This window comes from Anolis sagrei, chromosome 3 (genome assembly GCF_037176765.1).
Source record: "Anolis sagrei isolate rAnoSag1 chromosome 3, rAnoSag1.mat, whole genome shotgun sequence".
Taxonomy (NCBI): domain Eukaryota; kingdom Metazoa; phylum Chordata; class Lepidosauria; order Squamata; family Dactyloidae; genus Anolis; species Anolis sagrei.
In genome coordinates, this window is record NC_090023.1 from 28,164,740 (window position 1) to 28,225,687 (window position 60,948).

Consider the following 60,948-nt stretch of genomic DNA (forward strand, 5'->3'; position numbering starts at 1 on the left):
ATCTCTTCTCCTTTGAGTTGAAATTGTCCTCCTTCTGACTAACTTAAGCTTATTGTTTTGTTTGTTCAGAGCTGACAAGAGTTGAGGCCAGTCTTGTAGCCGGGGGGGGGGGGGGGCTTGAGGGGTTTCAGCCCCCCCCCCCCCCGAAATTCTCATGGTGGTTCGCGAAAAGGCCTTACTGGTGCATTATTTAAACTGTTTATTCATATCATGATCTGATCACCATACTCAATATATCCCATATGCATGGGGGTATTGGGGTAAGGATACAAAAGGTTTGCTAGGCTAGACCCTCTTTCATTCAGACTTAACCCCCCCCCCCGAGACTCAGCCCCCCGAACCCCCCTGAAAATTTTTTAGCCCCCCCTCCCGAAACGAAATCCTGGCTACGGGTCTGGTTGACGCACAACATCTGGAGAGCCACAGGTTCCCTACTTCTATCATAAATTGTATGCTTTGGGGAGGCAGCCCAAAATGTCCTTTTCTGCACCCAGCCAGAACTAAGGTATTTCAGATTAAATAGTTTAATGTATTTGGTGTGAAGTGTTCCCAAGAGTATTACCAGACATACAGAATTACTTGTAAAATATCCAAGGGTAGCCTAAGACTTTTTGATGTCTGGAACGGAAATTAAAATAAAGGAGCATGGGATAATAAGAGTAAGCCCTTACTAGAGCACTTCTCCATTCCTCAATGTGATGAAGGGCCTCACACATTGAGATTCTTAATGCAGGGGACAGTGGGGAGACCTGTAAGGCAGCAGGACAAATTTTGGGGCACTGGGGTGAATCTGTCACCTGGCACCCCAAATCTCCCACAACACCCTCTTGCCTATCCTGCATTGTTCTCATGATTCTCTACCTAAACACAGGTAGTCTCCCGTGTTCGGGTTTCTCTTCTACCATGCTTCCTCGACGCAGCTGGCATGGATCCCCTCAGGAAGTAGATGTGCACCGTGGGATAAGATATGGCAAGTTCCATGCCAGCTGCATCGAGGAAGTGTCATAGGACAGGGAATTTATCTAATGTGATGAGGTCCTTAGTGAACAATTTGATAAATATTTTGGCAGTTGCGAAGTAAATTAGCAACATTATGAAACAATAGTAGAGGAAGTCTTAGAAGCAGCTTATCAAATGGGTTGCTGTGAGTTTTCCATGCTGTATGGTCATGTTCCAGAGGCATTCTCTCCTGACGTTTCACCCACATCTATGGCAGGCATCCAACAAACCTCACAACCTCTGGGGATGCCTGCCATAGATGTGGGTGAAATAAGGTGAGAATGCTTCTGGAACATGGCCATACAGCATGGAAAACTCACAGCGACCCAGTGATTCCAGCCATGAAAGCCTTCGACAACTCATCAAATGTTGTAGGGAGTTGAAATAGTATCACAAGACTGCCTCAGGAAATACCTGACATAGACAAAGGTGTCAGAGCCACTATGGTGTAGCTATCTGAGCACTCTGGAGACAAATGTTTGATTCCCCTTTTGGCTCTGGAAACCCTCTGGGTGACCTTGAGCAAGTCACATACTCTTAGTCCCAGAAAATTCCGTGATATGTTTTCTTTAGGGTCACCATGAGCTGGAAATAACTTGAAGGCACACAACAACGTCAAATGTTCATTGTAAGCAGAGTGGCATAGTCCAATGCAATCAGGAGGGGATAACCCCTTTTTCCCATTCAGTCCCCTATGTATTTTGAAAACAAGCTCAGGCCAGCAATGAAATTATCCAGTTATTTTTGAGGCAACACAAAAAACTAAAGTGAGGAGGAAAGTAAAGCCTTGCCACGACTGCAAATACAGTGTTTCCTTTGCTTCAAATTATCAAAGGATATTTTTAAAATCATTTTGTTTTGATTTCAAATACATATACAAAGATTATAACAGTTATGTATTATCATAGTTTTACTTCATTGTTTAGCTAAACTCATAGGAAGACTATAATTTGTTTTGTCAATCATAGCTCCGTAACAAATTATTTATACAAATACTCAATGATGTTCTGAATTAAAATCATGCCTTCCCTCAAGCTATCTAGAATACTTGAGACAACGAGGAACAGTGAGGGTGCCATATATATCTTTTGCTTTTTTATCCCAGTGCATCAGCATCCTTATGATCAACGAACTGGAGTTACAATAATTATACACTCAAAGTTTCAAACAAAAAACCTATACAAATCTAGTCAAATGCTTACATGCCTTTATTCTTGCTAATATAGCTTATTTTATGTCAGTTATGTTACAGACAGCCTACCAATTCTATTTAATTGCATTTAAGAAGCAGTTTGTGCTTATTTGAGAAAAACACACCTGCAAGAAAGTGATGCCAGAAGAGATACAATAATAGGAATTGAGAAATATCAATTTGAACATTCATTCAAGACTCTACCATCAATATTCGAAGATCAAAGGATTTTAAATCTTAAACACCAAGTTTAATTCAAGAAATAGTTTTCTAAGATCTACAGAGAGACTCACAGGAACACCTCAGCAAGCGAGAGTCCAAAAGTGGCAGGCTAAAACCCAGAATCTCAATCAATGGCTGATACCGAATGAGATACTCCCTCCTGGGCACACAGTAGACTGGGCAACTTGGAAGACACTGAACAGACTGCGCTCCGGCACCACAAGATGCAGAGCCAACCTTACAAAATGGGGGCACTAAGTGGAGTCCACGACATGTGAGTGTGGAGAAGAGCAAACCACAGACCACCTACGACAATGCAGTCTGAGCCCTGTCACATGCACAATGGAGGACCTTCTTATAGCAACACCAGAGGTCCTCCAAGTGGCCAGATACTGGTCAAAGGACATTTAGTATAATGCCAAGTTTTTTTAACTTTGTGTTTTTAAAATACATTACAACTGTACCCTTGGTTTGCTTTTGATACAATAAATAAAACCAATTTTAATGTTTTCTGTTCTTTCAGATCCTCACTAATTATAGTAGTACTTGTTAATCATAGGTGTAAAAAGCATATAGCTTTAGGACTATTTGAAAGCAGTGTATCACATATTTTGCAAAACAAAAAACAAAAAACAAAATGTGAGAGAAGAAATTAAATGGAAAGTATATTGCTAATAGTGCTACAAATGTATTAAATTTGCAAAATTCACAGAAAACAGCAGATGGACTTATCGAAGGAGAAGAGAAAAATCCTCTTAAATGAGGCAATGGCAAGTGAACCGATGCTTAATAGGCCTCGAAACCTTGAGCCACATCAGTACAATTCTGTTCAAGGGTATACATCGATTTGGTTTTAACCCCCTTCAAAGAAATACCATATAAACTACAGCGGTGGTCCTACCTCATAGATGATCTCCTCTCATGCACTTCAGCTTCAAGGAGGGGGTCTGAGAAGACCTTGTCTTCTTGTCAAAGGGATGGCGCAGCGGTAACACACTTCTCCACCCAAGCTCAGTCTCAGGAGAGGAGGACGAAGTGGAATGGTAATCCCCTTTGAATGCAATGCTTATCATCCACTATCAGCTACTGCACCCACAAGGGATTAGGGCAAAACCCACTGGAGGCCTTGTTGGCTTGATAGAAGACTTAAATGTCATTTAACAGGTTTTCAAATTGATCTAGCTGGCTCCAGTACAAGTCTCTATTGCTGTGACCCATTTACAGGGTGCTTCAAGCAATTAGTATTGAAGTCATATCTGAATTGATCATCAGTTTTATTCATTAACTGAGTTCTGCAAAATGATTAAATAAACAATTGTTTAAATGGTCCTGTTATATGACCTTAACATCAGACAGCACTGTTCCTGATGATCTCATTGCATACACATTCTGTCCTCAGTATATATATTTTCAATAGTCTCTAGACCAGTTGTTCCCAATCTTTTTTCAACCCAGGACCATTTTGATTTTTTTGTTGTTGTAAGCAGGGACCAAAAGGTTCAAGAATAATAAATTGTGTTAATCTAAAAATAATCTTTAATCAAAACTTTTGACATATTCATTAAATTTAATGGTAACATGAATTAAGAGTACTATTATAATATAAAAAAGAACTTTTTAATAGAAAATTAAATTCAATTTGCATCAATGTGATTTTTGAGCTTGCATTTTCTTTACAAGTTGGGTTATCTTGAGGCTAATATTATTGCTCAAAGCTACACACATATCATAACTTACTTTCAATCGATTCCTGGACTTATTTTCAATTACCAGCAAAGCAGAAAACTCTTGTTCGCATAAATAAGCTCTGGAGAAGAGCATAAGATAGCGCAAGGCAATTCCTCAAATTTTAGTATTTAAAAAATGCTTTTTTTACACCAAAACTAATAAAGAGATTCAGATTCAAACGTATCCTTTCAGTTTCTATCATTTTGAAATTCAGTGAGTTCTTCCTGGACACAACTGAATATAAGCATGACAAAGAAAAGCTATTTTGTCTTTTTCATAACAATTGAAATTCATTTCAATCATTAATAAATATGTCAAAAATTAATATGAATATTCGTCGTGGGAGTTCTGTGTTCCATATTTGGTTCAATTCCATCATTGGTGGAGTTCAGAATGTTCTTTGATTGTAGGTGAACTATACATCCCAGTAACTACAACTCGCATATGTCAAGGTCTATTTTCCCCCAAGAGCGCCCCTGGGCAAAATCAACTATACTGCAAATGCTTACTTTGCGTAATGGGTTGAGCTGCCCCTGCTGGCCTCCCACATTCCCCTGATGTTCTACTCATAGCCGCTGTTGATGTAGCAATGGATTCATTAAAATGAATAAAGGTTTACAATTTTTAAAAAAATTGCAGACCATATTTTTAATTCTTGCGGACCTCTGGTGGTCCATGGACCCCAGGTTGGGAACCACTGCTCCAGACAGCATCTATTGCCAGAATTAAAGCATTCTTTAGAATTCCAGGTAAGCCAGGGACTTCTATATTATAGTAATGTTCATTTGTCCTCCCAATTCTGTGAATTGTAAAACAAAATGTATTATCATGGATATTGAAACCTTGTCCAAGCTGAAATATTGTCCAAGCTGAATCTTACGGACAAAATAAATTATTGTTGAAGGCTTTCATGGCCGGAATCACTGGGTTGCTGTAGGTTTTTTCAGGCTATATGGCCATGTTCTAGAGGCATTTTTCCTGACGTTTCGCCTGCATCTATGGCAAGCATCCTCAGAGGTAGTGAGGACCTCTGAGGAGGCTTGCCATAGATGCAGGTTAAACGTCAGGAGAGAATGCCTCTAGAACATGGCCATATAGCCCCCCCAAAAAACCCCAAGGTAAATTATAAAAATGAATGCAGTCAGTCCTCTACTTTTGCAATTTATCTTTTGCAGATTTGATTAGTGGGTTTGATTAATATATTATCTCTGGAATCTATGCATTGTCCATTGTGATTCTATGGTCAACTTATAGCAGTTACTTTTGGAGTAATATTGTCACAACAAAGTTTCTTTTAAGATCTAATGCTTGACAAAATAATTGTCAATGTTATAATGTAACAAGAAACATTCACTCATTGGCTCGACTTCCAGGACTATCACAGCTGATTCAGCGTCTGCATTTTCTAAATTGGACAATACCAGCATTACCAAATATGATGTCACATTTCTTAATCTCAACCCATACTAGGAAGTGTGGCTGACAGCTAACCACACTTTGTCATGTGGACTACGTGCTCTCAAGTCTTACTAGTTACAATACATAGTGTGATTACAGAATAAGCAATGTGGTGTGATGTATTCTTTTATCACTTTTGACCATATTTTTATGTCTTACTGGACCCATTTTCACCGAAGAGAAGTAATTTCCTGTACCAAATTGACCCAGGACATGTGGTGGAAATGCAGCTGGTATGCTCTGAAGAACATTCTGGGACATTTTAAAAGATTTTTTTTTTTTTGCAAAAATTGTTTTTGACACCAGGCAGATGGAGGCAGTCATACATGGATGGAAATACTCTTCATCCTCCCTAGAGGCCATAGGTAGCTCACAGTTACACTTTGCCCACCCCCTGAGTAAAGTATTAATGCAAAGGCATCTATTAACCATTTACATAGTGTGAAGGTTGAGATCAGAGTGAAATGAGGTACACAAAGATGCGAAGTGCGACTCTGGTGATAAACCTTTAAAGACATGTGTAAGATGATATGGGTTTACCATCTTTATAAAAGTTTGTAACTGTGGTGACCAACGTATAGCAAGGTTCAGAATTCCTATAAAACCCTAAACGACTCCGGCCCTGTTTACCTCTCCGAACGTATTCTCCCCTACGAACCATCAAGATTACTAAGGTCATCTGGAGAGGCCCTGCTCTCGGTCCCACCAGCCTCGCAAGCGCGCCTGGTGGGGACGAGGGACAGGGCCTTCTCGGTGGTGGCCCCGCGACTCTGGAACTCTCTCCCTCTGGAGGTCAGAACCGCCCCATCCATCCTAACATTTAGGAAACGGGTGAAGACGTGGCTGTGGAGTCAGGCCTTTGAGGAATGAGACAACACCATAGGACTCTGGGTGGAAGTTGATGTAGATCCATCTTAATAGGACGACTGACCACTGTAGTTTTATATTTAGTGTATTTTAAAGTTAATGTGTAATTTGTGATATATGATATTTTAATGAATGTATATGTTTTTATGGCTGTAAACCGGGCTGAGTCCCTCAACGAGGTTGAGAAGCTCGGTATACAAAACTGTGAAATAAATAAATAAATAAATAATTCCAACTCAGCTTTGAATATATACATCTATGGCCTGAAACCAAACCAAAATGTTATGCTATTGTGGGCATGCATACAAGTACACACAAAAAATCTCATTATTGTGATATCTGGGGAAAATGTTTTGGCTTGTTCTTAATGTATACATGTGACGAATGTAGTAGTATATAGCAAAGCTCCTTCCTTGGAGGCTTTTAAACAGAGGCTGGATGGAAATCTGTCAATATGCTTTGAATGTGCTTTCCCTGCATGGCAGGGGGTTGGACGAAATGGCCCATTTGGTCTCTTCCAACTTGATTATTCTATGATTCTATATTATTCTATGATTCTATTAATGACTAGTAAATGTTGCTAATATATATTTAACAGATTGTATATGTTTCACTGTATGGATGTCAGTTAAGGTGGTAGCAGACCACAATAATGGCTTTTTGAACTGTTATATCTGGAGGAAAGTGCTGAGAGTGCCTTGGACAGCGAGAAGATCCAACCAGTCCATACTTCAAGAAATAAAGACTGACTGCTCATTGGAGGGAAGAATAGTAGAGGCCAAGATGAAGTACTTTGGCCACATCATGAGAAGAAAGGAAGGCAATTATGCTGGGGAAAATGGAAGGAAAAAGGAAGAGGGGCCGACCAAGGGCAAGATGGATGGATGGTATCCTGGAAGTGACTGGATTGACCTTGAAGGAGCTGGGGGTGGTGACGACCGACAGGGAGCTTTAGTGTGGACTGGTCCATGAAGTCACGAAGAGTTGGAAACGACTGAACGAATGAACAACAACAACAATCTGAAACTCAAATAGTGCCTAAACTGACTTTACTAATCTTAGTACCCTTTGATCAAAATAACATGACTTTCTCATTAAACTTCCAAAGAAAATGAACTGATGTGAAAAGCACAAAATAGGATGCTAAAAGCAGGTAATATGCTGCCCTTACTCTGCCTGATGTCATGAGACACCAATGTATACACATACCTGATGGATTTTTTGTTCTATTTCTCTTGAAATATCTGGTATTGGTCCAAAGATTTTCAAGATATGTATCATGCCTTCACGGTATCTGTCATAATAATTCAAGATTTCTGAAACAGAACTGGACACTTCCTGTTGTTCTGTTACAAACAGAAAATCCTTCATGTACAAGGAAACACAAAGTTAATCAAATCTCCACACCGAGAAGAAGCCATTGTCCTATTCATAGAGGTATATCACTGGATTGTGCTTTATATTTCTAAACTATGCAAGATCCTATTTCAACCTATATTTGCATGACAACATGAATTATTATTTTTACCAAGCAATTCATTATACTTTCATTTCTTTTTAATTTATGAGTGTACCAGATCCTGTCCAAACTTGAAAGTTTGTTGTTCATTCGTTCAGTCATTTCCAACTCTTCATGATCTCATGGACCAGCCCACGCCAGAGCTCCCTGTCGGCCGTCACCTCCCCCAGCTCCTTCAGAGTCAATTATTATTATTTTATTTATTTGGGGTTCTTGTACCCCGCCCTTCTCACCCCGCAGAGGACCCAGGGCGGCTTACAACAGCAAAGGCACGCTTAGATGCCTGCCACACAAAACAATCATCACAGAAGTACAACAATTCATAGTTACCACAATTCAAGCCATTATCCCAATAAAAACAATTAAAAAATCGATAAAATCAATAAAATCAATACAAACCCAATTCTTCCTCCTACCCTATCAGTGTACACTAACTCATAGATCTGTTTTTGATTCCACTTCGACAATCCTGCTGATCCTGCACATCTGATTGTCTTATTTAATTGTCTTATTTAATTGCCTGGTTGCCCAAAGGCCTGGTTCCACAACCATGTCTTCACCCTCCTTCTGAAGGAGAGGAGGGATGGTGATGCTCTGATTTCCCCCGGGAGTGAGTTCCACAGGTGAGGGGCCACCACTGAGAAGGCCCTGCTTCTCGTCCCCACCAGCCTCACTTGTGACAGTGGTGGGGTCGAGAGCAGGGCCTCCCCAGATATCTCAAACTCCGAGGTGGGACGTAAAGGGAGATACGTTCGGACAGATACACTGGACCGGAACCGTACAGGGTTTTGTAGGTTAAAACCAGCACCTTGAATTGTGCTCGGAATTGAACCGGCAGCCAGTGGAGCTGGCATAGCAGAGGGGTGGTGTGCTCAGGGGCGGCCCGTCCATTACTCGAAGTAAGCGGTGGCGGAATACTTTTTTTTGCCAGGGGGCGCTGTTCTGTCCTTAGGCCACGCCTCCTCCTGCAGGCCCCATGCGCCCTCCACAGCCTTCTTCTAATGGAGAAGCGCAGGCCCGCCCACTAGGCGAGAGGGAAGTCCTCCCTCCCTCCCTCCACGTGCTGCCAGGAGGGAGGGAGGCAGCCAGCCAGCCAGCCAGCCAGGCTCTTTCTTTCTCTTTCACTTTCCTTCCCTGCTGCAGCTGAGCCTGGACCCTTCTCAGGGCAGCAAGGAGGCCTGGTCAAAAGGTACTGCAAATGTCATCTTCTGTACATGCCTCCCCCAAACCCCTCTAATATTTGGTAATAATGGAAGTCCTATATGCCAAGCTTGGTTCAATTCTATTGTTGGTGGAGCTCAGAATGTTCTTTGGTGCTTGGTAAACTGCAATTCCCAAATGTCAGGGTCTATTTTTCCCAACCCCCTCTCCAGTATTTTCTGTTAGTCATGAAAGTCCTGTATGCCAAGTTTGGTTCAGTTCTATTATTGGTGGAGTTCAGAATGCTCTTTGGTGCTTGGTGAAGCATTCTCACCTGATGTTTCACCCACATCTATGGCAGGCATCCTCAAGAGGCTGTGAGGTCTGTTTGTAACTAGGCAAGTGGGGTTTGTATATCTGTGGAATGTCCAGGGTGGGAAAAAGAACTCATGTCTGCTTGAGGTAAGTGTGAATGTTGCAATTGGTCATCTTGATGAGTATTTAATGGCCTTGCAGCTTCGAAGCCGAGCTAGTTGCTGCCCAGGAATCCTTTGTTGGGAGCGGTTAACTGGCCCTGATTGCTTCATGTCAGGAATCCCCCCCCCTTTTTAGTGTTGCTCTTTATTTATTGTTCTGATTTTAGAGGGTTATTTTAGAGGGTACTGGTAGCCAGATTTTGGGCGAGGGGCGAGCGAGGCATTCTCTCCTGACGTTTTGCCTGCATCTATGGCAAGCAGCATCCTCAGAGGTAGTGAAGTCTATATTTATAAGGATTTATATTTATGTGGAATAATGACCAGGGTGGGACAAAGGACTCTTGTCTGCTGGAGCGAGGTGTGAATGTTTCAACTGACCACCTTGATTAGCATTTGATGGCCTGGCAGTCCCTGGAGCAATCTTTTGTTGAGAGGTGATTAGATGTCCCTGATTGGGTTGTTGTAGGTTTTTTCAGGCCATATGGCCATGGCCTAGAGGCATTTTCTCCTGACTTTTCGCCTGCATCTATGGCGAGCGAGAGGGGCGAGCGAGGCATTCTCTCCTGACGTTTTGCCTGCATCTATGGCAAGCAGCATCCTCAGAGGTAGTGAAGTCTATATTTATAAGGGTTTATATTTATGTGGAATAATGACCAGGGTGGGACAAAGGACTCTTGTCTGCTGGAGCGAGGTGTGAATGTTTCAACTGACCACCTTGATTAGCATTTGATGGCCTGGCAGTGCCTGGAGCAATCTTTTGTTGAGAGGTGATTAGATGTCCCTGATTGGGTTGTTGTAGGTTTTTTCAGGCCATATGGCCATGGCCTAGAGGCATTTTCTCCTGACTTTTCGCCTGCATCTATGGCGAGCGAGAGGGGCGAGCGAGGCATTCTCTCCTGACGTTTTGCCTGCATCTATGGCAAGCAGCATCCTCAGAGGTAGTGAAGTCTATATTTATAAGGGTTTATATTTATGTGGAATAATGACCAGGGTGGGACAAAGGACTCTTGTCTGCTGGAGCGAGGTGTGAATGTTTCAACTGACCACCTTGATTAGCATTTGATGGCCTGGCAGTGCCTGGAGCAATCTTTTGTTGAGAGGTGATTAGATGTCCCTGATTGGGTTGTTGTAGGTTTTTTCAGGCCATATGGCCATGGCCTAGAGGCATTTTCTCCTGACTTTTCGCCTGCATCTATGGCGAGCGAGAGGGGCGAGTGAGGCATTCTCTCCTGACGTTTTGCCTGCATCTATGGCAAGCAGCATCCTCAGAGGTAGTGAAGTCTATATTTATAAGGGTTTATATTTATGTGGAATAATGACCAGGTAGGACAAAGGACTCTTGTCTGCTGGAGCGAGGTGTGAATGTTTCAACTGACCACCTTGATTAGCATTTGATGGCCTGGCAGTGCCTGGAGCAATCTTTTGTTGAGAGGTGATTACAGATGTCCCTGATTGGGTTGTTGTAGGTTTTTTCAGGCCATATGGCCATGGCCTAGAGGCATTTTCTCCTGACTTTTCGCCTGCATCTATGGCGAGTGAGAGGGGCAAGCGAGCGGCGAGCGAGAGGGGCGAGCGAGGCATTCTCTCCTGACGTTTTGCCTGCATCTATGGCAAGCATCCTGTACTAGTGAGGTCTGTTGAAGTAGGAAAAAGGGTTTATATATTTATGTGGAATAATAACCAGGGTGGGACAAAGGACTCTTGTCTGCTGGAGCGAGGTGTGAATGTTTCAACTGACCACCTTGATTAGAGGGCCCGCCAGAGTGAGTGCCTGCCTTCCCTCCTTAATAATAATTTTAATTTCTCCTCCCTATTCTACTAAATTAATAATTAAATTTAAAAAATATTGAAAAAATATTGAAAAAATATTGAAAAAAAAGGGCGCCATCTTTACAAAATGTTTTGTAAATATTTACGAAATTTCGTAAATACCGAACTTTTTTTTTGGAAAATTTTGTAATTATTTTAAATATCGAAACAAAAAAAAACCCCAATTACAAAACGATTTTAGAAACAAATTTTTGCGTTGTTACCCAGGCCTAATAGATAGATAGATAGATAGATAGATAGATAGTGATTGGTTTTGGGGGGGGGGGGGCGCCAAAATACTGTTTGCTTACCATTGAAAATTACCTAGGGCCGCCTCTGGGTGTGCTCCCTGTATGTCGCTCCAGTGAGCAATCTGGCTACCGCTCGCTGGACTGGTTGAAGTTTCCGAACAGTCTTCAAGGGCAACCCCAGAGTCAAGCCAGTCACTTCAAGGATACCATCCATCTCGCCCTTAGTCGGCCCCTCTTTCTTTTTCCTTCCATTTTCCCCAGCATCATTGTATTGAAAGTTAAACAGGGCAAATACTTGGATGAGAGAACACCAGTGAAAGTCAGGTGTTTTAAGTTATATTCCAGAATTGGCAAGACCACTTTTGAGTATTTCTTGCTGTTACCAGAACTCAACAGCAGCCTGAAGGCACATACATATATACATACATATACACATACATGGGTGTGCTAACACATTGTCGGTATATTACCTTTTATTTATTTATTATATTAAAGAACAGTTAAATACCCCTAAATACCTAAATTTGCCTAAAATGTTTCCCTAGTATCAATTTGTTGTTAGTACACGTAAATACAGTATTACACTGTGTATTTTTATTTACATTTATCCAATTCACAATATAAATTGTGATTCAAATTTGAAACTACTACCTATAAAGAATTCTGTTGGAATAATATATACAGTGAGCCTGTGTGTTACATGAGAGATCCATTCAGGATCCTTTGTATAATATATATATATATATATATATTGTAATCTAGAACCCTGTTTTTCTTACCTGAAATGTTTTGGGATTCTGGCCGAAGCAAAGCATAGAATTACTCCGGAGACCTAGAAAATGCATAGAGAAGTGTTCTTTCTCCAATTTGATTTTAAGTTCAACTATAGGTGGAAATTTCAGTAGAAATTGACCTGGCATTACTCTGGAGTCCTAGAGCAAGCACCTTTCTAGACATCACAAGGTCCTCCAGAGTGATTCTATGGCATTTAAAACTCCTAATATATAAATGATGCTGCATTCAATGAGGCTGTATAATAAGTGGGCCTACTGTACTGAAATATATAAGTTTATTTTGGGCAATATGTTTGAGAGTATGGCTGGTGAAACTATAACTATCCAATCTACCTTTCCACACTTTTTTTTTGCAGAACATTTCAATTGGCTTAAAGTAAAGCAGAAAAGTTGGAAACAAGCATATAATCTTCTCACAAAATGTGGAATCTCAAAAGATTAAGCACATACACAGGAGCTACTTTGTATTAAGATTACACTATGATAGGTAAATGAGGACAATGGCTCTAGCAGAACTATATTGCTGGCACTGATTTTCACTAAAAGGATTTCTGATAGCATTTTTTTTAGTTTTCCTTTGCCAAATTTACAACATGTCCAGCACAGGGACAAAACTCACTGGCCCCCAAATCACATCCACTATTATCATATTAAGTCAATTAGCTCTCCTTATAGTACTTCCCTTGTTTAAAATATGGAGGGTTTCCTTTCTGTCTATCAGCAGTCAGTTCTCATGTTTCTCTCTTTCTCTGCATTCTCACCAACTTGTTGTTGGCATTCATTCTCTAACCACAAGGCTACTGGCACAATGCCCTACCTTCATTTTGCTTCCCACCTCCAACAGGTTGTAATGGTAAAGCAAATATTCTTACAATACAAGCCTACAGTACTGTCCAAGGGCCAATGTGGTGAGGTGCTTTGAGTGTTAGACTAGCCACCTCATCATATTGAGAGGAGAAAGCATGAGCGACCTTCCCTTTAAGAGTAGAGATCCCTCTTATATCGTCAACAGTCCCGTTTTGGGTTCTGCATCCCCATCAAACTCACTCTCACAGGCGTAAACTTCAGAACTGGCAATACATTCACCACAAGGTCAGCATCACTTTTTGTTTTTCATCAGGAGAAACAACAATATGCAAAAACCAAGAGATCTCTTGCTCTGCCCAAACCCCCATACACCAGTTCAAAACCATTGTTTTCCATGGGATCCTATGGTTCTGCATCAAAGCTCATAGAATACAAGAGACAGTGATCCAGGTTAAAACCATTGCTGACAGTTGGGCAATGAAACAGGATTGAAAACTATGATGGTACACAGTTGTAGTTTTTCTCTTCTGAAGAATTAATTCATTCTTCAGACACTGACTTTGTAGTCTGCAAAGACAGTCAGAAAGGAAGGAAGGAAGGAAGGAAGGAAGGAAGGAAGGAAGGAAGGAAAGATCATTCATCAAGGAGTTTGAAGCCCCTGTAATGGCCATGTACATGATGCCTGCTCAGTAAGTTACCTTTGGGAGTTTTCTAAACTTTTCACATTTTAACAAAAATCAATAACTTAGTTCTTGCAAATTAACCCAAAATGACAAAATCTACAAGTTCAACAAAACAGGATCATTATTAGAACAATCTCAAGCACAGCACCTGCGTAACTTTCTGGGAGTGGATAAAAGGACCTCAGCAGCAGCAGTGAGAGCAGAAATGGGAGTATATACAGTTGATGGTTTATCCAAAATTGGGGTATATAAATATTGGAAAAAACTAAATGCCATGGCAAATGACTACCAAAATTGTGCCTGTTAGAACAAATCCAAAACCAACATCAGTCCTCTTGGCTAGCGCAACTGATAAAATACATCAGGGGTTGTGAACTTCCAATTCTGTACCCAAATCTCCTAAAAGAACTAGACCCAAAAACAGAGGCATAACGAATATAGAGGCTCAGAAAGACATTGCCACCCTCAGTAAAGCTGGCTCACTGAAATGTCTAAGTCGCTTCAAACATACTTTTCAAACAACCAAATACCTAAAGAGAGAAATGCCTAAACATCTAAGGAGGGTATGCACTAGAACCAGATTTGAACAGATGGATACAATGGTTAAACATGGAAGGTTTAACCAAGTTCCATATAATGAACAATTCTGTATCTGTTGGGTGACAGAGGTAGAGGATATTACACGTGTACTGTTTAGTTGTATTTTGTACAAGAAAGAGAGAAATCAATACCTCAGACCATTCATTACACAGAAGACTCACTGGGATCCCTATATCAAAACTACATTCTTTTTTAAAATATATTTTTATTTGGTTTTCAAGTGACAATTAAAGTGGGGGGACAATTTGTTGATATAGGAAAGTGGGAAAGCATGGATTTAAGATTCAAAAACAAGATAGGAGAGAAAAAATAGACCTCAAAAAGGAAAAAAAAAAGAGAACCCCGTCTCTAAACTCATATGCTTCTCCCATCAATTTTCTTTTCTCTCTTCTTTCTTCATAAATTTTAAAAAGATTAGGAAACTCCATCAAAAGAGTGGGAACAATTTTCGGATAGGAAAGTTTGGAAAAATTAAGAAGGTATCGAAGAAGACTAATGTCCTAAAAAGATTATATGGAGATCTATAAAAAAAGGGGGGGGGGGACACACAGATATTTGAACTGGATTGGGATTGTATAATAGCTGGTCTATTTTAACCTTTATTTTAACCTTCGTTTTTAACTTTTGTGGTATGAAGTTTTACCTTGGCATTTTAATGATATTTTAAATTACTTTTAACTTAATCAAGTTCTAATGTATGTTAGTTCACTATTACAGGAGTCTAAGTATAGTGATTAGTGTTTATTTGTGTTCTTCATTTTGTCTTTACTGTTGATATGGTCACTGGGCTAATCAATAAACTTTCTTGTCATTATATAACGATGCGGCAAGCCATTATGTCTTTATGAAAATGAGGGAAAATGAGGAGGGACTGAGGTAAGCATCCAGGGGGCTGCATCTGGCCCCTGGGCCTTAGTTTGCCCATGCCTGCCCTAGAGAGTTTTCTAATGGGATCAGGCTTCGTTCACCGACGGCACCAGGATTGTGGCGCAGCTGGCTGAGTGTCAGATGCATTAAGATTACTCTGACCAAAAGGTCATGAGTTCAAAGCCAGCCCAGATTGGAGTGGGCTTCCAACCAATTGTGTAGCCTGTTGTCACCCTTTGCAACCCGAAAGACAGTTGCATCTGTCAAGTAGGAAAATTAGGTACTACCTTAAAGTGTGTGGAGGCTAAATTAACTAATTTATGAGGCCATAAAAAGACTCCAGCAAAGCACTCCAGCAAAAGCATGCGGAGAATGCGGAAGTACTACATCAGTGTCACAGATGGACGATGAAAGCTCCCCTGGCGGCCAGAAAAATTAAATAGCCTCTGTGTATGTCTGTATACGTTGTATGTCAAATTGGCAATGAATGTTTGCCATATATGTGTACACTGTAATCCGCCCTGAGTCCCCTGCGGGGTGAGAAGGGCAGAATATAAATACTGTAAATAAATAAATAAATAAATTCGTTTGGACGATCGCAGGTGTGGATCTGTTCGCAGCTGGGATGCAGGGGGCTTTCTTTGGCCACTGTAGCATCAGGACCTGGGCGACCATCTGGGAGACTTGGGGGGTTGCCGTGGCGGTTCAAGTGGGCCCAGCTCCATGCGACCTACACTCAGTCCTGCCATACCAGGGGAGACAGGGGTTCCCTCCGCATATGTGCTGATCTGGACCAGTTTAGAGTAAAGAGCTCAGCCAAAATGTGTACGTGGAAAGGGAAATGGGCTCCATGAGGTTGGGGTTTGCTGCTGGTTTCAGAAGGGTGGAAGAAGGCTTCATGTTGTGACTGGGGACTGTTACAGTTCATCCTAGCCCCAAACCCTTTGAAACTATGACTTTCTTGTAGGGTCAAACTATATCTTTCTTTTTATTAGGGAGATATAGTTTGTGCTTGATAATGTAAGTAATTAACGTTTTTAATGGATAATTTTAGAAATCTTGTTCTTACAGAAATGTTGTGACTCTAACTGCATTACAAATTTGGAGGATCTCTTAATAGATTTGAAACTATTTCAACCAGAGTTTAAAACGTGAACCCACAGTAGGGTATGTCTGCATGTACGTGCCTACAATATGGAGATTCGTTTAGCTGGAACCCAACAATTACATGCAGACAATGCAGCTGCCACACTCTACATTAGAAACTGGTTACAACATCATGTAGGCAATTTGCAGGGCCTCAACACGCCCAGACTTTTTAGGTCAGTACTAGGCAACTCCCAGATCTTCCAAAGTGGCATGTCATGAAGTGCGGTGCAAAGCTCAGTTACATCTACAGGGCAGATTGCTGAACAAAGCACCACACCCTAAAAACAGGTCAGGACAAGTGCAACATCTTGTCTGTTTAACAGTTCACTGCTCATTTCTGCAAGATTCTTCCAGAGAATATATTTGTCGTGAGTTGAGGGTTAGTCCTGGCTAGCACAAGGCATGGGAGAAGTGCTTTAACCCCATACATCTATCTCACTACTTCTTCATAATATTGTGCCCAAAGAATACACAGCAAAGGTTTCTGTTTTTAAAGTAGTTAAAAAATGTCTGTGTAAAGCAATACAGAAAGCCATTAAAGAGAAACCTAAATCCCTTATTTCTCAAATTTTCCTATCTGCTGATAAAAACAAGTTTCCTGTAAATGGCAGTTGCTTGTCAATGGATAGCGATGGATCCGTTTCAGATTTAAGGTTGCACTTTAAAAGGACTAACCAAAGGGCTAAAGACACTATGCCCAAAATACATCTAGCACTTTGAATAGCTCCTTTTAAGTTCAGAGTAAATTATTATTATTATTATTATTATTATTATTATTATTGATACAAAACACAGTATGTCACAGCAAATGAGAATTATTATTATTATTATTATTATTATTCTGACACAAAAACACAGCATGACACAGTAAATCTATATATATAAATTTGTTAGGGGCATCCAACGAGGAAACAAAACTCAAAAACCCCCCAACGAAGCTTAACCAAAATTCCCATGCCCATAACACAACCCACAAGGTACAAACATATCTACTCAAAATGAAAAACAACACAACAACACACTCACAAAACGGCAAAACAACAAAACTCAAAAAACCCCAACGAAACTTAACCAAAATCCCCGTGCCCATAACACAACCCACAAGGTACAAACATACCTACTCAAAATGAAAAACAACACAACAACACACTCACAAAACGGCAAAACAACAAAACTCAAAAATCCCCCAACGAAACATAACTAAAATCCCCGTGCCCATAACACAACCCACAAGGTACAAACATATCTACTCAAAATGAAAAACAACACAACAACACACTCACAAAACGGCAAAATGGCAAAACAACAAAACTCAAAAATCCCCCAACGAAACTTAACCGAAATCCCCGTGCCCATAACACAACCCACAAGGTACAAGCATATCTACTCAAAATGAAAAACAACACAACAACACACTCACGAAATGGCAAAACAACAAAACTCAAAAATCCCCCAACGAAACTTAACTAAAATCCCCGTGCCCATAACACAACCCACAAGGTACAAACATATCTACTCAAAATGAAAAACAACACAGCAACACACTCACAAAACGGCAAAAGAACAAAACTCAAAGAAACCCCAACGAAACTTAACTAAAATCCCCGTGCCCATAACACAACCCACAAGGTACAAACATATCTACTCAAAATGGAAAACAACACAACAACACACTCACAAAACGGCAAAACAATTGAGCATGCCCATTGGTGCCCAGCCGCAAGTTCCCTGGCGCGAGCACATGGCCTTCCGGCCAACGTTCCCTCTGCGGAAACCATGCCCACTCCAAGCCCCGCCGTGCCGCTTCCCGCACACACACACACACACCCTGCCGCACACACACACGCAACCCCATGCTTCATCACTCCCCCCACCGCCGCATACACACACGCAACCCCACTCCCCCCGCCGCCACACACACACACGCAACCCCACGCTCCATCACTCCCCCACCGCCGCACACACATGCAACCCCACTCCCGCCGCCGCCGCACACACACACGCAACCCCACGCTCCATCACTCCCCCCGCTGCCGCACACACACACGCAACCCCACGCTCCATCACTCCCCTGCCCCAATCTTACCTCCTTTTACTTCAGGCCACCTCCAAACCCCACCCCGCCCCTTCCCGCCCTGTCAAAATCTAGGAAAGACAGGAAGGAAGGAAAGAAGGAAGAAAGAGAAAGGGAGGTAAAGAAAAAGGGGGAAGGAAGGAAAGTTAGAGGAAGAAGAAAAGGAAAGAAAAGGAAAGATGGAAGGAAAGAAAAGAGAGACAGCAGAAGAGAAAGAAAAAGGGGGAAGGAAGGAAAGAGATAGAGAAAGAAGAGGAGAAGGAAAGATGGGAAGGAAGGAAGGAAGGAAGGAAGGAAGGAAGGAAGGAAGGAAGGAAGGAAGGAAGGAAGGAAGGAGGGAGGGAAAGAAGGAGAGAAAGAGGGAAGATTGGCCACAGCAACACGTGGCGGGTAAAGGTTGTTATTTCTATTATTATTATTATTATTATGCTATTGTTCCTATGAGACCCTTTTAGGGGGAATGGGAGAGGTGTCAGGTCCCAGAGGCAATGCATTGCATTATTGTTATTGTTATGATGGTGGTGAAATAAAAGGAAATAAAAAGAGAAAGAAGGAAGCAAACAGGGAGGGAAGAAAGGCAAAGGAAGAAAGGGGGAGGGAATGAAGGAGAGAGAGAAGGATGAAACCAAGTAGTGAAAGAAGGAAAGAAAGAAAGAGGTAGAGAAGGAAGAAAGGAGAGAAAGGGGGAGGAAAAGGGGGAAGGAAGAGGTAGGGACCTCTCTTTCATAATAGTCCAGATATCTACCTCAACTTTGATAAGTTTTACTATAGACCACAGCAACGCGTGGCAGGGCACAGCTAGTGAGATATATATGCTCGATTTCATATCACAAAATCACAAGTCAAACAATTCTCAAACATTTAGGGCTGTGTGATATATTTTTGAATGATGTGTGCAGTTCCAAGTAAGGTGGTCTTTTGCAGTTGACAGATCATGATTTTGTCAATGTTTACTGTTTTCAAATGCCGGCTGAGATCTTTTGGCATCGGAGATCTTATTATTATCATTATCATTATTATACTATATTTATATTTATATAGTAAATATATTATTATTATTATTATTATTATTATTATTATTATTATTATTATTAGAAACACAACAAGATGAGTCCACAGCAGACAAGATCACTCTGTTGGCTGTTGTATTGGATCACACATTGGATACTTCCCAAGTCTAGGACTGTTTGATCTATCAGCGAATAATGTGTGCAGATCCCAGTAATGTGGCCTTCTGCAGCTGGGAGATGGTTATCTTGTCAGCGCTGATTGTGTTTAAGTGTAGACCAAGGTCTTTAAGCACTGCACCCCATGTGCCGATCACCACTGGGACCACCTTGACTGGCTTGTGCCAGAGTCTTTGCAGTTCTATATTTGAATCCTCATATCATGTCAGCTTTTCCAGTTTTTTCTCTTCAATCCTGCTCTCACCAGGGATTGCAACATCAACAATCCATACTTTGTTTTTTAACACGATCGTTAGGTCAGGAATATTGTGCTCCAAAACTCTGTCTGTCTGAATCCAGAAGTCCCAGAGTAGCTTGACGTGTTCATTCTCAGTAACTTTTTCCGGCTTGTGATCCCACCAGTTCTTTGTCGCAGGCAGATGATGATGATGATGATGATGATGATGATGATGATTATTATTATTATTATTATTATTATATATTTGTACCCCACCCTTCTCACCCCTAGGTAGACTCATGGCAGCTTACAGACCATGGCAAATTCAAACCCACATTACATATACTAAAACCACTCCTCCCACTTGGAAGCCATCAGTTACTGATTCTACAAGTCAAATGAAGTATTGGCAGAATTCAGTGATCAGCGTATAGTTTAATGTATTGTCAAAGGCTTTCATGGCTGGAATCATTGGGTTGTTGTAGGTTTTTCGGGCTATATGGCCATGTTCGAGAAGCATTCTCTCCTGACATTACGGCTGCATCTATGGCAGGCATCCTCAGAGGTTGTGAGGTCTGACCTCTGAGGATGCCTACCATAGATGCACGTGAAATGTCAGGAGAAAATGCTTCTAGAACATGGCCATATAGCCCGAAAAACCTACAACAACCCAGCGTATAGTTTGTCTTACATGGACACAACACATATTTAAAAATAGAATATAGGGATCTTCTTTGACAATATGCTGAATGCAATCAATATGACAGTGGGAATGGATGAGGAAGAGGTAAAGAAACTTAAGTTACCTACAGATTATTAAAACCTCCCATTTACAAATAAAATATTAGTATTTTAAATGTTAAGGGTGTGGAAAGACTCCGTTTTACCACACCAATTCATGTGAATCACTGTGTTGGTGAAGACTTTCATGGCTAGAATCACTGGGTTGCTGTGAGTTTTCTGGTCTGTGTGGCCATGTTCCAGAAGCATTTTCTCATGACTTTTCACCCACATCTATGACAGGCATCCACAGAGGTTGTGGGTGAAATGTTGGGAGATAATGCTTCTGGAACATGGCCATACAGCCCGTAAAGCTCACAGCAACCCATGTGAATCACATTTCTATGGGCATTTCCAGATATTATGATAAGCCAGAATTCTTGGGAATTCTGTGCATACTTTCCCCATGATTTCCACATGAACAGGAGTGGCTGCGAGGCAAAGCATGGCTATGGTTTGTTTATTACGGATTTTGAACCACTAATGATCTCTTTACTTGATATTGAGAACAAGGATTTATTAAAGAAATTCGCACATTACTTATGTTGCATGCAGTGAAACTACAAATAGTCAAAACTTTTAAAAATTGATAATTTATTAATGCTACAGAGGTTCTGGCGGTGCTGCCGGCACCTCTGCCATCTTGTAGGTATTTTGAGTTTATTAATAAAGAATTGGTTAAACAATGTATGGGCTATAGCCGTATAAGAGAAGTTAACCTATAAAAGGTGAAATAAGACTTACTTGGCTTCCTTGATAATACGTGGAAACACATTTGTTAGTTACCTGTGTCAAAACAACTGTGAATTTAAACCACCAAATGAAATCGGTGTGATACAAATTAAAACATAATGAAGTATTATTTTTAAAGCAGATTTAGATATCACAACATTGGCTTTGGGTCCTCTGAACAGAGTACGAAGGTGATGTGCAGATGCTGGGTAAGATTACAGGTTGACATCCTATACAGATACTGGAATGCCATTCTGGCATTCTTTTAAGGACAGGGAGAAATGTGAGTCAAGCTTAACAAGTCAGGAAATGACTGAATTCATTGATACAGACACTGGTGTTTTGGGAACATTTGTCCCATGGCAGGCTTTAGCTTTCAGTATTTCTGTCTTATCAAGAATAACAGAAAAGACCAATTGTAAAATAATATCCTGGAGTCCCAGTTTGGAAGAAGGGCAGGATATAACTCAAATAAGCAAATAAGTACATTCTCATCTGTGGGTTTAATAATTATATATATAATTATATAATTCCACTCTGTCTCCCTCAAGGGACTCAGGGAAGATTCCAAACATAAAAGGCAAATATTCAATGCCCGAATATAACAACAACTTTTGTGGGTTGATTATTCACAGGCCCAACCTTTTTTTGACCAAGGACCACTTAGCCAGGGTGTCATATGGTCTGCAGTTGATGGTGGTTGGTGATGGAAGGGTTAATGTGAGTATTAGTTCTAGAGGGTTTGGTGATCTGTAAGTGGGAGTTCATGGGTGAAAGCAATTAGGGGTGGAGGTGTGCAGGAGATGGGTTGCAGCTGGGTGTTACTGGATATAAGGAGCTAACCTTGGGACTGATCTTTGGGGAGAAAAGTATCTGTTGTATTTTGGTGGTGGATGCTGCAGGTTTTTCCCCCACGTCTGTTGGATTTCTGGTGTCCTGACCTGTCTCCTGTTGTAGTAGCAGGAACGGTTTGATGAAAGGAGACACAGAGAGAGGTCTGGAGACTTTAAAGCACGTTTATTTACCCAGCTGGAGCCTGGTGTGGAGTCACCTCTAATCACACCAGCCGCGATCAAGGTGCGGACTGGCCTTTTATAGGTTTCAGAATCAAGTAGACAAAGAACATACTAGTACATACATCTTCATACAATCATCATCATCCCTACGTCATCAGAGCATCATAAGAATATCAGGTTCCAACCTCCAACATGCAAAAAGCATGTCTCTGTGTCTAGGTGAAGAGCATGCATTTTGCAGTCATCGATCAAGGGGCCTCCTCTGACCTGTCAAAAGGTGCTTCTCCGTCCTAGCACGGGTTTCTCCAACAGGCTTATCTCTCTTCTGGAATGCATACCCCCCTTCCTCGTAGCCTGCTTGTTTTGCCAGCTTAGGTTTCTTACAGAGAGAACTTGAAAATCCTATGCATTTCAGTGCTTGTAAGGTACATATGATTTTATGCATAGATCAATCAATAAATATCTATATTTTCCCAATATCTCCTCATCAATTCCCCCCTTTAGGGGCTTATTGACGTATTGTCAATAAATAAATAAACAAACAAAAGTCAATATGCCCCTACTTAACTTTTATTTGAGAATAATTTCTTTCCTTTATTCAAAAGCATTTACCTGGGGTTGCTTTCAGAACCTGTATTAATCTATGTTGCAACCATTGAAAACACTAGGAGGATTTAAGACTCAATGGTCTGACTTTTGGTCTTATAAGACTAGAGTAGCCAAACTATAACTTCCTTATTAATCAAAGGCAGACAGAAAAGCAAATTTTACAATTGACTCATAATGCTCATATATCCCAAATTAGCATTTCTCCCATTATTGATCAAACATACATTTTGCATGCTTATTGAACTAGTTACCAATTCACAAAACTGACACATAAATAAACACACATATTACCCACAAAGTTCTCATTCTTCTGGAATCTGGCCGTACGTTGAGTAACCTTTCCTGTGGGTTACAGTAGGGCCTAGCTCCGTCTTCTTTCCTCTCCAGTTGTGGGTCTGACAGTGCGTAGAGCTTAATCGCTTCCAGGCATGGAATAAGCTGCAGTGTCTAGCCCAGTTTTCTCATCCTTCAGCAGGTGCAGATCTGACAGTACGCAGGGCAAGAGCTTCCGGGTTGTCTTGCAGTAATGTCTAGTCTGAATCTTCTTTCTGCCACCTTTCTCCATTTGGTTAGAACAACCATAATCTCTGGTTAATTTTTAAGCTTTAGTGGGTGCTTTGGGATCTAGAATAGCTTGCTAACTGGGAGCAGTTTGCATAATTCTACTCCAAGGGAGCGAGGTTTGATTTCTGCTACCTTAACTGCACTAGGTGATGTAAAAATCACCACATAAAGACCTTTTCATTTGAGTTGCAAAGTTTCTCATTACCACTCTTTAACCCCACACCTCATCCCCTGGCTTACACAAACATTAGGGGTTCAGGTGTGTATGTGTCCTGAACTCATTAAGCATTTGCCATAACTATTGCAGCATTTTCCCAAAGCAACCATTTCCTGTCTCTTTGCCTGGGCCCTTCTCATGCTATTCCCCTTGTGACCTTGGGAATGAAGGAGGGGCCTCTCATACAACATTGCAAAAGAAGACAGTCTAATGGTTCTGGTGGGAATGCATCTAATATGTACCACTGTTACAACTATGGCCTCAAAGTGTACATTTACACAATGCTGAGTACCTGGGGCTGGCCTTGCCCCTGACACTGAGTGTTTTTGGCACAGGTATGACACCACCTAGCTGAAGCTGCCATTGTCAAGAAAGTGAAGACAATCTATGTTTAACTGTCTTTCTAAGAGCTTAGCTAGTGCCATTTTCCTGAAATGACTCATGAGGTCCTTTTACTACTTTTCATGCCATGGTTCTGGGGACAATTATTCTTCCATCTGGAAAAGCTCACCAACCAATAGATTTAGCTAAGTCTATTGCACCATTGTCCTGGGCCTATTGCTGTTCTTCTTAATTATAGGTGGGCTGCACACTGGGATTGGGCAAAGGAAGTAGGATAGCCACCTGGAGAGACATGGCATCTGCTTCTTTGTGGCAGCTGCATCTGCGCCCTCTGGTTTCTTTGGCTAAAGGATCCTGCCCTGTACATTACAACCACCTGTTTTGGGACCCATACAGCTTCTAGGAAATGCAATATCTTTTTCTGAATGTTTGACTGGTTGGCATGCTGCAGTTAAAAGTCCTCTTTCTTTTTGTAAAGTGCACCATGGACATGTAGTACTGAAAGTACATGCTTTGTATCAGTGTATTTAATAAGCTGAACTCCTTGCAATGGAACATCAGCTAAGTCAGGACAACTGGTATAAATTGTGTCCATTTTTCAATACAGCTACGATGCTCCTTTTGCAGGAGGGTAGCAAGTTTAAAAGATAGAGCATTGCTGAACCTTTAAGGATTTGCACATAACAGTGCCTGATATTTTTGCATTCTTGAGGTGCTAAGCAACTGGTGTTCTTTGAGTTCTAACAGTCTATGGTTTGAGTTAAATGCCTGTTGCTACATCTTCCTTCTCAGCAACATAACAAGTGAAGGATTTTGTTACTTCAGGCAGGCATAAAACAGACTGTCCTCAGCACAGACTTTTATTTGCTGAAAGGCAGCATTTTGCTCTTGTGTCCACTGGAAAAGGTTCTCTTTCGCCCCCCTTTGTAACTTGACACAAGAATTTGCCAATTACTTCATAGAGATCCAAATTTTACAGAATCTTGTTGCACCTATGGACTTGCATTGGACTTGCTTCCTTGTATTGGGGACTAAGATCTGGCAGATGGCTTGCTTTCAGTCCTATGACCCTCTTTTATCTGGAATCCTAAATATTTTACTTCAGTTTTTGCACGGCTGGGTCTAGGAATTGGAGTGTTTTCTTCAGACTGACTGACAGGCTCCTGGAATCGGCTGTACTATTTTGGAGGTATGCATTTAGCCATTCCGGGGGGGCTGCTTTCTGCCCATACCTCAGTAGTTTCAAACTTTTCTCCTATTCATTTTTCTCTGAGCCTTTTTAAACTACTAGCAGCCTCCACCATGAGATAGGTGAGGTGCAAAAGGCCTTGTTATTTTCTGAAGCCATCTTAGCAAAATCATTTTCCTCAAAGAATAATTATTAGACTTTGTTTGCATGGCAAGTCACTTCCCAGCAATGAACTGGGCAGTTATGCATATATAGAAAACTGATGGTAACTTCTTTTGTTGCTAGCTGACTTTCTATTCCTCTTTCTTTCTTTATTTCTTTCTTTCTTTTCTTTCTTTGGAAAGGAGGTAGGCATTGATCTTCAGTGGCTCCCATGAGCTTTATGGCTTTCTGGGTTATGGTGCCACTGGTATCACTGATTTCTTCTGCTCTTATGTCTACCAAAAATGTTTTCTGGGATCCTACTATTGCCTTGAATAGGGATCCTAAGGTTAGAACTCTTGACTGACTTGGGTCCTCTGCCTTCTTCATTGGGGACATTTGGCCAATCCAATGATTTTTTTTCCTCCCTTGGCTGCTCCTGTGACTCTTGATAGAAGGGCAGCTCTCTGGGTCTTCCTATCTGCTCTTGGTAGCCTTTTTCTCTTCCTCTCATCATCTGGGAAGTTTCTCATTCAATGCCCATGATTCTTACAGTTCGGACATTGATTCAGCTCAAGAAGCTGTCCTCTTTTCTGGTTCATACTTCACCCTCTGCTTCGCCCTCTTTTTATTCGCTTCCATTCCCTTAATGCCGCTGATAAGCAACCGGCTTGAGCCTTCATTTGTCACTGCTTATCTTTCTTCTCCTTTTAATCTCTATTCACAACCACTCAGCTGTTAGAAACGAGTGGCTGTGGACTCAGGCGGCATAGAATCTGGGTCATCTATATCATCTGATGGGGAAAGATTCAGGTATCTTCTATGTAGGGACACTGGGTGGTGATGGAGGGCTATACTGGCTTCTTGCTGCTTGCCGGAGGGCTGGATTTGCAGGACTTCTGCGGATCTCCCGTCATCTCAGTAGAGTAGGGAGGTTAGGCATTTATTCCTCAACAGAGTTGGGGCAGGATAGGAGATTTGATCTCATTTATTCCTGCCCAAAATCTAGTTTTGCAAAACTTTTCTCAAAATCTGCTAACATGTACCTTAGCAGGGATTTAAGCTTGCTTCTTAATGACCATCACATGTTTTAGACAAACAGACAACCAATACACAAAGAAGGGAAAAAGGTATGTGGGATCTAACCACACAGCATCTGGTTTCTTTCATACAACATTGATTGCATTCATTCATTCATTCATTCATTCAATGCAACATACAACATTGATTCAAACATACATACAGACAATCAATCATACAACAATGTACCTAGGCTTTATCTTTTTTTTCTTCTCTCCCTAGGCAGTCGGTTTCCCTTTCTGGCACACCCAAAAATCCCAAAAAGTCTACTCGGGACTGCCTTTTTTCCAGGTTAATTACTCCTGGATTGGTCACTAGCAAACACAGCTATGACCTGTCCTGACGTCTACACTCTTCTTCTAAATGTCCTTTTTTCACATTCATACTTGCCTGATCCGTGGTTTTCAGCCTCCTCTGATGAAAGGATGGAACTTCGTCGGAAACAGCAGCCCGTCTTCATCCTCCCGAGAGAACCCCTTCAGTGTTAAAAAAAACACTGCCTGCAGGACGGGGATAGCTGTCGAAAATGATGGGAGCCAGCCTGCTGTCCGAGGAATCTCCAGGCTTTTCCAAAAAAGCCCCTTTTCTCTGTCTCCCCTTCTGCAAACCTCCTTCAAAACTCCTGGGCTGGCTCGCCAAAATGTAGTAGCAGGAACGGTTTGATGAAAGGAGACACAGAGAGAGGTCTGGAGACTTTAAAGCACGTTTATTTACCCAGCTGGAGCCTGGTGTGGAGTCACCTCTAATCACACCAGCCGCGATCAAGGTGCGGACTGGCCTTTTATAGGTTTCAGAATCAAGTAGACAAAGAACATACTAGTACATACATCTTCATACAATCATCATCATCCCTACGTCATCAGAGCATCATAAGAATATCAGGTTCCAACCTCCAACATGCAAAAAGCATGTCTCTGTGTCTAGGTGAAGAGCATGCATTTTGCAGTCATCGATCAAGGGGCCTCCTCTGACCTGTCAAAAGGTGCTTCTCCGTCCTAGCACGGGTTTCTCCAACAGGCTTATCTCTCTTCTGGAATGCATACCCCCCTTCCTCGTAGCCTGCTTGTTTTGCCAGCTTAGGTTTCTTACAGAGAGAACTTGAAAATCCTATGCATTTCAGTGCTTGTAAGGTACATATGATTTTATGCATAGATCAATCAATAAATATCTATATTTTCCCAATATCTCCTCATCACTGTAATCTTGGAACTCTGGAACTTTGAACCGGCTTTTGATTATGTTATAGACTTTTGATCCCTGGACTCTGTTATTGAACTCTTGCCATTTGACCACTGGACTGGACCCGTTTGACTATGAAGTTATTTTTGCTATCAGTTTTTTGTTTATTCTGTAGCTGAATGCTATCTTTGTGTTTTATATTTTGGACTATAAAAACAGCCAGCAAGTAAGTGCTGTTTTAATTAAACTGTTTGATAAAACTGGGAGTTTGGTTCATCTCTACCTAAATAAGGTAGAACCCTGGCAACATGACAGAATACTTTTCTCCCCAAAGATCAGTCCCAAGGCTAGCTCCTTTTATACCGAAACACCCAGCTGCAACCCATCTCTTGCATACCTCCACCCTTAATTGCTTTCACTCATGAACTCTTACTTACAAACTACTCAGCCCTTTAGAACATAAACTTACATTAACCCTTCCATCACCAACTGCTAGGTCTACCACCACCAATCACCATCAGCTATGGAACATATGACACAGGGACCACTTTGACCAGGAACCACTCGCCAACATTAGTACCAAAGGTTACGAATCAATTTTTGGTCAACTTTAGATTCGGTTTGGGGTGCCGATTCAGAAAATTGCATTGGATAGATCACATCAGCTCTAGTTTCTGATATAGAGCATATGCCATGGTCAGCGACAGGGAAGGAGTGGCAGGCAGCACAAAAGGAGTGCAAATAAAATAAAATAAAGAGGAAGGAGGCTCGCAGACCATATTTTTGTCCTCTGTGGCCCACAGGATAAGACCCACTGCTCTAGGCCCCCCAGCACATCCATATAGTCAACTTCTGTTGGAATATCTCTAGAAGTATGCTTCTCAAGGAATCTCTAGGTCCCCCAGTGCAATACACGCACATACACACACATATATATACTAGCTGTCCCCTACCACGTGTTGCTGTGGCCCAGTATGTGTTTTGTGTGTGTATATATATATTTGTGTATATGTGTATATATGTGATTTTGCGCATGCATTGTAATATTTTTTTTATTTTTTGGCTTTTTAAGTCTCTTCCATTGTGTTTTTCAGTGGTTTTATGAGTGATGGTCATTTGTTGGCCTGATGGGTGTATTGTGTCCAAATTTGGTGTCAATTCGCCCAGTGGTTTTTGAGTTAATCCCACAAACTAACATTACATTTTTATTTATATAGATAAAGAGAGAGCATAAAGATGCATAAATGATGAACACAATGTATATGAGTTCCAACCATATACATTGATCAGCAAAGGATAAAGGATGCCCATAAGTCCTTGCCATCTCGACTCTTCCCCAGAAAGACAATAACAAGGAAAATTGGAATGATCAAATGCGCTCTATTACACAACAGATGATAATGAACCAGTAATTCAAGAGAGCAGCAGGAAGAGAAAAATTCTCTTTACTTCTTTGTATCAAATAATGATCAAAGCTTGAGAACTGGGATTCCTTAGAGTTCAAGCTACTTCTCTTTAAAGGATTATTTTTCATAATTGTTTCATTGAGCAAAAATGTTAAAAGTGTGCCCACAGCCTCTGAAAGCAACAGGAAATGAAGAAAAACAACATGAAAACTAATATTTGTCTTTCTGACCTTTTCACCTTGTTCTGGCTAGAATGAAAAAAGCATTGTTTTCAAGTGTTCCTCATGTTACGTACAGTACAAATTTGCTTCCCTTTTTGTGTATTTACCTGCATAGCCTCCGTGTACTGTAATCTGACAGCCCCACATCCCTGATAATTGGGGAGGACAGGAGCTGTATTCCAACACATCTAATGGGAGCCTAGTGGGACTGCGTTGCACTAATACAGTGGTTCCCAACCTTTGGTCCTCCAGGTGTTTGGGACTTCAGCTCCACAATTCCTAACAGCTGAGAAGTTGGATGGGATTTCTGGGAGCTAAAGTCATTATAGATATTAATCTTTCTCATTTTGTTGGAAAATGGTATAAGATGCGGCAGGGAGAATCAAATTTGCAGATCGGTATTTACTTAGAATGATATAAGACAGTGGTTCTCAAAATTTCTAATGATGTGACTCCTTAATGCAATTCCTCATGTTGTGATGACCCCCAACCACAACATTATTTTTTTGTTGTTGACTTCATAACTATAATTTTGCTAATGTTATGAATCATAATGTAAATATCTGATATGTAGGATGTATTTTCATTCACTGGACCAAATTTGGCCATACGCCCAAATCTGAATACTGGTGGGGTTGGGGATTGTTGTAGCTGCTGGGATTTATGGTTCATTCAAATTAAAAGAGCATTCTGAACTCCAGCAATGATGGAATTGAACCAGATTTGGTACACATAAGTCTCATGACCAACAAAAACTACTGGAAGAGTTTGGTGGACATTGGCCTTGAGTTTGGGAGCTGTAGTTCACCTACATCCAGATAGCACTGTGAACTCAAACAATGATGTATCTGGGACCAAACTTGGCAGGAATACTCAATATGCCCAAATGTGTACACTGGTGGAGTTTGGGGAAAATAGACCTTGACATTTGGGAGTTGTAGTTGCTGGGATGTATAGTTCACCTACAATTAAAACGCCTTCTGAATCCCACCAATGATAGAATTGAGCCAAACTTCCCACACAGAACCCCCATGACCAACAGAAAATGCTGAGTTTTCTGATGGTCTTTGGCGACCCCTTTGACACCCCTTTGCGACCCCTCCAGGGGTCCCAACCTCCAGGCTGAGAAACACTGATGTAAGATGTATCCTCACTTTTAACTTTGCTTGTGGCACAGCTGGTTGGGAGTCAGCTACATTAAAAAAATCACTACTAACCAAAATGTCATGAGTTCGAAGCTAGCCCGGGTCAAAGTAAGCTCCATTTGTATAGTTTGTTGTCGACCTTTGCAGCCGGAAAGACAGTTGCATCTGTCAAGTAGGAAATTTAGGTACCGCTTACGCAGGGAGGCTAATTTAACTACTTTATGACACCATAAAAATCTCCAGCAACATGCAAAAGAATGAGGAATTACTCCATCGGTGTCACAAGTGGATGGTGAAGTGACAGCTCTCCCGGTGATTGGAATTCGAAGCATACCCTCATGAAGACGAAAAGTTAAATAGCCTCTGTATAAGTTGTGTGTCTATGGCATTGAATGTTTGCCATGTATATGTGCATTGTGATCCGCCCTGAGTCCCCTGCAGGGTGAGAAAGATGGAATAGAAATACTGCAAATAAATAAATACATATTTCTTTTGTTTTCTCCAATATTACCGTTCACAGAGAGAGAGAACAATTTCTTGGTTAAGGAAAAATCTAGCTGAAAAATAAAAGATATATTTACTTGTGCTTCCTATTTTTGTGCTGAAGATTTCCTAATTTTGTATTGAAGAAAAAAACCCAATAAATACACATACTCACATATAGCCAGCAATTTCTTCAGATTTTAAAAGTACGTCATTCAAAACCAAGGAATCATCGGACTCAAGGCAGATGTTTTTGTGCTCCAATTAGGGGTAGAACTGGCATGGGCAAACTTTAGCCCTCCAGGTGTTTTGGACTTCAGCTCCCACAATTCCTAACAGCCTCAGGCCCTTTCTTAAGTGTTTGAGGGGGGAAAGGAAGGGGCCTGAGGCTGTTAGGAATTGTGGGAGTTGAAGTCCAAAACACCTGGAGGCCCGACGTTTACCCATGCCTGGGGTAGAGCAACCCATTCCATCCCTGTAAATACAGAATGGAATTTTACTGTGTCTGTAACAAATCAGCTCCGGTGATAATGAGGTCTATTTCAGAACAGTGGAGCCAACTATAATGTTCAAAACAATGCTTTGCTCTTAATTCCTGGATCAGTTTGGTCTGCAAGGTGGCTGCCTTTAAATATTTTCCTTTAGCAAAGTCACAAGGCAAGGAGAACTCTGTAGATACTTGTTCAAACTAATAAAAGAGCAGCACTGAATGGTTGTATTGTGAGGTTCCCCACCTGAAATCCAACGCTTTCGTTCAGATCAGATGATAATCACAGAGGTGAAGCTCAACACTCCTGGAAACTCAAACCTACAATGATTATGCAAGGTTCTGAATAGACCATTTGCTGAAGGGGTCTTTGATAGTAGCACAATTGTATTCAATTTGTTGGACTGATGCAATAAAAGTGTCTGTCCTTGTCAAGCATGGATTTATTTTCTTAGTGAGATTGTCTCCCTGGAGAACAGAGGCGAAATTAAGCTCTAAACCAGCTATTAATCAAGGGCTTCATCACTTACCACCAAACTACAAAGCCTCTGAATCCATTCAGTTCATCCTGAGAAAAAGACTAACCATGAAATGGATAGGGCACAGGTACTGAAAATCAGCTCACCATGGTATGAGTCCAGCTGAGCAAATACTAAAGGGACACTGTATATTCTTGTACTCATTCCTTTTTGGGTAAAGATCACACTACTCATTTGCACAAAAACAGTAATCCTTTATTTGAAAAGCTCTATCATCTGAATATGGTCACTAGAACCTGGCTTTCAACTTAACTGAACTTTGTGACAGCATCCCTTCTGAAAAGATGATTAGGAGATGCCAATTTGTTGGTTTGTTGTCTAAGGCTTTCATGGCTAGAATCACTGGGTTGCTGTGAGTTTTCCAGTCTGTATGGCCATGTTCCAGAAACATTCTCTCCTGACATTTCGCCCACATCTATGGCAAGCATTCTCAGAGGTTGTGAAATAGTATATCACTTCAAAATCATTGGAAAATTCAAAAGTAAACATGCAGGCAAGCAAATTATGAACTTGGACTTTAAAAACTACTTGTCATGTAGTTTTTGCCTCCTCTTCCCAACTAGAGTCCTTAACATGACTCCAAATGTCCATCTTCAGGATTGAGTAATACTAATTTACTGGGTTGCTGTGAGTTTTCCAGACTGTATGGCCATGTTCCGGAAGCATTCTCTCCTGACGTTTCAGCCACATCTATGTCTGTTCATAGACATACTGCGCTCTGGCACCACGAGATGCAGAGCCAACCTCAAGAAATGGGGCCACAAAGTGGAATCCACAACATGCAAGTGTGGAGAAGAGCAAACCACTGAGCGCCTGCTACAATGCACCCTGAGCCCTGCCACATGCACAATACCACATGCAGCAGTACCAGAAGCACTCCAAGTGGCCAGATACTGGTCAAAGGACATTTAATCAACTACCAAACTTGCAAATTTTGTGTTTTGTCTGTTTGTTTGTTTTGTTCTATTAGAAATGTAATACAATTGACTGGTTGCCCTGACACGACAAATAAATAAATAAATAAACCCACATCTATGGCAGACATCCTCAGAGGTTGTGAAGTCTGTTGGAAACTAGGCAGGTGAGGTAATTGTGGAATGCCCAGAGTGGGAGAAAGAACTCTTGTCTGCTTGAGGCAAGTGTGGATGTTGCCAGCTTGATTAGCATCGAATGGCCTTGCAGCTTCAAAGCCTGGCTGGTTGCTGCCTGGGGGAATCCTTTTTGGTGATGTTAGCTGGCCCTGATTGATTCTTCTCTGGAATTCCAGTGCTTTTTGAGTGTTACTCTTTATTTACTGTCCTGCTTTTAGAGTTTTTTAATACCGGTAGCCAGATTTTATTCATTTTCATTGTTTCCTCCTTTCTGTTGAAATTGTCCACATAGTTGTGGATTTCAGTGGCTTCTCTGTTGTGTCTAATATGGTGGTTGTCAGAGTGGTCCAGTATTTCTGTGTTTTCAGATAATATGCTGTGTCCAGGTTGGTTCATCAAGTGTTCTCCTATGGCTGACTTCTCTGACTGAATTAGTCTGCAGTGCCTTTCATGTTCCTTGATTTATGTTTGGGCAATGCTGTGTTTTGTGGTTTTCAAGAACAAGAACAATTTGATTGAGACAATTCTGCTTGATTGAGAACTCCCCTTTAGTGTTTCTAATAAGGCTACTGTGCCAATGTATGCTATACAGTACAAATCACATGTCAGTGCCATAAATACACAGCATCCCTGAAAATCCCAATGATCTCAACAGATTGCAGTAGATGAGTTTGACAAGCTAGGTACATATGCCAAGAATGTTATAATCTAACGGGTTTGATTCAGTCATTGAAATCTTGTACCATATTTACCAAAAAAAATTTACATTATGTAATCTTTAGGTATTTGTTACATATGTGTTGAACATCCTTCAAGATGTTGTTAAACCTCAGTTCCCATCGGCACAAAATATAATTGAACTAACAATAAAATTAAAAGCAATTAAAAGTTAGACCGTTAAAAAGAAAACAAGTTAACAGCACAGCACATTCTGAAAGGCACACCTCTCCCTTTGCACAATCAACCACAAAAAGCCTGCTGAAACCCAAAAAAAGGTCTTCACTTGCCTTTGAAAGTATAGCAGGAAGGAAAACAGTCCAAACTCTGTAAGGAATTCCAATGAGAAAATCCTTTCTCATATTCTCACCAAATGCACCTGTAAGAGGGATGGGAGAGAACCCCCCACCATCAAGATCTCAAAACAAAAGTAGGCTTATATGAGAGAATACAAGCCTTCAGGTAACCTGGATCTCAGCTATATTGAGGTTTATAGGCCACATAAGCACTTTGAATTGTACCTAGAAACAGACCAGTGGAGTGGAGCTGTTTCAGCAAGGGAATTCTGTGCTTCCTGAAGGCAGACATGGCTGACAGTATTCAATGGCAACACCAAAGCTTTCCAAATTGTGTGCCATGGCATGTTAATGTGTTGGCTGCAGTGTGTAGGTGTGTCATAATGAGAAACTTCTGAGTCTATGTGAAAAAGTAATAAATCATATATTATTAAAAATATAAATGAAAGTTTCTCAGGGGATATGTTGTCCTCAAATGCATGTTGTTATTTCAATTTATGCATACATTTGTATCTCTAATAAGGGGTAATTTTAACCTCTGCTTTGCTAGTAAAACATAATTACAGTAGAGTCCCGCTTATCCGACATAAACGGGGCAGCAGAACGTCGGATAAATGAAAATGTCGGATCATACCGAGTCATCTAGTGTTATCCATCTAGCGCGCTGCTAGACACCTAGAATACTAACCGGGACTCAAAGGGGCAAGGAAAGGCAATGCCTCGGGGTAGAGCGGCCCAGCAAGAAGTGCTTAGATATGGAAGAGGAGTGTAGAAATCACAGAGGGAAGAAGGGAGAATGCTTCCGCTTCCAGTCCTGCCTCTTTCCCCCCTTTCCTCCTCCTCCTCGTCTTGCCTTTTTCACTTATTGGGAATGGAGAGCAAGTTGGCGAGCACTCCTTTAATTGAAGGCCAAATGCTGGAGGAAAAGGGGGTGTTGGTAAAGAGCATTGGATAAGACAGAAAGTTGGGTAAGCGAGGGCCGAACAAGTGAGACTACTGTATGTGTTCAATAGCTTTTTAAAGGGACAGTTTGAAGTAGACAGGGGTTGATAAGCCAGTTTACAAAAGAGGCGCCATTCTGAAATCACATAATATATGGATTTCTTGAACATGCTTTATTGAACCTGAAGGTATCAAAGATGTAAGAATAAAAGTGGAAAGAAGAAAAGCTGCCCAGAATCAGTAGCAATTACTTGAGGGCTGATATAGTGTAGCATGAGGTTGCATCTTGTATGAGCAAACTACAGTTCCTTCAACATTATAATACATTTCCCTAAAACGGCAGGCAAGACCTGAAATTTTTCAAAGACTTCTTTAATTATTTTTTCTCTTCTTTCGTGTTAAGACTCCCAACACCTCAAGATTGACCTTCCCCCACCTTCTAACTCCCACCCTCTCAGCCTCATGAGAAATAAAAAGAAAAATATAAAATTCCCTTAGGCATGTCGCTCCAAGAAACATCGACACATACATGTATACAGTATATATATATGAAATCATACATTTCTTTAATTAACAAAACAGACCCAGCTCCTTTCCACTGGGCGTCTCTTTCCTTTTTTCCTAACTTCTTCACTGATGCAAAACTTTGCATAATCCAACTGCCAGCTCCAATATGTTTCCATTCTGTTTCTGCAACTGAGCCCCTCCTGTACAATAGACAGTGGACCAGCAACCCAAGTTTATCAAATATCATAACTTACATTATGTAGTGCTTATATGACTTTTTGCAAACACAGTGTAACAGACATAGGAAAATGGTATGGTTGGACGATGTGATTGGACAATGTTTTAACAAGGAGAACCTAATGAATATGTTTTATTGACTATGCTAGGTTTTATATTATCTTAATTATTTTTAACTGTATTGTAATTGCATTTTATGGTCTTAGTACCGACTCTAAACTGCCCCAAGTCACCTGCAGGTTGAGAGGGACGGTATATAAACATAGTAAGTAAATAAATAAATAAATAAATAGACTACATTGCTTCCTTGAGAAATAACACAGATTCTTCCACTGGACTCCTTGCTGAGAGACTGATTGCCAGCAACCCTCAGGACCCAGGACACACCAAGTGTTGTTTATCCACTTGATTAACTTTCCGGTTTCCCAAGCCTCACTCTTTGTGTAGAGATTATTCCAACCTTCCAACATCCAACAGAATGTTCTTTCCATTTTGGACAAGGGGGCCCACACCCTCAGAGGTGGGCACAAGAAACCTTTAATTTTGAACCTCACCAATCCCAGTTGTTATCTTTCCTCTCTGTCCCAGTCTGTGATTTCAAGAGGAAGTCACAGCCAATGAGAAGGCAGATCCTAGAAAACACATCTACTGACCAACTAGGAGAGAAAGTAAGCAATCTGAATAGCTGCCAAACTTTATAAAATGTGTTGAACTTTTCTATATGAGTTATGTCATACAGATTATGCTGTTCTGTCATCCATCTGGCCAGGTGAATAAACCTGTTATTGCTTTCAAACCCTGCTATGGCTTTCAAAGTAGCATGGTATGCTGGCAATTGACCTACACTGCCCCCTGGTGGCAGCTGATTTCACGATTTAAAAGGGTAGCAAGAGAACAAAGATAAATCTGTTTATTTCTGCTCTGGATTTTCTCCCATCCCCACAGTCATTCACTGCTACAGCTTCTTCAGCATTAGCTAACAGCAATGTACAAACTTGTTAATAACATAAAGATTATGTTATTGTGGATTGTTTTTGGACTGCTTGGTTTTAATGACTGGTTTTAATGTGTGATGTTTTTAACTTTTTGGTTTTTAATGTATTTATTTTATTTGTGTGTATTTGTGTGGCATTGGATTGTTGCCTACTTCTAAGGCTGCTCTGAGACCCCTTTGGGATGAGAAGGGCGGGCCATAAATATGGTAAATAAATAAAAAATAAATAAGCATTTCACCTTAGACAGCCCACTCTTCCAAACTCTTATGTACCCACCCTAGCAATGTATAAATCATAAAGTGGTTGCTTATTTAGCGTCATTTTAAAATACTTATCATTTTTAGATAATATTAGTGGGGAACTGACACCGATCTCCATAGCATCTGTATATTTTTCAAAGAGAGATCTTCCTCAAAGCAATGCAACATTTTTCAATCAAACAAAACTTCTAGAGCAAAGTAGGCCAAAAATGCTATAGTCATACAACTTAACTACACATTTTTGAGATAATATTTTACCATCCATATTAACCATAAATCTTTTTTTAATCCAAAACAAGTGTTTCAAGCATTCAATTTTATATCATTTCTAATTGTAATGAGATTGTGTTTCCTATTAACTCTGGCTAGCTAATTTGTTTTTTCTTCTTCATTTCTTAATATAGTTAGCTATGACTGCAGAAAAGATTAATTTTACTAAGCATGTAGTTACACTTTACATACTAAATAACTCAAAGTCCAAAAAGATGACAATGTAAGAATACACGTGTATTCTTTACCAATTGGATAACTAAGTGTATTTTGTAGAAATCAATATGCATAAATTTCATCTGAATTATGACTAAAGTTCTTTTTGCATGGATTGTTTTCAATAACAAACGTCTTACCAAGTGGTTTCTAATGGCAGCTGTAATATTATTTGTTTGTTTATACTATTAAGGCCATCAACATATGTTTAGATCACCCAAAGCATTAAATAACAATATTCTAAAAATTGTTGTAAAACAGTTAAAACAATTAAAACATAACTACAGTACCAGCAGAAGACTGAAAATATAGCACAGCACTTCTGCCTGAATAAAAACAATGTCACCTGTTGGCAAGAAGAGAACAGAACTGGAAGGCAATGATATAGTCTAAGAGCAGTTACTGCTAAGGCTGTTACACAAGTCTTCACCAAATACACCTGAGATAAAGCTCTCTCCTGCAGATCATAAAATCTGAGGTGGCTCGTAAGAAAATAGGCCTTTCAGATAGAAAATGTATGAGAAACACAACCTGCTATAGCAGAGCTGTCCAAACTGTGTGTCATGACACATTAGTTGCTGCATGTAGCTGTGTTGCACAAACATAATGGGAAATGACACAAATCTTGAAAATGTATGTTATTACCATAAGGTATGTTGTGTCCTCATCCATTAAATTATTACAATTTATAGATGTGTCTATATCTCTTATAAAGGGTTGGTTTACCTCTAGTTTGCTAGTAAAACTGAACTACCGTGTTGCAAAATGATGCAACATTACATGTCTGGAAAGTTCTGTGCTAGAGAATAGCTTAAAATTTAGCCTTAGACAATGTAATCATCTTGTGTATCGGTGCTTCAAAAATCCAGGATCTTCAGCACATTGGCTCCCTCTAGCGGGGCTAGAAGATTTACTGATGGTTGAAAACTTAATCTCGACCTATATACAAAAACAATGAATTTATTATTAAAATGTTACTGATCTCTTTATTGGTTATTCTATTCTTATGATCAGAGTACTGAAGGAAAGTATTAACATACTTCAAGTAGAGTACACTAATGCAATCAGTTCTTAAATTGTAAGTCAACATCTAGATGAATCCTATGGACAAAATGGGTTTCCTCTGGGGTTTGGGCTATGTTCCATCTGACAATCCTACTCCATACAGATACCAGGATGTCACTGCAAAAATAAGCTATATGATCAGAATCTACCCAAGATTATCACAGGCTCGCATTAAACCACTAGCATAAAAAACTCCCAAAGCATCACAGAAATGTAGTTGTATATGTTTATTGACAAGCAAAGCAGGTATTTCACAAAATAAGAGATTGTGCATGATTTCAGAACAGAAGCAAATGCATTAGTTGGAAAAAAATAGTTTTTCAAATACAGCAACTGTATTAAGAAAAAGTTTACATTATGGCCATTCTTTAAAAGAAGTTTTTTAAAGTCCAGTATGATATTATTAAAATAGGGAACGTTCTCCTTAATATTGTTAATTTGCTTTTAGCAATATTTTTTGTAGAGATTTTACTATAATGAAGGAAACAATTCTTATCATTAGTAATGATGCCTATTCTGTTGCTTGTGCAATGCAGTTCCTTTTGTTATTTATTTATTTCTTTTTGAAATATATGTTGCTTTTGAGGTGAAAGGTTCCCAAAGCACTATGCAATACATAATAAAAATAGGTTTTTTTTCAAAGCATAATAAAGAGGGCAGCATGAAATATACTACCAGATACAATTATAAAAAAGGTAAAGGTTTCCCCTTGACATTAAGTCTAGTTGAGTCTGACTCTGGGGAGTGGTGCTCATCTCCATTTCTAAGCCAGAGAGCCAGCATTGTCCATAGACACCTCCAAGATCATGTGGCTAGCATGATTGCATGGAGCACCGTTACATTCCTGCTGAAGTGGTACCTATGATCTACTCACATTTGTATGTTTTCAAACTGCTAGGTTGGCAGAAACTGGGGCTAACAATGGGAGCTCACCTCGTCCCACAGATTCAAACTGTCGACCTGCTGGTGAGTGAAAGGTCAGAGGTTTGAATCTGGGGAGAGCATGAATGAGCTCCCTCTGTCAGCTTCAGCTCCCCATGCGGAGAAATGAGTGACCCCTCTGACAAGAATGGTAAAACATCAAAACATGCGGCCATCCCCTTGGTTAAGACATGACGGAAAATTCAGAATAATTCTCTATGTTGCATAAATGTAACAAAGCAAGGTTTTGTCAATATTCTAACACAGTATGGTTCATTCTTCTTGTGAAGCTTACAGATTCCCAATGAGAATCGCCTCCTAGACTCCACCATTCCAACAGTTGTTAGTAAGTCCACATTAAAACCAGGTCAATTGTTTCTTTGCGGAATCCTTAACAAATCTTGTATCATGGTAGCCAGCAATGAGAACACTTTACTTGTGGAAATCAAACATCTTTTAAATTCCAACAGAAATGTGTGCTCATCTTCATACAGCTGCTGGTTAGCACTGAAAACAAGATCTGTCGTTTTATTTTATAAAATAGCATGGCATCATGGCTTTCAATCTCAAAAATGCAGATTCTTTAAACTACACTTAAAACTAGCTTTGAATGCTATTCTGTTTTTTTTTAAAAAAAAATCTGAAACTGAATAAATTGACTACAGATGTTCAGATCAACTGGGCTCTTGTATTCACAATCATGTCTTCCATGATTTAACATCTGCTTGTGGAAGAGCTGCAGCTATTTGAATAACTACCCTAAGATCTAAACATGATTGATACCATCAGACTTAGTTTCCTTTTTTAGATGGGACAGGCGCATAAGGCAGTCATCTCGCCAGTGCCGCCTGGCATTTAAGTGCTCTGGATCAGCTGGTGTTTTTTCAATCATTGCCTGAAATGAAGAGAAAACAGAGTAAGTCACAGAATGGAAAATGACAAGTGGCACCTGCAATATAGCTTTGCAGTAGCCTAAAAGGTGCATCTTTTCTCAAAGTTGTAGCAGATCAGAAAAAAAAGGTTTTGAACCAATGGGGGTCCTCAAACTAAGACCTGAGGGCTGGATACGGCCCTCCAAGGTCATTTACCTGGCCCTCGCTCAGAGTCAAACTAAGTCTGAAATGACTTGCAAGCACACAACAACAACAACCCAATCTCATCAGCCAAAAGCAGGTCCACACTTCCCATTGAAATACTAATAAGTTTATATTTGTTAAAATTGTTCTTCATTTTAATTATTGTCTTGTTTTTAAGTGCTTTTTACACTACAAATAAGATATGTGCAGTGTGCATAGGAATTCATGTTTTTTTCAAATTATAATCTGACCCTCCATCATTTTGAGGAACTGTGACCTGGCCCTCTGTTTAAAAAGTTTGAGGACCCCTGATCTAGAACCTACTCAAATCTAGACCAGTGGTTCCCAACCTGTGGTCCATGGACCACCAGTGGTCCCCAAGAATGAAAATATGATCCATGGCCTAACCAATGGTACACCATTGTCTCAAAACCATGCGGCAATGAGAGCAACTTGTCTTGTGAAACTGTCTTATAGTGCCAAGGCAATGGGGATGTCGGGAGGGGAGAGGCTGACTACCCATGAAAGATTACTACTACCACATCAGCTCTAGATTATTAAATACAGTTTTCTGTGTGCGAGCAGTTGGTGACTATTGGATCAGAAACTAGAACTGATGTGGTCTATCCAATGCAATTCTCTTAATCAGTACCCCAAATAACCAAACCAATGTTGACCAAAAACTAATTCGTAAGCCTTTTGGTACTAATGTTGGAGAGTGGTCCCTGGTCAAAGTGGTCTCTGGTCAAGTGGTCTCTGGTCAAGTTGATGTGGTCTATCCAGTGCAATTTTCTTAATCAGCACCACAAATAACCAAACCAACGTTGACCAAAAACTGATTCGTAAGCTTTTTGGTACTGATGTTAGAGAGTGGTCCCTGGTCAAAAAAAGGTTGCAAACCACTGCTCTAGACCGACTTAACTAAATTTAGAAGTCTTTTAATGAAATTAGCATTCCTTACTCATTAAACTTCTCAAGAAAAACAAATATGAAAATGCTTAAACCCAAAATAGAGATGGCTGCATCCCTAAAATAGGATGCTAATACAAGCGATACATTTTTCTACTTTGTCTGATGTCATAAGACTCCCATGTAAATGTACCTGATTGATCTTCTGTTCTGTTTCCCCTGAGAAATCTGGTATTGGCCCAAAGGTTTTCAAGACATGTATCATGCCCTCACGGTATCTCTCACAATAGTTCAACATTCCTGAAATAGAATTGGAGATATATATTTTTGGTCCGTTCCAAACAAAAAATCCTTCGTATACAAAGAAACACAAAGTTAATCAAATTTCCAAACTGAGAATAAACCTTGCAGATACTCTTAAATCTAATACATATTCCAATATGTTTTTCCTATATGGAAAGTATGTTAAACATTGGTTTCAGCGAAGAACCATAGAATTGAAACGATCTACTTTTCATAGTCAAGGCAAATAAGGAAACTTTCTTCGTGCTTCTGGATCTACAGCTGATGATGGAAGATGTGGAACATACCAAACAGACTGATGACATATCACATGGTGTCACTATCCCCCACCATTCACATGAACAAGGATTGTGGTAATTTACCAATACAGTGAATTATTGCCGCACCACTGCTAGTGCTGTGCACTTGAGACACTTTGTGTGAGTTCCCATGGTTGCACTTCTGGATGAGACATTTAACTCTGCTTTCCCACTGTGCCGCTTTTTAAAAAAAATAATCTGTTAAAGACAGTTTACAATTTTGCATAGCAGAGGTAATTTTTTGTAATGAAATCTTTGACAGAGAGGGGAGAGTGGGAGAGTAGGACAATCCCACTCCTGATATCACTAGTATGCCAACACAGAAGTGCTTGGGGTCGCTGCACCAGGCAGGTTGCAGCACTGTGTTTTTTCCATCAATAGTTGAGGATGGCTTTGTCCAGAGTAGCAACAGATATCTCATGTCATTATGCAATGGGAATTGTCATAAAAGGTAATGATCCTGCTGCTACTATGCTGGTTTGCCACCTTAATGCGATAATATCCTAAAATAGGTCTGGACTGACCTACAAAACTTGAAATCACTATGGGGTTTTTTCTGCTCTCTGCTCAGAAATGCTAAAGTGTACATAATACACAAAATGTGGAAGCTCCTGGTAGGCCTCAATATATGGCTGAAATTCAAAAATCAATTTGATGGGTCTGACCTAATCTTAGGGTCTTTTCCCATGACATTGGTCCTTCAAGTTAAGTGCTAGTCACCTCCAAAGCAAACAATGATGTGTAAAGAACAATAGGACTTTCCAGTCTTCTCCAACATTATCATAACATGTACTGTTAAAATAGTATTCATGATGAATAATATTCATTATGTCATGAACCATGAAAACTCCACATTTAAATCTTAGTAACAAAGGTTACATGCCTTCTGCATTCAGATGCATTGTTTCCAGGGGTCCCATAAAAGCATAGCGCATTCCCAAGCCATCAGACATCACCAGATCCAGATCAGTTGGAGATATTACACCCTCCTGAATGGCAAGAATATTAATTACAAATGCTGCAATCCTATTTTATAAATCCAATTTTTCTTGTGTTTTCTATAATCATCAGGAACAGTCTATTCCTGGCATGGGCAAACTTTGGCCCTCCAGGTGTTTTGGACTTCCAACTCCCCCAATTCCTAATAAGCTGGCAGGGATTTCTGTCAGTTGGAGTCCAAAACACCTGGAGGACTGAAATTTGCGCATGTCTGCTGAACAGCCCTTATACTGAAGGTGAAATCTATTTTCTTATAATGATCAAGTAAATATTATATAATAATTATAATCTGAATCCACTGGTTTATGTTTAAGACTCTAGAGCAGGGGTCCTCAAACTTTTTAAACAGAGGGCCAAGTCACAATCCCTCAAACTGTTGGAGGGCCGGATTATAATTTGAAAAAAAACATGAATGAATTCCTATGGACACTGTACATATCTTATTTGTAGTGCAAAAAACACTTTAAAACAATACAATAATTAAAATGAAGAACAGTTTTTAAAAAAATATAAACTTATTAGTATTTCAATGTAAAGTGTGGGCCTGCTTTTGGCTGATGTGATAGGATTGTTGTTGTTGTGTACTTTCAAGCCGTTTCAGACTTAGGTTGACTCTGAGCGAGGGCCGGGTAAATGGAGGACCGTATCCAGCCCCCGGGCCTTAGTTTGAGGACCCCTGCTCTAGAGCAGCAGAAAAATAAGCTTTCTCCATCTTCTATATGTTATCCCTCCAGGTGATAAATATCCTATCACCTTTCAATCTTTTGTTCTCCAAGGTAAATATATCCAGCTTCCTAAGCCATTTGTCATAATGGCTTGGTTTCCAGAGCCTTCCCCATTTGGGTTACCCTCCTCTGACGAAGGTCCAACTTTTTAATATCTCCCTTGAACTGTGGTGTTCAAATCTGCAGTCAGCATTGCAGATATCTGACCAAGCAGAATATATGAGTATATTACAGTGGTTCTCAACCTGTGGGTCCCCATATGTTTTGGCCTTCAACTCCCAGGGATGAACAGCTGGTAAATTGGCTGGGTGTTCCGAATTGTAGGCCAAAACACCTTGGGATCCACAGGTTTGGAACGACTGATATATTACTTCTTGCATTTGGACAGTATACTTCTGTTGATGCAGTCTAGAATTCTACTGGCTTTTTGGCCACTACATCACACGGTTGACTCATGTTTTACTTGTGATCTGCTTAAGAGCCCTAGATTTGTTTTTGACTTAGCTGCTTTCAAGTCAAATGCTACCAATTCTGTCTTTGTACATTTCATTTTCATTGTCTAAATTTAGTACCATTTCTTTATCCTTCTTGAAATGCATTCTACTCTCCCCTCCCCCTGCCCCAACCTTCCAACCCATTAAGGTAAGGTTGAATCCTGATCCTATTCTCTGAGGTAATAACTATCCCTCCTAATTGGTGTTATCTACAAATTTGATAATTACACCTTCAACTGAATTGTTACAAAAGATGTTGACAAACGATGGGGCCAGGATACCCCACTAGAATGGTAATCTTTGTAATTTGTAAGTTCGGTCAATAAACCAGTTACAATCCAGAGAAGTGGAAGCACAGACAGGTAAACTGAAGAATGAAATCATACATACCCCAACAAGTCTCCATGCCTCACTAATAATCGCATACTGGAGTCTATTCAGTGCAAACCCATCAACCTCTTTTGTCAGTTTAACTGGTGATTGTCCAATCTTCTTCATGAGAGCATAGGTTCTCTCCAATACACAAGGTTCTGTTTCAGGGTGGGGAACCAACTCAACTAAAGGCACATAATATGGTGGATTTACCTAGACATAAATCAGAGAGGGAGAGCACAAAAACATTATGGAGGTATTATGATCAATTTATTTGTCTTAAATCAGTTCTAGAAAAAAGAGAAATAATCTGCTTTGTACCTTATTGTTTATTTATAATACTATCAACATACAGTATGAGTTGTAGTAAATCTCTGTCTGTTGAAACCTACTGGGTGATTCTGAACAAGTCAAATTCTCTTAGCCTCAGAGGAAGGCAGTACTAAGTCCCTACTCTGAATAAATCCTGCTAAATTAACCCCATGATAGGGCTGCTTTAAGACTGCTGTAAGTTGGAAACAACTGTAGGTACAATAGTTTCTCAGCTGGGGTTTGGTTGCAGGATCCCCAGTGAATACCAAAATCTAAAGATTCTCACATCTCATTATATATAATGTCGTCCTTTATATAAAATGACAAAATCAAAGTTTGCTTGTTTGGATTTTTTTCCCTCAAATATTTTCAGGCCATGGTTTATTGAATGTATGGGTGCAGAAGCTGTGGATAAAGAAGGTCAATTGTACCTCTGCATCAGATGGCACCTACTTGAAACCTTTACACAGAATAATATAAGAATCCGACTTAAGACATATAAGATGACCATTCATTTTGACAACATAATACTGCTGAGAATTCAAAACATTCTCAAGATGCTTAGTGTACTTACAGGATGTGCAACTATACACTGCTTGACATGCTTCAGCCCAGTGAACAATTTTGTTGGCAGAAGAGTGGAAGTTGAACTGCTTAGAACGACATCATTACTGACAATAAGGTCTAACTGGCCAAAAATCTTCTTTTTTAGTTCTACATTTTCTGGTGTACATTCCTGGAATATAAAAGGATCAAAAAGCTAAAAGCACACTACATCATCCTATAGCCCAACTCATTGGTCCATTATATGCAGAAGATAATGATGGAAAAGAGCTATAACATTTTTATTAAAACTGTCAGTATCATTTCCTACTGCATGTTATGCACCTAAAATGTTATATGGAGGTTCTTGAGCTTATATTCTTTGAAATTAGTCGAATAACTGACAAATCAAAACAATGATCCCAGAATGGTTTTACTGAATATATTTGTACCAGGTTCTGCTTGGTAGAGCATTTCTAGGAAAGGCAGTAGTCTTACTAAGGAGTCCAAACTGAAGCAAGAAGGTCATTAGGGAGCTGTGGAGAAATGTCAACATAATTTTCTTTACTCTCTTGGTATCCTCTATGACAGTGGTTCTCAACCTTTCTAATGCAGTGACCCCCAAATAAAGTTCCTCGTGTTGTGGTGACCCCCAACTATATTTTAGTTGCTACTTCATAAATAATTTTGCTACTCTTATGAATTCTAATACAAAAATCTAATATGCAAGATGTATTTTCATTGTTACAAATTGAACATAATTAAAGCATAGTGATTAATCACAAAAACAATATGTTTAGGGGAGTATGGATAATTGATGATGGGATTTGCGGTACCTTCTACCAATTCAGCTCTGACTTCCACAGACCACTGAGATCCCCCGTGAATTACAGACCTGGACCAAACTTTGCACATAGAACTCCTATGACAAGGCATGTAGCTGGGGGGGAGGGGGGGCTTGAGGGGCTTCAGCCTCCCCGCCCCCGAAATTCTCATGGTGGTTCGCGAAAAGGCCTTACTGGTGCATTATTTAAACTGTTATGTTTATTCATATCATACTCAATATATCCCATATGCATGGGGGTATTGGGGTAATGATACAAAAGGTTTGCTAGGCTAGACCCTCTTTCACTCAGACTCAGCCCCATATAGTCCTCTCCCATCCAAAAGCATTCTGAACTCATGCAGCCATGCAATGCACTCAAACATGGCACAGAGAATTCCCATGGTGAACAGAAAATACTGGAGATAACTGTGGTACATAGACCTTGGCATTTTGGAACTGCTGGGATATATAGTCCTCTCCCATCCAAAAGCATTCTGAACTCATGCAGCCATGCAATGCACTCAAACATGGCACAGAGAATTCCCATGGTGAACAGAAAATGCTGGAGATAACTGGTACATAGACCTTGGCATTTTGGAACTGCTGAGATATATAGTCCTCTCCCATCCAAAAGCATTCTGAACTCATGCAGCCATGCAATGCACTCAAACATGGCACAGAGAATTCCCTCCCCTCATCATAGACAGATGGCCAGGCACGAGGACTGCATGAAGAGTTTTACTCACATTGCGGCCTAAACAAAGGGTGAGTCTTCTTCCCCCATTCCTTTGCCTCCAAAGCTCCTCCTCCTGACCACCCACATTTCTGTGGGAAGAGCAAGAGGAGGAGCCTTCCAGGAGTGCCATGTGGCTGTGTCCGGGAGTCGGCAGCCATTTTGGAGAGGGCGGGGCCAGCCAAGGCACCTTGGCGACCCCCAGAATATGGCCTAACGACCCCCCCAGGGGTTGCAACCCCCAGGTTGAGAACCGCTGCTCTATGAAGTGGGGATCAATCTGTTGACTTCATGTGAACAGGCTACATCTCCTATCAGCCCTAGAAAGCACAGCCAATGAAGAAGGAAAAATGGGATAGCCATCCAACAATATCTGAAGTGTGAGAAATTTCCCAACTCTAAGAACATGTCCCTTGCCTATTATTATTATTATTATTATTATACACATATTAAAACTGATTTCCATATAATACATATTAAAATATACAAACAATAATAATACTTTTCTGCAATGGATTGCTCCTCCTGCCACCCCAGAATGAACCTTCATGTAAGTACGATTTCTCCTTTTGACAATATGGCAGGCAAGCCCTGTTAAGTACAAGAGACCTCTTTGATTGTCCAGTTTAGGCAACTGGAGTTAAAAAGAGCATGATATGCATGATCAGTTTTTAATGCAACCCATTGGATGAAGAAGGCAGGTGAGACAAATAAAGGCAAGGTCCACCTTTTCCCAATTTGTGGGGGTTGCGGTGACTCTGAAGAGGAAGGAACAACAAAGAGCAAGGCCTTGCTTTGGCATGTGATAGTATATAACAAGAGTTATACCAGTTATAGAAAGTAAATAAGAATTTTGTTGCTGCCACAATGGATTGGATGAAATACTTGGGGAAATTGTGAGAAAGATTCACCTGCTTCCCCAGTCCTAGCAAGATTTCACATAGACTGATGTATGTGCAAGAATGAGGAGGAGAGAGCTGCATATATTTGAAATAATCTTTTGAACACCTATTTTAAGCACAAATCTTTTTTTAATTCAAAATGAATCTTTGAAGAAATCAATTTACTATCATTTCTAACCATAATGAGACTAGGTATGCTTCCTACTAAATTTTACTCTGGTTATCCAATTTGTTTTCTTTTGATGTTAATAAAGTTAGTCTAGGCTACAGAAAAGATTCACTTTACTAACTAAGCAGTTAAATTTTACGAAATAACCCAGGGCTTTGAATAGGGATGGTGAAAAAATAACTTTAAAAGGCAAAGTCCAAAAAGATGACAATGCAAGACAGTGTGTTTTCTCATCCAACTGGATGATTAACAGTGTATTTTGTAGAAATCAGTGTGCACAACAGTCATATTTGAATGAGAACTCTAAGGTTCTTTTTTGCAAAGATTATTGTTATTGTGTTGTTGAAGGCTTTCATGGCCAGAATCACTGAGTTGCTGTGGAGTTTTCTGGGCTGTATGGCCATGCTACAGAAGCATTCTCTCCTGACGTTTCGCCCACATCTATGGCAGGCATCCTCAGGCAACTCATTACTGTTATTTCTAATGGCTACTATAATTACAGACCTCTTATATCAAGTGGCTAACTTCTTAATTATTGAGAGTAAGGTATCCTTGAAGTAACTGGCTTGACTTTGAAGGAGGTAGGGGTGGCCACGACCAACAGGGAGCTCTGGCATGGTTGGTTCATGAAGTTACAAAGAGTCGGAAGCAACTGAACAAACAAACAACAACAAAATGTTTCAAATAACAAGCCTTTTAAATGTCAATCATTTGTTCACAGCATTGAAGTTTCTAAACTGTTTACAAAGGTAGCCCTATACAGAGTGCATCAAAAGATATTTGTTGCCACAGCCAGATCTAACTTCTCAAGGAATGAGCACAGCTGGTTCACTAATTTAAACTGTGGAAATGTACTCCTGGCCACAGCCAATGCTCAGATCAAAGTCCAGGAGTACCCTCAAGTTATAGACTTGAAGTTTGAGAGGGAATCCCATCCAACATGTTTAAATTGTTATTCCCTAATCTTCTTTCAACTGGCAAGAGACACTTCTGTCTAGTTTGGAATAAACTTGAATTGTTGACCTTCATCACCCTCATCTAGTCCATTACTGAAAGCGGTCACTGTCATGGCCAGTAGCTTGCCTAGTTTGGATGTGACAAGGGGTAGAGGAGATTCTTTCAGTATTTTCAGCAAGCTGACCTCTTCCTCAAAGAAAGCATCACAAGTTTTTGGGATTATCAAAAACTTACTGAAGGCTTACTGAAATGAGCAGCAACTGAGATCAAATGATAAAAGGGGTCTGGATAGCTCTTTGGCAGCAGATAATGTTGCCCTCTTGCCCTGAATTCTCAACTCTGACCTTGGTTCTTATAATCCTGTTCTGGACCTTGTTGCATCCTGAATCCATGACTGATTTCTGGACTGACTTCCTGTCTTGATTTATGGATTTGGAATTCAGTTTGCATTCCTGACTATCTGGCTTGACTTCAGAACTCTTGAATTCTTGGTCACAATGACAAAGCCAAAAAGGTTTATATATATATATATATAGAGAGAGAGAGAGAGAGAGAGAGAGAGAGATTCAGTTTCCCAGCCCCCACCAAAAAAAGTCAGCTGTGTGCTTCTCCCTAAATGAATCATCTTGCAGGGGCAGAGGAGCTGCATCTAAAAGGACCGAAGGAACATGCTAACTTGAGAACCACTTGTCACCATCTTTGAAAAATCTTGGCGAATGTATGAAGTGCCAGAAAACTGCAAACAAGAAGACTACCTGGAAATTCTACATTGAGCAGAGATTGGACGTAATGGCTTCTTTCCTTGCTGTTTCGTTCCAAACATCTATGGGTGCTCAAGTCTATACAGTGGAATAGTGCAACTGTCGCTCTTATTAGATTGTGCTTCTGACATTCTCTCAGGTATTGGTAAGATTTTAATGTCTTCTTGAAGGTATTTTTAAAACACATTTTAAAATGTATGCATTCTTTTGTAAGTGTATACTCTTCCCATGTGATTTTCCTATTGAAATACTGAGTTTACTGCTGAAAAGACGTCTAGGCACTTTTTCAAATAGTTACATTTTTCTTTGTGAACGGTGTCATATACTTGAGAAAAGCATAGATTTTGAGGTCTAAATGCAGTAGAGCCCATGTTTATGCTTCCAAATTGCATAGTTGTATACATAAAAGGAAACGTTGATCCGCCTCTAAAATGTGCATGCATGAGCTCACCTGAATGTGAATGGCACCATCTACTGCTGACTTTAAATCTGTGCATCCAGTAATGAGAGACTGTTGCTGGTCAGCATTCAGTGAACCTTTCAGCATTCCTGTCTTTTCAAGTTGCTTGAGTTGTTTGCTAGTAAAGACAAAAGAAGGGACATATTAACCATTTTCATTTATAGAAAGTTATGGAGTTGGTCGCACACAATTGTCTATTCCCAGCACGGAGCTGTCTAAACGTTTTTTGAAGACATACAAGGACATCCCATAGCCTCTCCAGGAAATTGGCTCCGTTGCCAAATAGTTCTGGCTGACAAGATGTCCCTTCTAATGTTTGATCAAAAATTACTCTCTTAACTTAAAACTATTTGACCTAGTTCTACCTTCTGAGTAGAAGAGAACAAGCCTGCACCTCTCTTTTACATTTGTCTCTGTTGAATTTCACTGTATTAATATCAGTCAGTTTTCCAGTTTATCAAGCTCCTTTTGAATGTTGTTCCTATCTTCCAATTAGATTGCTAACCCTTCTATCACCCAAAGGTTTGATAGGCATCCCCTCTACCATTTCATTGAAATAATAATAATAATAATAATAATAATAATAATAATAATAATAACAATAACAAATAGAAAATGACATCCACAGTATTATCAACATTTACTAAATCAAACAAAATATATAAGATTAGTTTGGCAGGATTCGTTCTTGACAAACCCATACTGGCTCTTACTAATTACTGCATTATTATCCAGATACTTGCAGGTGGGGCTGCTGTATAATCTGTTTTGATATTTTTCCTGGTTAGGCTGATTGGCCTGTAGCTCCTGGGTCATCATTGTCTTAATCATCATCTTCTTCTTACTCTTCTCTGATTTTTAAAAAGTGAGACAGTGTTCTGACACCTCCCCCTTTCTTTCATTTGAATTTTTATAAGCTTTGGAACACCTCAGAAATATAAAGATAATGTAAATCTGATGGGACATAATTCTGCATAAATGTTATATAAGTTTAAGTATAAAATCCATCAATATAGGCAGTTGCCTACCTCTTTTCTAGTCTTGTTGTTCTTGTGTATGTGTAGAACCTTCAGCTTAAGAATAGCTGATTTCATTCGGGATTTTGACAGGATACTCAGAGGTGGTTGGCCATTGCTTTCCTCTGATATATAGTTTACAACACTGAGTATTCACTGGCTGACTTTCATCCAAATATTAATGAGGTTTGAGCCTTGAGCCTGAATTTGAATGAGAGAAGACTGAATTTGCTGCCTTTGGACTATTTAAGCCTCACTTTGCAATTCTTATCTTTCGTGTTAATTAATACCAGGAGGCATCTGAATATGGCCTGATTATGGCTAAACTAAAACAGGTGTGGAGGATAATTAGTCCTGAAAATCCAAGTATCTAGGAATTGCCAACAAGTCAGTTAACTGTGTTTCTATCATAGTAACAAGCCTACTTGAAATGCAAACTTAAGACAACTGTGTTGTTCACACGGTAATACATTTGCAAAGCTAACTCAACTAGAATCACCCGTGCATAGGAAACTCCTACATGAAATAGGAATGTTAAACTGTCCTCAGATTACAGAGGAAGGGTCCCAAAGGTCCCATTAAATTTCATGATGCTACTTCAGCTACTGTTTTAAGAGGCTAAATGGAGCATGACTAAAATTGCAGAATTTGGGGAAGGTGTTTTTGAATTTCATGCTACTGCTAACTTTCTTTTCAGATTTTTCCTCCCATCACTACCAGATAGCCTGAATTTGTACTAAGACACTCACTGAATGTTTGCCGTTGTGCTCCACCCTGTGTCCTCTTCGGGGTGAGAAGGGCAGAATATAAATGTTTTAAATAAATTTCTTATTCATCTTGTTTAAAATTGGACACTAAACTAAACACTTGTATAATAAAAGAGATGTTATAACAGCTTCCCTGTGTTGCAAGGGAGGCAAGTGACTTACCTAATATTTTCCAAGGCTTTTGCTACCTGCTCTTGCACAATATCATAAAGCTTGACCTGGAAGCCACCTGAGGCAAAAACCATGGCCCAGCTGCATCCGATGAGTCCACTATTGAGAAAATTAAAAGAGGAGGCACTTAGCGCACGCATTTTGTTATTGTTACCAAGAGCAGTCAAATAAAGCAACTGATTAAGATTAGTACTATGCTTTACTAGTTGAACTTTTAATTAAAGACAGTAATCCTGACACAGCCACTTAGCCATTTAAACTAGGTAATTCCTTATGAATTAACCATCAATTTGCTCATGTTCTGGAATATGTCTCTGGTATTTCTTTTCCAGATCTTTGAAAACAGATTGGATTTCCAATTGCTGGAGCCAAACAAGGATTAACAAGACTATTTGTAGTGAAGGAATTAGTCACGGAGTCAGAGTGAAAACACTGGATAATATTGACTTTTCACAGAGAACCATGAAAGTATTTCCTTGCCAAGAAGGTTTGGAAATTTTTTAAAATTATTATTTACATATTTATACTCTCAACCCCAAAGTAGACTCAAGGCGACTTTACACACTATTCAATATGTCAAAAACAAATACAATTAAAATGAACATTTAAATTAAGATTAAAATTAATAAACATTAAAACAACTAAAACATTACATCCATTATTAAGACCACACAATCCACAACTGTAATCCAGGGCCATTCCAATTGCACATATTCAATATCCTTCTATTGCACTTCTATGAAGGTTTGATCCCAAAACCATGTTTTCACTTTCCTTCTGAAGGCCAGGAAGGAGGAGCTGATCTAGTATCAGCAGTGGGGCCACCCTGTCTCTCGTCCCCACCAGTCATGCCTGCGAAGGAAGTGGGACCAAAAGCAGGACCTCCTCTGACAATCTTAATCTATGAGGTGGTTCATAGGGGGAGATGCGTTCAGACAGGTAAGCTGTGCCTGAACCTCTAGTGTTCATAGGCCATTTCTGGTCATGAGCCTTATATGTTTGTGAATGATAACAAGCTTTGTGTGCTGTGTAACATTCATATAAACCAGTGCAATGCTGGATAAATTGCATTCATATACATTAAGAGAACATGACTCCAGTTCTGTACATTTACATATTATATGAGCAGAGTCTAAATCACATCTGTAGTGATGGAATTTGTCAATATTTCTATCAAGTCAACTTAGGAAGCATTCGATTTTTGTGCAGTGTGGCTCAACATATATGTAACAAATAATTCTAATTGTTCTTTCTTGGATTAGGTACTTGTTTGAGGCAGAAAGAAACTTATTGGTCTTTATACACTTTTGGTGCAAAAATCAATATGAGGCAAGTTAATATTGAATGTTAAAAAGTAAACATGTTAGATAAATATACTTTAGGATATATATATATATATATATATATATATATATATATATATATTCCAGAGAGGTTAGACTTTACATCGAGAGTCAGTGTGGGGTATATAAAGATGAAAAGCAATGTTAAAACACCGAATGAATGAACCTGAGATAGTCATTCTCTCAACCTCAGAGGAAAGCAGAGGAAAACATCCTCTGAATAAATCTGGCCAAGAAAACCCTGTGATAATGCCTTAGGGTCACCATGAATTGGAAATGACTCGAAGGCACACAATGATACTTTAATGTATTGTCCAAGGCTTTCACAGCTGGAATCACTGGAGTGTTGTGTGGTTTCTGGGCTGTATTCTAGCAGCATTTTCTCCTGACATTTCACCTGCATTTGTGGCTAGCATCTTTAGAGGATCCTCTGAAGATGCCAGTCACAGATGCAGGCAAAATGTCAGGGGGAAATGCTGCTAGAACACGGAATTAGGTCCTGAGCATGTACTTATGTGAATTTTTCTGAATTAGATCTTTTGTTTGAGGCTGTGAACTACTGATGAGCTGCTTTGTCTGCCTTTCCAGCAGGCCCGTAGCCAGGATTTCGTTTCGGGGGGGGCTAAAAAAATTTTCAGGGGGGGTTTCGGGGGGGGCTGAGTTTCGGGGGGGCTGAGTCTGAGTGAAAGAGGGTCTAGCCTAGCAAACCTTTTGTATCATTACCCCAATATCCCCATGCATATGGGATATATTGAGCATGGTGATCAGATCATGATATGAATAAACATAACAGTTTAAATAATGCACCAGTAAGGCCTTTTCGCGAACCACCATGAGAATTTCGGGGGGGGGGGGGGCTGAAGCCCCCCGAGCCCCCCCCCCCCCCCCCCCCCCCCCCCCGGCTACATGCCTGCTTTCCAGCATTTCTTTTCAAAGAAAATATGCTTGGGTTGAGAGTTACATTGAACAAAGCAACTCTGCAAACAAGTTGATGAAGAAGAGAGAAAACTGTCAAATCACCTTTGTACTTCTGTAACTTTGACCTTGTTTCCTAGACCTGCTATGCTGCACATGGCCAAAATTAGTGTCACCGAGTTTGCCTGCTGCAAGGTACATGTCTGCTATTCATCAAATCTGAACATTGAGATACAATCCTATTGGTACCAAACTAAAACCTCGGTATGAAATAACGTTTCCACTCATTTTAACAGATTTGCTTAATAAATTATCCACGGTCTACCGATATGTGTGGATACTTCCACCTTGTATTATTACAACAGATTATACATTTCTATATCTCCATATACTGTCTTCAGAAGATTATTCATCCACTCTTTCATTTTTACACATTTTGTTGTGTCACAGTCTGAAGCTGACATAAATTTAACTGGCATTGTTATCTCCTGATTTACACAAGATATCCAACACAAATATTTACTGTGCCACAAAAATTAAGCCAACAATCAACTTTTTTCTGGACCTAACAGCTTTATTAAATGAAAGAGTCAGTGAATGACTGGAAGGCTGCAAAATAATTCTGAAAAGAGACAAAAGGAGTTAATTCAAGTTAATGGTTGTTGAAAGTTGTAGCTGACACCATGGATTATGGAAGTCACTGAAATTCATATGTGACAGGTTATTATATCAACATAAAGCTATTCAGGAGCCCCCGGTGGCGCAGTGAGTTAAAGTGCAGAGCTGCTGACGTTGTTGACCGAACGGTCACCAGTTCGAATCTGGGGAGTGGCGTGAACTTCCGCTGTTAGCCCCAGCTTCTGCCAACCTAGCAGTTCGAAAACATGCAAATGTGAGTAGATCAATCGGTACCGCTCTGGTGGGAAGGTAATGGCGCTCCATGCAGTCATGCCAGCCACATGACATTGGAGGTGTCTACAGACAACGCTGGCTCTTCGGCTAAGAAATGGAGATGAGCACCACACCCCAGAGTCAGACACGACTGGACTTAATGTCAGGGGACAACCTTTACCTTTTTTAAAGCTATTCAGTAGCCAGACAGTCTGTACAATACCTGTATTGAATTTCAATGTATGTATGTGTCATCAGATACAATAACCTATTTTTATGATTATTCTCTAGCAGAGAAATTTGAGAAGTTTTTCAAAAGTATAATTACTTTCATAGTCTTAAATATTTCTTACCTAGCAAAGGCTGTAATAAAGCAAAACACATTTAACCTAATAGCCAAAGATACATTTCTTGACACAAAATAACATATGTCTAAAAGGGAAGTTATAATATACAAATAAAAGTTAATGATTCTTGGTAAGATAGAAGGCAATAAGAAAAATGAAAGACCATTCCAGTCTATTATTACTCGGTTCCTCGATTCCATAGGCCAGATGATATTGCCTTCAATTTGTAAGCAAACAGACTTCTTCAGTTCTTATTCTAGCTCTCTTCAGAAAGAAAAGAAACGTGTAGAAAAAAGGATAGGAAGTTTCCAGAGTTTGGAGGGAGGGGAATTAATTGGTAATTCAAATTCTAATAATAATAAATAATTTTATTTGCTGCTGCCTCTCCTCACAACTCAAGGTGGGGCACAATAAAGCAAAAACACATATCAAAATACATAGTGGAAAGATTAAAACATGATACCAGTCAAATGCAAATTCACAGTTCAAAATTGGGTAGACTTGCTGGAAGAGATCTGTTCTAAAACCTGAGATCCTACAATCCACACTTGCAAAACCCCCATGAAGTGCAAAAACTGTGGGGGGGGGGGGGGGACCAAAGTCCATTTTTCACCTGAGAGAAAACCTCTCTAGATCTTTCTGCCAGATGTTGACCACAGACTTGTGCCAGAAATACCTAAGGAGACATTAATCTAATCTGCAGAAGAGAAATTTGCAGTTGTAGAGGGTCAACTATAAGTTGTGCCAAAGGAAAAAAATACATTCTCTTTTCCCATACTGAATAGCAATCTAATACTGAGATTTCTTTAAAGTGTCATTCAAGTCCAAGTCATGACTTTAACATGATTTGTGTGCTTCATTGGATTGAGAGCAAAAGCCCCTTTTCTAAGGATCTCAAGATGATCCTCTAAACCAGGGATGGGCTAGTCTAGTTTACTAATGCACCTGAAGGGACACGGCTGACCATACACTATGGGCAGGCTGACATGCAGTATACTGGAGCACTCTGGTCCAGCAAGCACCACTGAACAGACAAAGCCAAAAATTGATGTGTGAAAGTACATCAAAACTTTTAAAAAACTGGTATTGGGATGTGGGCATGTGTTTGCAGATCATGAAGAGACAGGGCATCCAGGAAATAAAGTGACATAGGGTGCATCTACACTGCAGAATTCATGCAGTTTGCTACCACTCTAGTTGCAATGACTCAATGCTAGAGAATCATGGGAGTTTTAGTTTGCTGAGGCAACAGCACTCTTTGGCGGAGAATTACTAAAGACCTTGTAAAAGGACAACTCCCAAGATTCTATAGCAGTGAATCACAGCAGCTAAAGCCATGTCAAAGTACATTAATTATACAGATGCACCTGCGGATAGAATTAATAATGATCTATTAACATACATTCACAACAAACAAGCTAATAGCAGAGGATTAATTTCAACTCTTTTTATAAGCAAGAACTTGGATCATTTACTCCCCCTATATGTTTTGCAGATCCCAATGTCTACCAATATACAAGTAGCCTCAGGAAACCATGAATTGTTATCTCTGACTGCCTCTCTCTATCTAAGCAAAATCACACAGTCAGTGACACATTCTGGAACTCTTGACAAGGAAACCGAGAAAGAAATATTGTGAAAAAAATCTAGCAGGGAGATTGAAGGAAGCTGTGTAAAGTCCAGGAAGTATGTACATTGCTGACTAAGCTGGAAAATGTACTTCATTTGAACTGCATGCATTCTAGAACTAGAAAAACAAGGTTCCTTTATCAATACTGTTAACACCTCAGTCCAAACCCATTAATTTCTTAAACACAAATTTGCCACATATCAAGTTTTCTTTGAACATGATGTAAGACTTAATGAGGGCATGCTGTGATATCTCAATAAAATGGTTAAGCTACATTGGCCATTGGGGGAGGGGGGGGTCACAGTGCAGATAAAGCACAATCTAAATTTAATATTCTGTTTCAGGATATCATTTATTTAAAACATATTAACACTATATCTAGACACTACAGGAATAAAGTGTCTAGATCCAGGGAAGTAATGCTACCCCTCTATTCTGCCTTGGTCAGACCAACCTAGAATACTGTATCCAATTCTGGGTACCGTATTTGATAAGCTGGAATGTGTCCAATATATGAGGGGAAGTCACAGGGAGAGGGGAACAAGCTTTTTTCTGCTGCCCAGGAGACTAGGATATGGAACAATGGTTTCAAACTACAGGAAAGGAGATTCCACCTGAACATTTGGAAGAACTTTGTAACTGTGAGAGCTGTTCAGTAGTGGAACTCTCTGTCCCGGACTATGGTGAAGGCTCCTTCTTTAGAGGCTTTTAAACAGAAGTTGAAGGCCATCTGTCAGGGGTGCTTTGAATGCAATTTTCCTGCTTTTTGGTTGGACTGGATGGGCCATGAAGTCTTTTCCATCTCTATGATTCTATGATAATATATATACTGCATTTTGCCTAGCCAGAAACCTACATACAGAAGATTCAGATCTGGTATATGCAACACCAAGCAACAATTCAACTTAGAATTTAAAAAAATCATAACATCCAACACCTGGCTTCTCCTTAAGACATCTCCACCATTCCTTGTTTTTTAAACCATCTCACACCTGACAAAGATTTCCGGAGACTTGCTGGCTTTCCTAATAGTAGTATGAAAGCCAATGTGGTGTCATAGTTGGAGTTTTGAACTTTGAGTATAGGAACCTAAGGTACAAATCCCTATCCAGCCATAGAAAGCCACTGAGTGACTTCGGGTGTGCCATGCCCTCTCAGACAGTGGCAAATCTCTGGATAAACCTTGCCAAGAAAACCTTGGCATAAAGTAAAGTTGGCATAACACAGATCCATATCTTTATATTGATCTGAGTTTCTTTCGGGGAGAGGGGGTGGGATATAAACAACTCTTATTATTTATTGAGTAATGCCTTTATTGTGCTTTTAAGTCAGCATAATGAAGGCATTACTCAATAAAGCTATTACTCAAACATGTTCTTTGAATTGTTAACTACTTGTTATCTTAATATTGAACTTCAGATGAGCAAATGTACTGAGGCAATTCCTTGCAGCAGGGTTACTAATGGTACACAGGCCACCCTAGCTCTATTGTATCTCAATGGAATTGAAAATAAATAATACCTTCAGTGCATTAAGTTTACAAAAAAAATCCATGAATTTAAAGCCACAGCTACTTCATCTCAACATGCTATAACAATTCAAAACGGTTGAATTCATCACAGCTTACCACATTCTAGCACTGACAGCTTTGCTGAGTGACCTTTGTTCTGTGCCTGCTGAAGTGTTCAGGTTCCTGAAAATTGAATCTTTTCCTAGTTGGTGTTCCCACTGGAGGCACAGCTTGACCTTGCCATCCGCATACCTCCAGCCAATGATGCACGACAGAGCACAGCCCCCAATAACCCTCGCCAAACATCACATGGCAATACAAAAGCCACATGCTCTGAACGGTTCACACCTTTACAGAGGGAAGCCATAGCAGACACAATGTCCATGCACCTTCATTCGAAGACTCTGACAGGGATGAAATAGCCAATCAGAACTATATAAACAGAAGACTAGGAAAGACACATTTTAAAATAATTTTATCCTGATCGTTTTATACACCATAACCTCTATAAATTAAATCTTACTTTGAGCAGCAGTCTCACCTAGTGCAGGTGTGGGCAAACTTTGGCCCTCCAGATGTTTTGGACTTCAAGTCCCACAATTTCTAACAGCCAGTAGGCTGTTAGGAATTGTGGGAGTTGAAGTCCAAAATACCTGGAGGGCCCATGTTTGCCCACGCCTGCACTAGAGTGTTTTATGAACATAGTTTCTGTCTCCAGAACATCAAATCTGTTTTCCGTCCCATACCTTTAGAAATCCCCTGTACTGATTAAACCTTTTTAAAACAAAAACCAAGCAGTTTAGCTAAGTGTTCTATTCACACGAAGAAAAGATTATTCATTTATCCCCACACCTCAGTGCCAGTGCCAATGTCAACAAGTTGTGTTGTTGTGGCTTAGGCACAGAAAGAAAGCACATAGGTTTCCAGATTCCAAGCCTTTCTGATTTCCCCCTCTGGGATGCTTCAGTGCCAATGCCAACAAGTTGTGTTGTTGTGATTTAGGGACAGAAAGATAATGGCTTGGCTTCCAGATTCCAAGCTTTTCTGATTTTCCTCTCTGGGATGCTTCAGTGCCAATATCAACAAATTGTTGTGGTTTAGGCACAGAAAAATAATAGCTTGGCTTCCAGATTCCAAACTTTTCTGATTTTCCCCTCTGGGATGCTTCAGTGCCAATGTTAACAAATTGTGATGTTGTTGGTTAGGCACAAAAAAGATAGTAGACTGGCTTCCAGATTCCAAACTTTTCTCATTTTCCCCTTTGGGATGCTTCAGTGCCAATGTCAACAAGGAGTCTTGTTGTAGCTCAGGCACAGAAAGGTAGATAGTAGATTGGCTTCCAGATTCCCCTCTTGTGATGCTTGTCACCCTCTTCTTTGAGGAAGGGCTTTTCTACTTCCTCCTCCTCCTCTTCCTAAGCACCATCAGGAGACACTCAGGTGCGTCAAGGAATACTTTACCTGCCAATAATGACCACCCGTCCATCTCGCGTGGGGTCCATGCTGCTGTGCCCGAAGGAGAACTGAGGACGCGCTGGGCCCGCCTCCTTTTTATAGGAAACGTCGGCTCCCCACCCCCCACCCTCAAAGATGTCACAGCTTCTCCCATTGGTTCCAAGAAGAAAGGGCCGCTCCTATTGGCTCCCCGAATGTCCACCACAGCCGTTAGGTGGACGTTGGGGTTCGAATTAAACAATGGGGGAGGGGCGCTCCTCAGCCAGTGGCCCCTCAGGATGCCTTCTCCCTGGTTACATGAGGAAGAATGCCTGAGGGCAGGAAAGGAACTCACACAGACCTTTCCGCCCTCAGGCTTTCTTGCGTGTGTGTATGTAA

The 60,948-nt window shown here is 40.2% G+C and overlaps 1 protein-coding gene across 1 annotated transcript; it reads right to left on the bottom strand.

Annotated features, from left to right (window-relative positions):
• Positions 1–40,320: 40,320 nt before the first annotated feature.
• Positions 40,321–60,739, bottom strand: CRYL1 (crystallin lambda 1). Its single transcript, XM_060770961.2, is given in 9 exon segments — positions 40,321–40,581; positions 41,865–41,971; positions 43,157–43,262; positions 44,882–45,076; positions 45,750–45,911; positions 50,518–50,644; positions 52,472–52,579; positions 60,577–60,637; positions 60,640–60,739. Coding segments are annotated over 9 exon segments (1,080 nt in total). The 5' UTR covers positions 60,725–60,739; the 3' UTR covers positions 40,321–40,452.
• Positions 60,740–60,948: the final 209 nt, after the last annotated feature.